General features: G+C 34.0%; 5 protein-coding genes and 1 long non-coding RNA gene across 9 annotated transcripts; 2 read left to right on the forward strand and 4 right to left on the reverse strand.

Moving 5' to 3' along the window:
* The first annotated feature begins 358 nt into the window (after positions 1-358).
* LOC140794861 (tRNA (guanine(37)-N(1))-methyltransferase) lies at positions 359-22,755 on the forward strand. Of its 4 annotated transcripts, none has more exons than XM_073147123.1 (12): positions 360-583; positions 5,566-5,663; positions 6,312-6,416; positions 7,480-7,540; positions 7,707-7,782; positions 9,894-10,419; positions 10,523-10,606; positions 11,207-11,380; positions 16,942-17,048; positions 17,785-17,859; positions 19,595-19,782; positions 22,374-22,755. In XM_073147123.1, the coding sequence occupies exons 1-11, from the start codon at positions 471-473 to the stop codon at positions 19,682-19,684; spliced, it is 1,509 nt and encodes a 502-aa protein (XP_073003224.1). In that variant the 5' UTR covers positions 360-470; the 3' UTR covers positions 19,685-19,782; positions 22,374-22,755. The 4 variants fall into 4 exon arrangements, with proteins under 4 accessions (XP_073003226.1, XP_073003224.1, XP_073003225.1 ...); XM_073147124.1 differs by having other exon boundaries at positions 22,400-22,755; XM_073147122.1 differs by having other exon boundaries at positions 361-583; positions 22,403-22,755.
* A 385-nt stretch (positions 22,756-23,140) lies between these two features.
* Positions 23,141-25,557, reverse strand: LOC140794863 (transcription factor bHLH153-like). The gene is made up of 6 exons (XM_073147127.1): positions 25,352-25,557; positions 24,114-24,263; positions 23,957-24,022; positions 23,802-23,867; positions 23,676-23,723; positions 23,141-23,515 (listed from the first exon to the last, which is right to left on the reverse strand). Exons 2-6 carry the CDS (start codon positions 24,246-24,248, stop codon positions 23,384-23,386), a joined length of 447 nt encoding a protein of 148 aa, XP_073003228.1. The 5' UTR covers positions 24,249-24,263; positions 25,352-25,557; the 3' UTR covers positions 23,141-23,383.
* A 6,402-nt stretch (positions 25,558-31,959) lies between these two features.
* On the reverse strand, positions 31,960-33,336 carry LOC140794864 (uncharacterized). The gene is made up of 3 exons (XR_012110221.1): positions 32,812-33,336; positions 32,563-32,730; positions 31,960-32,054 (listed from the first exon to the last, which is right to left on the reverse strand). It is a non-coding gene; the product is annotated as an uncharacterized lncRNA (long non-coding RNA).
* Positions 33,337-34,218: 882 nt separating this feature from the next.
* LOC140794862 (mannan endo-1,4-beta-mannosidase 5-like) lies at positions 34,219-38,117 on the reverse strand. Its single transcript, XM_073147126.1, has 5 exons — positions 37,738-38,117; positions 37,330-37,524; positions 37,122-37,244; positions 35,815-36,023; positions 34,219-34,842 (listed from the first exon to the last, which is right to left on the reverse strand). The coding sequence occupies exons 1-5, from the start codon at positions 38,062-38,064 to the stop codon at positions 34,401-34,403; spliced, it is 1,296 nt and encodes a 431-aa protein (XP_073003227.1). The 5' UTR covers positions 38,065-38,117; the 3' UTR covers positions 34,219-34,400.
* An 11,481-nt stretch (positions 38,118-49,598) lies between these two features.
* LOC140795358 (uncharacterized) lies at positions 49,599-50,400 on the reverse strand. Its single transcript, XM_073147873.1, has one exon. The coding sequence runs from the start codon at positions 50,269-50,271 to the stop codon at positions 49,771-49,773; it is 501 nt and encodes a 166-aa protein (XP_073003974.1). The 5' UTR covers positions 50,272-50,400; the 3' UTR covers positions 49,599-49,770.
* A 1,874-nt stretch (positions 50,401-52,274) lies between these two features.
* LOC140794702 (uncharacterized) lies at positions 52,275-58,694 on the forward strand. Its single transcript, XM_073146836.1, has 3 exons — positions 52,275-52,651; positions 55,339-55,725; positions 58,092-58,694. The coding sequence occupies exons 1-3, from the start codon at positions 52,346-52,348 to the stop codon at positions 58,119-58,121; spliced, it is 723 nt and encodes a 240-aa protein (XP_073002937.1). The 5' UTR covers positions 52,275-52,345; the 3' UTR covers positions 58,122-58,694.
* The last annotated feature ends 375 nt before the right edge of the window (positions 58,695-59,069 follow it).

Here is a 59,069-nt window from a genome sequence, read left to right on the forward strand (position 1 = left end):
TAAGTGCAATTGGTTAAGCGATATCACTATGTATTTCATCTTATAAATATTTTCTATATCTTCACAACGATATATTTTATGTCTAAAATAGATAATCCAACGCAAAGTTACGATAATCTAAATTTTTTCTTTATATTTTACTTTATTAAAAATTAATTAATTTACTAAGAATTATTGTTTGAGATAGTGATTTTAATATTATACTAATTTAGGGAATAGTTTTATTCAGTATTCTACTTTGGAAAATTTGTTCTACAAACTCTTTTTTCCGAGCTCTTGCAGCCGTCTTGATGCGGTGCTCTCTGCTTACGTGGATTTAATTTAATCTAATTTTTATTAAAAAAAAGAAGCAAAATTCAGCAGGTTTGTTATACTCCACTTCGGCCCTCGCGTGGGAGAAAAACCCTAACCCCCTTGCTTCTCTTCCCTAATCTTTACTCCCGAATTCCCAAGAAGAGGGCAAGATCGCAATGGAAAAAGGCGGGGTGGTATTGGACGAGAGCAAATTCGAGCAAAAGCTGCCGCTTTTGTCCATTCGGATCCCCCGAGAGCACTCGAGCGCCGTCACTCGCCTCCTCCACGGGTAACCCGTTTTAGTACTCACCAATCTTGTAGATGATTATAGTTCGTAGATTTGAATGGAACTTGGATAGATTGATACGAGAAGCTATTTGTTTGCTACAATGTAGATAGGGGAATTTAAAGAGAATGTGGATTTTACAAATGATGTCCAATTTTAATTGGGAAGCTGCACTTACCATAATGGCTTGTTTATGATTTTTTAATTTGTTTAACAGTACAATGATGAGGATTACGCTGAACCTTATATCCCGTGATGTATTTAGAAAAATGAAACATATCTTAAACGGATATATAGTAATTAAAGGAATATATCCAGAAATGTTATCACCTGGTAGATATCAAGTTATCACCTTCATGAAGTATTAAAAGAACAAGAGCTAGTTAGTATTATGGAGAGGAACCTTACAATCGAGAGGTTTTAAAGTAAGGTCTTGGAGTAGCATGTGAAGTGCAACTCTAGTGAAATTAATTTCAGAATTTAAGATAAGTTGAAGTTGGTAGTTAGTTTTGACTGAAAAACAATCTCCACCAACAATCTAGAGGTTTTAAAGTAAGGACTTGGAGTAGCATGTGAAGTGCAACTCTAGTGTATCTAATTTTAAAATTGAAGATAAGTTGAAGTTGGTAGTTAGTTTTGAGTGGAAAACAATCTGTTCACTTAGCTTGGATTAGTTATTCAACAATAAGGCAAGATTAATGATGATATTTTGCATAGAATTTAACTTCTATGGATAACGACATAATGTGAGTTCGTTTGAGGTAATTTGAGATCATGGACTAGCAATTTGCCTCGAAGTTGGGAATCCAACAAGGGTAACATGATGTAGCTGTGGGAGGATGGTCAAATTGATTTGTCATGACATAATAATTTGCTAATGCCAAGTAGAGGGTAATCCTATATTTGAGAGTAAGATGTAAAAATCAGATGCTCTAGACATTTGTGATCAAACTCAAAGCCTCATCAGGATGAACCTCCTTGGGCCATTAGGGCCCTCTTGGATTGTAAAAATCTTTGTTCCTTTCTTGACTTTGTTGTTTGGATAATCTAGCTGCTGATTGGGCAGCTAAGGCAGGAAGGAATGACAATTGCCATTTTTTTTATGTGGGGATGGGAATATACTGTTCCTATTGACCTCAATAGGTTTCTTTGTTTTGACACATTAGGGGCTATATTACCTCATAAACCTCGTAAATGTAACTAAATAGCTGACCTCCTAGCTCCTTTTTAATCACAAAAAAAAAGAAAAAAATAAAAAGAGAAAAGAAACTCAATCATACTGTCCGAACTCTAGATAAGAGAAGTTGAAGTTGCTACTAGGGACAAATGGAGGCAATGAAAGTTACATGATGTCAAATAGCCATGGTCATATGTATTAGTTAAAAAGGATTATGCCTATAGTACAAACAATTTTTACTAATTTCTATTTAATATTCTGTTTCTATTGTTCTCTTAATGCAACAATGGTTGTATTCTTATAAATGTATCCTACTTGGACTGCGGTAGTGTAAATTATGTATCTTGATTTTTTCTGAATTAAACATAACTCTATTTGTTAAAATTATCAAGTTCGCACCATGTTTTCATGGATGAGACAAGAGAGAAGTTGGTAGTTATAAGCAAGGTTCCAAAAATCGGTATCGGGATCGGGATCGGCCGTCCGAAAAAACGATACGTATCGGCTGTATCGGCCGTATCGGCCGTATCGGCCGCCTGTATCGGATCGGACTATTTTAATTAAATAAAATTCTAAATATTATTAAAAATATTAGAGAAATTTCTAAAAATTTAGAAAAAATTATAAAAAAATAAGAAATAATAATTACTCACAATGGAAAAAAAAAAAACTGAAAAAAACTTACCGAAGGTCGCCGGAGATCGAGGTCGTCGGATAACGTCGCCGGAGGTCGAGATCACCGGAGAGATGGAGATCTACTCACTATTCAGTCACCGGTGAGAAAGAGAGTAAGAGATCCGTGAGAAAGAGAGAAAGAAAGAAAAGAGAGAAAGAAAGAAAAGAGAGAAAGAGAGGAAAGAGAGGAAAAGAGAGAAAGAGAGAGAGAAAAGGGAGAGAGGCAGGTGGGGGGGTGGGGACATCAATTATTGATGTCCCCCGGGTCGGATCCGGGTCGGATCCGACCCGTTCCCACTCGTTTCGGTCGGGATCGGCCGAAACGGCCGATCCCGACCGAAACGGATCGGGTTTCGGCCGAAACGGCCGAAACTGACTGGTTTCGGGTTGGGATCGGGATCGCCGAAACTGGGAACCTTGGTTATAAGATGTAATGGCAAGATTCTAAGTATCGGTGTCAATATCGATCGTTAGAGGAAATATATGTTTCATCGACCATTTTGATTTTGGATAATTTTTTTTAATTGTTTAAATGATATAAAACATAGAAATATCTTAGAAGTTGAAGAATATAAAGATAAGAAAATTTAGATTAGTCAGATATAGTAGTAACAACCATAGATGGCCGTGCTGGTCCGCATTTGTCGTGCCAATAATGGAACGACACTTGGCACAGGGTGTGCTAGTGGCACACCTCTGTGCCTACCGGCACGCGTGCTGAGCCGTGCCGGTCCAGCACGGCTATGTGTTGTCCGGCACAGTCATATGCCGGTCATTGTGCCATGTGAAGTCTTTTTTTAAAAAGTTTTCTTATTTTTATTGATTATTATTAAATCAACTGATCAGTTGATCATTTAGAAGGCTTAGATAAAATTGATGATAATAAAATTAGAGATGGTGATGGTGATCATAACGATTAGATAGTGATGATGGAGATGAGACATACGTTTCTATTATACAACTTTTTCAGAGAGGTATTAATTTTATAAAGAACTTGAGTCTGTAGATAGCAGAATATAAGGAGAGGTGCACCCATAGAATGATATGAGTTCATTATAATTACCATCATATCAATCACACCCACTATGGTTAGAATACTCTTATTATACTCTACATCCACAATCTACATATGTTTATGGTGTGTTTGTGCTTATCTGGTGCCCGTTCATTCCCGTGTATGTTCAATCTCCATATTATATCATATGAGAATTACAAAATTTCTATTTGTATAAAAACTATGTGAGACATTACAATGAGCAATATTATTAGTGAATGAGTTTGAAGAATATCGATAGTATTTAATGCAACATTCTTGTGTTACTTTTTTGTCGGTAAATAAAGTCTTTGATCCTCCTCATTATTTTATGTTCAACTAGATATTAATTTTAATTATTAAACTATTATAATTTTAATTATTAATATTATGTATTCAGTTATATTATAAAGTGTTCAATTATTAATATTAGTTTTAATGAATGTCTTCAATCATAGTATGTGTTGAATAATATTTATATTTAACTGTTGCTTTATCTTTAAGGAGAATGGTAACCCTACCATTAACAAGTTTATTTTTATTTATTAATTTATTTATTCATTTCATTGTAATAGAAATACATGTCCTACCGAGATAGAATTTGTAACTTGCTATCCTTTTGCATAGCAGACAAAGATCTATCTTTGATCTACTCACATTGGACGTAGTGCTCAGATAGTTTAGCCAATAGTAGATCAAAAAATATTGAACAATGACGTGGGCGGGGGTTTCCGAGGAATACAAATAACCTCCGTTTTTTTTTTAAAATAGGTCATCTACAAAAATAATCTAAAGATAAAGCATTATAATGTAGGTTTTGAACTTTTAATACTTATATTTAAACCAAAAACTAAAGATTGACATATTGAAGACCCAAAAATATCTTTAAATATTCTAAAAAGTTTATTAAAAATATTACAAATGCGTGCCGGTGGCACGTAGGGCATGCCACTCGGCACGAGAGCGGCACGCCTCGTGCTGACTGCAACGCGCTGTGCTGATAGTGGCACGGCCATTATTGGTAACAACATGATATAAAGAATGAAAATACTAATAACAATAATAACAATATTAAATTATGGATGCATTCAGTAAATTAATGTGTTCATCACCATCATCACCTCTGCAATAGAGATGGTAGAAAGCCTCCTGTAGATGAGATTGACAACCATTTTTAACAACAGAGGTGAGTGTAGGTATGTCAAAAAGAAAACAAATAAAAATGGTGGAGTGTAAGAAGAAAATAAATAGCAACAAAAAGGAAAAGAGGTGAAAATATAAAAAAATCATAAATAATGGTGCTCGAGACATCAGGAGATCAATAATTGTTATCTCTAGTTGTATTTTGGTTAGATACAAATTATGATGCGTTTCATATATAGTCCGCATAAAAGAACAAAAAAAATCAAAATTTTGTGTTTACCACCAATATGACGGATAGTGGGTTGAAACTAAGGAAAACTAGTTTCGGCCCAGTTTTGAATTGGGTAAGTGTCGATATTGATATGTATTTGCCGGACTATGTATCCATATCGGCTGATACTTCGAATTATGTGTAATGTACAAGATCAACCAAGATAGTTGGGGAGGAATAGGATTGGTCTGCTGGATTTTGGAGGTAGATATAGTTAATTAGGAGGTTTGATAAATTGGGGATGGTTAAGCAGGTAAAAATGGAGAGAAAACATGAGAGATGCATACCATTTAAAGTACAGTCATTTAAGGTAATGACCGGTATATGTTTATAAAGACTAAAGATCAGGTCCTACATAGTAGCTTGATGAAATAATAAGTTTAAGAGATAAAGCAGAAACTCAGAAAGGTCTTCAAAATCATGATTATCAAAGTCTACATAGGTGAAACTTAAAAGTTGAAATATATATGAGATTTGTTTTCCAACATTTTGTTGCCTTCATCCTGAATATGAACACGGACAACATTCTCATTTTTGCTACTGATTATTCTTGTGCATGGCACATATTAGAACTCTAGAAGAGCCCATCAAAATGTGCTTCTTATATTTAAAACTTTAGTTTCTTTATTTATGTTTTACTAGTACTTGGTTTGTGTATATTCCTAAACTTGTTTTTGTATCTCCAGCTGCTTGCTGGACAAGCCTCACATCAAACCAATAACAGAAGATCCAGAGCACCCAAAAAATCGACTTGTTCTATTATCAGAGAGGATTCAAAGCCCTGGTATGTGTGTCATATATGGCTGAAAAGATTTTCGTAAGGTGGAAGTTTCTCTTGAGCTTCAGTAGATCCTATCAAGTATCCTATGTACTTGATATTCAGCGAAAATGATTTTTGATCCATCACCTGCACTTTTAATTGTTCCATACTTTCCCCTCTGCTGAGAAGCTAAAAGCCTATCACACTCTTCCAAAAAGAAAAAGGAAATAAAATTCTGTATGATGATTGTTCGCTCTGCTCTGTTCCCAAAAATATTCTGGATGATGATATGACAAGCAAACAAACACCCAATTTACCAGAAGAAGATACTGAATAATGCTTGCTGTTTGTGCCTATATCTCCTTTGACAGTTAAGAGCATACTTGTTTTCTTGCTATCTCATGAGAATTGATTGAAGTAATAGGTGTTCCCCTTTGCCTCTTCCTTTTTTGTCTTTCTTCAGTTATGTTATTTCTTTTTTTTTGTTCTTTGCTCTTTCTAATTAACATACACTCAAAATAATAATAATAAAAAAGAGAAGAAAAAGCTGAAAGGAATGGAAATTTGATATAGTATGAATTCATTAGCCTCTTGATTCTAAACTATGTATGAAGTTTGTACACTTCTTTTTATCCTGTACTTATTTGTTGTTAGTTTATACAAATGAAACAGACTTGTCTGAGATCCCAGATCAAGCTGTTCATTCACTGAAGAGGTTGTGCAACATTGAAGTTCTGCCCTATTTATTGACCCTGGGGTACTCATACTGGGGTGCAGGTTAGTTTTGCTCTTCTTTCTCCTCAACAGCTTTTCAGATGTTGATTGATTTTTGTACCCTTATGTGTTTAGTTTTAAGTCCTTCCTTAAATGCTTTGTTATATAACAAGAAACATATTAGAATAACAGGAGATTGATTCCCAGACCTTCATCCTTGTTGAATTAGCCTTACAGTATTATGACATAGTTAACTGTAATTTAGTGTAATGACAATGACCATAACTCAGTTTCTGCACTTTCATCTTAGTTAAATTGACCTTGGTGTTTCACCTGGTTACCATTTAAGGCTTAGCTGCATGCTAGTGACTCACACTTCCTATAGTTACTGAGTTTCAGTCATCCTATTTGCTTACATATAAATGGTTACCTCAAGGCTTGTTGGGCAATTTCATGCAATTCCACACTGGAAAACCTTCTACTGTATGCTAACCTGGTTACATTCTTGATGATTTTTTATTGTATCTTACTAAGTTCTGTTATTAGGTGCATATGTTGATTATTAGTTGCATGTTTCCCAAAAAATATGTGGAGTTTTTGTAGATGCAAGATATCCAATTATCTTACTATTTGTCATGAATTCTGCTCAGTGAGACCTCAATCTTTAGGACACATTGAGGAATATTTCTTGCCACTTGCCACCACTGCCTTCAAGATGAGCAGTTTTAATTTCTTTTAAAAAACAGAACTGTTAGTTGTAGGTTATCCATGTGGAAAGAGTCAAAAATCTACTTTATGTCTGGAAAAGGATAAAACTTCTGCAGTGCTGCCATTCTTGTTTGTGATAAATTATATGCAAATTATGTGCATCCCTTGATAATAGAATGCATGCTGAACTGGGGCTGGCTGTTTGCCAATTTATTCAGGTCCAGTATAATAGTTCTTCTTTTGTTGTCTATACAAAATTATTAATCCAAAATTTTAGCTTTATTAGCAAAAGCAGGACCTTTTCATCATCCTTAGTATCATGGTCTATCAATCTTAAAAATTACTAGTTTTAATATATATGTTTCAAATGGCATATGTATCATCTGATGTGGTTCACCCATAACTTTCTTTCTTATAGATCATATTTTGAAGCAAATTCTGCCTGCTGGGTTGGAGGTACCTTCTTCTTTTGAAACAGTAGTTAAGTATTTGTATTCTTTGTTTCATACTGCTCCATACTTCTGTTATTTCCATTTTAGTCTAGCAACAGAAGATGAAATGCTTTCCCTGAAAAGTTTATGTATTACTACTCGACATCTAGATGCAAATTCCAAATTTACTGACGATTATGGGCTGTTGATCTGCAGGCCATATTGCTCATCTAAACATAGCTGATGACTTGCTTCCATACAAAGATGTCATAGCAAAGGTTATCTATGATGTAAGTCTGCTTCTGACTATTTCTCTTTCTTGGTCCCACCCTCTCCCCTCTACCCTCTTGCTTGGATGTTCAATTGTTCATCCATAGATGACATATGTGAGCAAATACAGATGCGCAAACATACAATGACAATTGCACATAATCATACAATAAATTTTATCTGGCACCTATATATCTTTTCAGAGAATGATATATATGATTAAACAGTGAAGAGTTGAGAGAAGGGGACTGCCATTGGAAGCACATTAAATTTGGTTAAAAATCACATGTATGACTAGTCTTGTATGATTAATATGTTGACAATCTCGATTTTGAAATCTGAACCAACGATGGTCGTGTCGACTAGCACAGCGCATGCCAGTCGGCACTTACCGTGCCAGCGGCATACTGGCATGTTGCACGAGGGGTGCCGCACGACACCCCTCCTAGTAGCTTCGCTACTCGCCATCAAGCTCGTCATGGAGCTTGCCATCACCACTAGTTGCCGCTCGCACCCACGTTGGGTGCCCTAGCCCGAGGAGGAAGAAATGGCGAGGTGGTCAGTTGAATAAAAATTTAAGTTGTGAATCCAATGAATTTGATGGCAAGGTCAATGGTAAGCGGTGAAGGGTGAATGTGAGTAGTCTCCTTTTACCCTTATCTTTTTCTCTCCCTTTTTTGTGGCATAGCTAGCAAGTGCCGCGGCATATGCCGTGCCGTGCCAGCTTGAACAGCTCAAGTTGACTCAATAGGATGTTAGAGTTTGATAATGTATGATGCTAACACTTTTCATGATGCATGCTAATATGATATTTTTGAGTTTACTTATTGATTGTTTTTCTGGAAAAGCATATCAATTATCAACTTCTTTTGTTGGTCTTCAGATCCTTGTTAAATGTTCTTATATTCTCTCTTTTTTCTTCTCTTCTTCTATGAGATACTTCTCTTTCAATGTTCAGATGATTGATATGCATGGAAGTAATGCTTATTGCATTGTGAATTCATTTATTTTCTGTAAGGTTCTAAATTTTTTGGTCATGATCAGTACATAGGGGTGAAAACAGATCAGATATGGATCAGATAATGCTCAACTCACATCTGGATCCATATCTTTTGTCCGAATACGGATTCGAATACGGATATTTGACGGATAACAAAAATTAAAACCATATCCTAAGAAAATAGATACAGATAATTTTCGAATATGGATCGGATCTTAAACGGATTATGACTTTCCAATTTTCAATTCTCTTTGCTCCTAATACTTGCATTTTTTTCATGGCTCATTTTTGCTATCGATTATCAAATTGAAAGACTAATTTTGCAATCTAATTGTTAGCATATCTAGAAACTCTCCCCTACTATTATTAAAAAAATACATCACACCCTTGTGTAGTGCAAAGATCAAATTATCCACAACTAATTTTGGACTTCCACTTTGAGTCAACCAAACCATTTTAAATGGAAGTTGTGCTTAACAATAATACTTGCATCAAAGCAAAACTTAACTCTTAGGTACAAAATAAGGTGATTAAACATAGGTTCAGTACATTAATTATAACACCCAAATCGATGGTGATGGTGACGGAGGAGGAGTTGAAGATGGTGAGAGTTAAAGATGGTGATCGGTCGATCGAGTGATGGCGATGAGAGATTTCGGTGGAGGTGGCTGTCGGTTTGGGAAAGAGATGGAGAGAGTTAGGTTAGAATCGGTGAGCTGATGGTTTGGTAACTTAGGTTATTGAATAGGTAGGGGTATTTATATTAGCGGTTAATTGGATATTTGTTATCTGAATCCGAATACATCAATTACACCCGTAGTTGTATCCGGATCTGACTTTATCTAAAAAGACGATCCGTATCCAGATCCGGATCTAGATATTTAACTAAAATCCTAGTCGTATCCGTATCCAGATCGGGATTGGATAGGATCTTTTCATCCATATCCGATCTGATCTTGATCGGGTAACAGGTCGGGTCGGACTTAAAGCGACCTGTTTTCACCACTATCAGTACAACATCTAGGAGCCTTTACTTTTACATCTCAAGATGATCTTCTCTATCATCGTTTAACATATCTGAGAGTTTCAAAATGATTCAATTATTTTATCTTTTCTCGCTTCTTTGTGCAGAAAAATCAGCCAAGAATCAAAACCGTGGTGAATAAAGTTGGTACCATAACAAATGAATTCCGAGTACCAAAGTTTGAGATTTTGGCTGGAGAAGATAATATGGTGACTGAAGTTAAGCAATATGGGGCAAAATTTAGACTCGATTATAGTTTGGTCTATTGGAATTCAAGACTCGAACATGAACACATACGACTGATTTCTCTGTTTCAGAAAGGAGAAGTTATTTCTGACATGTTTGCTGGTATTGGTCCCTTTTCAATTCCAGCAGCACAGAGAGGGTGCATTGTGTATGCAAATGACTTGAATCCTGATAGTGTTCAATACTTGAAGACTAACACGAAGATCAACAATGTAGAGGACCTTGTTTATGCATATAACATGGATGCTAGAGCATTCATGTATCATCTGATGTCAGTGTCTGATTTAGAGATTAAGTCATCAACTCAGCTTGCTGATACCAACATGTTTGAAGAAAACATGCTGCGAGCTCATGAAGAATCAGAATCAGAAAATGGATGTCTCAATGGTATTATGTTGCCTAGATCTGCAATTGGTGCATCAATTTTTTCTACTTTAGCATACTCCAGCATTAATCTTATATTGATAGTCAATATACTAACATTTGCTAGATACTGGGGAAGACAATAAAAACTGTTCAAATGATTCAGTAGCAAATGTTGCTGTTAAAAGACAAGCAGAGTTCTTTGAAGAAGGTAATTCTAATGAGCATGCATGTCTAACAGTTCATTACTGCAGTCCTATAAGTTTTGTATAAGTTCTCCACAGTATAAGTTGTATAACTAGTTGAAAATGTTGTAAGCATGAGTAAAGGCGATACTTTTGGAGGCAGCGGTCATAAAGATTGGTGAAATTGAGATGTCGTCCATCACATTAGTTAGTCGGTGATGCCCAATCAAGCTTGTTCTGAAATGGATTTAGGGGCATGCTCGAGAGATGAGAATGTTAGGAAACCTAATTTGGCTGATTTTGGAGAGAACCGTTATCAAAATGGCACACAATTTCTCAATAAAAGCTCTAGTGAACAGAGCCTTCTGGCACCTATGTAAGGAGTCTCTTTGTGTTGAATTTTAATTATTTATGCTTGCAGTAAGCAAGGTATTTCATGTATATTTGAAAGCAGATTGCTGCTTGCTCCCTCCCTCCTTAATCTGAGAATTATGCAAGTCAAAGCAACCTGTCATCAAACTGACTTATATTAGGAGCAGTTATTGGATGTGTCTGGCAATTATATATGGTGTTTATTGTCCTTTTTCAAAACTTCATTTTGATTATGTTCTCTTTAAAGTTTACAGTGTTGCCTTCTGTGACAAATGGTAGCACCAAAGATGGTGATAATAATGCATCAAACAAGAGAAACAGAAACACCAACAAGAGAGTTAAAGTCTGTAGACCATCCGAAAGGAAGGCCTGGGAGCGAATCGATCATGTAATAATGAACCTCCCTGCTTCTGCTTTGCAGTTTCTTGGTAAGTTCTTGTTCCTCAATTCATATCCTCTACTTAACTAAGATTTTAGTCACATCCATATCTGAATTGGGTTTATCGTTTTCACAGCTATGAATCTACTAATTCTTTCAGTCCTATAACTTTAAATTTGTAGCTAATTTTATCAGACTGCATCACTTGTCTGCATCTTGAAATCAAATTAGTGACATTAGCAGAAGGCAATTAATTTACTTATATGATTTCACAGTAAACTATATTCTTCTCATTGTAGGTCAGGCCAGCTTTGATAGATAACATAAAGTACCTAGCATTATTTAGTGAGTTAGTTCTAAATCAAGGGACAATCTGACCTGCAAATTCTGTAAATCCATAGATGTTGCAGCTATCTTGCAGTAAAAGTTGATACATGTACTTTCAACTTACCTTTGCAAAGATTAAATTTTCTTAAATGTCTTTTGGGGGCATCTTTCACATTATAATCATCTTTCAGAATGCTAATTTATGTAAATATGATGTATAGGAAGATCCTAGTACTGCACTTGTCCTGGCTACTTTTATCAATTTAAATGACGGCATGGAATAAGTATGTGGTAGTGAAGAATTTAATAATTGAAATGCTGCTATATGCCTTATGACCTCTCTGTGAATTTTGTGTGAACATTATTACTTTTTATTGAGAGACATACAAATGAATTGTTAATTCATTCTTCTGAAAAGAATTTATAATTTCAAAGCAACTCTTATAAGTTTCTAAACTGGAATGTGCTAGATTTCTGCTAAAACATAGTGGCTATACATTTCAGAAATGGCTTTTGAGATCTCATTTCGTCCTGCTTTTTGTGGTTACATATAGATTTCTTTTGGAACAAAAGAGTGAAAGACTTTAAGTGTTAGTTGTTATGGCTTCTGTTTATCTCTGTATTTGTATATTTAACCTATCTTGTTAGGTTCTCGTAAATGACTGTATGCCAATGTATTCCCAATGTTCATTGCTGTATGATGACTCATGAAATCTATGGATGTCTCATCAATTCCACCTAGTGGTTTGCTACATTTTTTTGTATTGAATATAAACTGCTTCAATATTGAAAATAAACTGTCACTTTTTACGCCTAACCTCTAAACCATATTACTTAGTTAAAGCAACATGAAAAATGGCACTTTTTTCCACCATTACTACATGGAGTCTTTCAATTCTATCTCCTTGGCTTTTAATGGCACCATAATTGCCTTATCTATTTGTGTCTTTGATAATATCTAATGGTTTTTGTAATGTTTCTGCCCGACGGGCACTTATATACCCATGTGCTCACACAACATGTGCAGTGCACGTGATAGGACGGACATGACTATCACACAAAGATACGTCTGTACTCATATAATTCATCTCTAAGATAAATCATACTATCAACCAAATAAATATATTAATATATGAATATCCAAGCCCACAATAATATACACTAAACTACTCATCTTGCAAGGCTCATACAGACTAGGGCAAACCATCAAAATATAACTAAAATAAATCATACTATCAACCAAATAAACATATTAAAATATGAATATTCAAGTCCACAATAATATACACTAAACTACTCATCTTGCAAGGCTCATACAGACTAGGGCAAACCATCAAAATATAACTAAAATAAATCATACTATCAACCAAATAAACATATTAAGATATGAATATCCAAGTCCACAATAATATACACTAAACTACTTATCTTGCAAGGCTCATACAGACTAGGGCAAACCATCAAAATATAACTAAAATAACTAATACACGAGTAAAATATAATTTAACCTGTATTATACAATCATCATCTAATATAATGGAGTACAAATATATCCAAATAATGGACAACTCAACTTCTATATAAACTATCTTTTATATCATCTCATGTCTAACTCACCTCATTTTCGACCTACAATGTCTCTTCAAGATATATTAAGTTGCTATTAGGTACCATATATGATGCAAATCTAGGATGAATGCAATGTTTTGGAGAAAAAATGACCCAAACAAGTAACTAAAGTAAAATATAGTAAGCAATAATTGATAAGAAGTTAATTGATTAAAATGATCACTACTAGATGGAAGGAGAGAAAACCACTCAAATAAGGCAGTAGCTTCCTCAAGTCTCAAATAGGTACATTAATAGTAGAAAGGCCTAAAATATGGTGTAAGGAAAGACTTTAGAGTTTATGTTTACTAATAAATGGAATAGTAGTGCTTTTACTTTGAAACCAAGTTCTTCTTTTCACGTCCGGGCATTCAAAAATTCTCTTTCACTACTGGAATCTTTTGGACAACAGTAGTAACCAACGAAAAAATAGAGATTGAAGAAGAAGAGAGGTTTAGAGAGGAAGTAGAAGAGATTAGAGAAGAATCTTAAGACAAAGTAGGAGAAAGAGAGAGAAAGAAAGAGAGAGAGAGAAGAAGAAGAAGAAGAAGAAGAAGAAGACCGCAAGAGAGAAAATAAGAGATTTCAAATAAATCTTGTTCCAAATCGTTCCTTGTTTCTCATGCAATAATCATTAAATAGGTTAACAACCTTGATTCTAGCTGATTCTAAAAGGAACTTATTTCCTAATAGGATTCTAATTGATTATCTTACCTAAATTGACTAATCTAATTTAGGTAATAAATTAATGTGGACATCCCCACATATAAGCTTACCATAACTATCAATTGAGATTCTAATAGGAATTTATTTTCTAATAGGATCTTAATTGATTAAGTCTTACCTAAATTGACTAACCCAATTTAGGTAATAACTCAATGCGGACATCCCCCGTATATAGGCTTATCATATCTATCAATTGACTAATTCAATTGATTATTTAAATTAAAAATCAATTCAACAAATTAAATGTGAAAATAAGTTGAGCCTAATTAGATCAATTAGACCAAAATTAGACTCAAGCAACTTTATTTTGGTCAAATTGAAGATGATGCCCACATTAATATATCTAGGGGGTCAGAAAAAAAAATAGAATCATAAATTAAATGCTTAGTGAATAGATCTTATCTGAATCAATAATGTGAAATAGAGAGTAAATTATGTATTGAATAATATGAATCAAAAAAGAATATAATATAATGTATGAGCATGTATATATATCCTCACTAATATATATAAATATAATCAATATTATTCCATTAATGGGTGTATTATATCCTTAACCAAATATTTCTTTTGATGAAATCATAATATAACATCACCAAATATTACAACATATGATGCATAGCAATCATGATCAAGTGATAATAACTCATTAATAATGAAGCATGTCAACCACTCAATAATCATGTGTGTTAGAATGAGATATAATCTACTTATCTCTGACTATCACAATTATTAGTTGCAATTTTGATTATCATCCACCAAGCTGAACTATGGTATCCGACCCCAAAATCGATACTTGTCCTGCTATTATGCGACAATTTCAACGCATATCCTGCCATACATTAAGAGTATCTTTAAAGATAATTATATCCTGTCATACGCTAAAGGTATCTCAATAAATAATCATACCTTGTCATACACTACACTAAGGATTTATTAATGATAGTTGTACCCTATCATATGTTAAAAATATGTCCAATATCAGTCCAGACTAGATATCGTTCCAACAATCACATCATATAGATATATATATATATATACGCACATATAATTTTATGATTCTTTTCTAAATGATAGATCATATGTATTTATCCAGTACTGTAATAAATTATGCATATCAGGAATTAAGGTGGTAAAAAAGCCAAAGGAAATATGATGCAATATAATCTCCAATCATATATTCATCACATGCTTGCTCATGTTACAAATCATCTACAAACTCATGCTTGAGATCAACCTAATAAATAATAATAAAAATATGCTCATTAGAACCATCTCTATGTATATGATCATATAATCATGCTGGAAGCCAAAACAGAAATGCATATATATAAATATATAATATATCTTAATATAGGAGAGTTATCTAGAGTATAAGACTACTCACTGTTTGATCAGAAAGCACAACACATGTATCCCTCACGTCTATCAATCAAGTGGTCAATTCATTGCTAGTAGGATTCACGGGATCTTAAATAAGGGGTTCGGAATTTAAAAATATTTAAGTAGTATAAAGTTAGCCGTTTATCCAATTTGAATACGTGTAAAATATGATGGTTTATTAGGTTTAAAATTACTTCTTTTACTTTTATTAAGTAACTAAATTTACATTATAGATAAAATTTTGATACTATGAATACATTATTATTATAAAGTACTAGTTAAGAAATAAAGATAAAAATAGTTGTTCTCTTTTTATATGAAAAGATAAAAGGCTAAATATATATGATTATAAATAAAAATATAAGTGTATATTTAATTTTGTGGTTCTTACCTCTTGCTTGACTAAATATAAGTGTATATTTAGTCTTGACTTAATTATATAAAATAAATAAATGAGCCTAGGCAGTGGTAGGCTGGCGGCGGTGGTGGTAGGTTGGTGTGGGCAAGAGGGGGAGAGAAAAAGAGAGAGAGAGACCGAAAGAGAGGGAAACTGAGAGAGAGAAGCTGCGAGGGCATCGGGGCCCATTACGGCTAGCTGGCTTTGGCCGGTTGGCCAGGCCGGCAGCTAGGGGTAGGTGGTGCCCCCACGGCCCGCCAAGGTTCCATGCGCACAAAGCCGACCACATTGTGATCAACGACATCGTGCTCATGCAAGTTGAGTAACTGTAAATTATGGAATAAAATTGTGAAACTCGTAAAAGTACAAGTGTATAATATCTACAAATTACATAAGAAAATCGTGAAATAGAAAATGTAAGTGTTCAATAACTGCGAAACTCTCTAAAATAAAAGTGTTCAATAACTGTGAATTACGTAATAAAACTACGAAACAGAAAATATAAGTGTTCAATAACTATGAATTACGTAATAAAACTATGAAACTCACAAAAATACAAATGTTTAATAACTGCAAATGCGTACTGAAAGTGTGAAACTCAAAAAAAAAAGTGTGGAAGTAAAAAACTTTAACTAGTAACATAAGAATTATGTTCAATAATCGCAAACTAGTAATTGGCTAGAGGAAGAAAGATAATTTTTAATTAATATAGAGTATTTCCATATTCAATCAGTTGTTCTTTTTAGCTGGACGAATGAGAAGAAGAGAATCTTATATTATTATAGAATGCCATGTCTAATCGAGTGTAAGATGTATTTAATGCAGGTAGTAAATAACTTGTACAATTCTCTCTTCTTTTTATATGATAAAAAATCTCTATCACGGGAAAATTGAAACGGGTCGGACTTGCAAACCCAAATATCCCTCATGCTGGTCTACCTGAGAACTTTGCACATAGTTTCTAAACACAAGCATGACCAAGGCATTTGCATCTGCTACATGAAAGGGCAAGATATTTGGCACCTCCAGAAATTAATTCCTCTCAAGAGACCTTCCTATGTGTAATTAGTTCTCTATATTACATTTATCATCTACAATTCTCTCTTATCCTAAAGTTTTCACATTTGGGTTATTATATATTGCTAAATCACCACATGCATAACTTGCAGATGTTTTCAGCGGTCTTATCCAGAAGAAATACTGGAAGGGGGTTTTACCTTGGATTCACTGTTACTGTTTCATGCGTTCAAATGAAACGGAGGAATCAATATTGACTGTGAGTCCATTTCTCTACATACATTATGTTATATCTGCTGTGTGGTGATCAATTTTGTTAAATTGCACAACAATAATTTCAATGCATTTGCCAATCTTAAACCTTTTATTGTCTTTCTGTGTAAATAGGAGTCATTGCATGTCATTTCCACACTTGACAAGGCTATTGATTTAGTATATATACAGTTGAATGGCTGACAAAGTTCAACATTTGCACCCTGTTTGGAATCACTAAATCAGTAGAAATCAATTGATTTGGAATTCTAGTTTCACTAAATCTGTTGTTTGGAATCACTAAGTGATGATAGTTCCATTGATTTCAGTATATATAATGAAATTCGATGATTATGATTTGAGGTTGGATCTCAATGGAATTTATTTGGCACTTAAACTTTTCCAAATATGAAAACCAACCATTATTTGATTACATTCTTATTGAAGCCCATGGGTAAAATAGGAAGAATGAACATAATAAAATGAATCACTACCTCATTGCAAACAACATTAGATGGATTTCGCAGTTTCATTATTTCCAAACATTGGAATGCAATTCCAAACGAAATCAATTGAATTCCTACTGGAATGGGTTCCAAACGTGCCTTAATGGCTTTTCAATTGTATATTGTATTTGAATGAAGTCTTTATTATATGTTTATTTCTGTGGTTCCTCTTTTGTGCATCTATGTTGTATTACCATCTCACCATGGGATTGCTGAAGGACTCCACTTTTTCTGTAGGAGGCAGAGTTGGCTTTAAATGCTAGGATACTAGATCCAATTTTCCATCGTGTTCGAGATGTTGCACCTAACAAGGTATGATTGTCTTTCTTTATTCCAAGCTTTTGCATATATTTAGCTACCAATAGCCAATCACCATGGTGGAAGTTACATTTCTAGTCAGCCCACATATGATCTTAGTAACCTAGGCATGGAGCTTGTTTAAACTTTCAAGTTAAATAGTTCTCTGCATCATGTCTCTAAGCCAAATTCTCGTATAAGCTTTGTTATCTACTCTCAGCATTAGGAATTTTAATGGCTTATCACCTTCCAACTTAATATGCATAAGTCAATTCTAGGAAAATTCTACCACACACACACACACACACACACATATATATATTGCTTCCCATATGCCATAATTCTTGGTAGTCATTTAATAACTATGTAAGTTCCAGCCCAGCTGTTCCCAAAATTAGGTGACTTCCAGCTTGATGAGCTTGCCCAGTTCTTGGTCAATTTTTATGCTTAAATAGAGGTAGGTGAGCCTTATCAAGGTCTCCAAGCTAGGTGCTCGTCTCATGATTCAGAAGTGTAAATAGGATACTTGCACATAACTTCTGCTTCATTTAAACTAGACTGTGTAAATTTTACATAACTTTATGACATGTTTTGCTTCCAGGAGCTGATCAAATTAGATTTGGTGGGCTGAAGCATTGTTTTTGGTGTTCTGTTCTAGCTTCTACGGAAGTAATTTGAGCAAATTGCAGTTCCTATTGCTTACAACAATTGTTTAGACATTTGCAAAGTTTCTTTCCATTATCTTGATAGACAGTCAACTAGGGTTGGGTCAGTTTGGATCAAACTATCTTTCATCAAATTGCATTTATCTCATTTTCCTGAGCTGTATACGGCTGGCAGAAACTGTCCCAGTTGACTGCTGAGTTACACCCACAGGTCACCATGCAATTTGCTTTTAATGGTTGACTATTTTGTTGCCTTCTGAATTTTGTGCTATAACCTAGATCTGGAACAAAATATTCTGTAAACATTATGCCATGCTGATAAACAGTGACCTAAATAGCAGTCTAAGATGCATAGAAATATAGTGTGGTATCATAAAACTGAGTAATGTTTATTATGACTTGTATTAGGCTCTTTTGGGGCATATTACTTAACTACTGAATAGGATGTTACAGAGGCTATGTGACCTGAATAGTTCTGTTGTTGACATAAATAATTATTTAAACATCATAAAACTGGGATTGGTGTTCTTGTGCTCGACGCTTACTCGAACTCTGGGGGATGCAGATATTGAATCTAGTTCTGTGGTTTGCTTTTCTGTGCTGACCAGCTGTTTGTGAGAAATTTAAAAAGAATTGTATGATCCAAACATGCCAGTTATGCAACTATGACTTCAACAGACTAGATTGCAGATTTGCTACATACACTGCTATTAATATTTGCTAGATCTGCTAGATGATGGAAGCAGATATTGAACCACTGACGGTTGACTTTTAGACATAAGACTTTTCCTATTTGATTTCTGACTGATGCTGGAATCTATTGCTTCTGTTGATGTATATCTGTATACTACTAAATTCATTTAACTTGGAGGAATTATTATTTTCATGAATTTTGTCTGTGGTTGTTTTATTATTGCTTTTTAGTTCTGCTACCATAGTCACTGAGTAATTTTATCAGCAGAACTGCTATTAACTTTGATAGGAATGTTTGTGCAATCTGCCTTTATACATTATTGAAGTACAATATTATTACTTGTTTTATTAATCTGCTTTACCAGCTCTACAATTTGTGTTATTACTTGCAGGCTATGTTTTGTTTGAGCTTCAAGTTGCCTGCCGAATGCTTTAAGGAGGAAGCTCAAGGTCTCCTGGGATCTGTTGATACCATGTTATAGCATCTGACAAGGTGAAAAGTTGAAAGCACTTCTAATTGTTGTGCTCAGGAGTCAGGACTACGTATTTCAAATGACTTGGGAAGAAATGCTGTATCCAGGTAGTTACAAGCACTTCTTACCCAAATTTTCATGGCCTTGCACTTGTCTTTTGCTTCTGTAATATTTCTGAATATTTGATGGACAATTACCTAATACTTTGGTAAGTATCTCTGAAAATTTTAGTTTTTAAAACAAAATTAACCCTACTTCACATAATTTGGGGTGAAATGGGTCGAATATTATCTGATCCATCTTGGTTCATATTTGAATGATGTGGCATTACATATTAGAGTTCTTATCTGATCTATATTCAGAGACTCAGATATGGTTACAAAATCGAAAATTCTTTTAGATTTGGATAATGTAGAACGTATCATGATAGTGATTTTGATATGGATGTCCAATTATAAGCAAGATTTTGAAGCTCGGTATTGGGATCGGTCGTTAGAAAAAATGATACTTATCGGCTATATTGGTTGTATCGATCGTATCGGCTGTTCGTATTGGATCAGCCTATTTTTAATTACATAAAATTCTAAATTTTATTTAAAATACAGAAAAATTTCTAAATATTTATAAAAAATAATAATAAATTAAGAAAATAAAAATTAGTCATATATAAAACCTAAAAACTAAAGGAAAAGCTCACTCAAAAATATATTATATTTTGTTAAATTTAAGAAATTTTTATACTCGTAAATTACTACTCAAGTCAATAGTGACTGTAAAAAAAGAAGAGTTAAAAAGTGGGCGAGAAAAATAAAAATGAATAATGAGAGAGAAAAAAATATCCACCCGAGTTCACCAAAGTGTAGAGTAACTGGAGAGGCTTACCGAATTGGCCGTTGAATGAATTTAGTGAAGTGTGAGAGTGCAAGGAGGGTGTAACAAAAAGAGGGTTAAAACTAAAAATTCGAAAAAAAGTAGTTAAAGATATCAATTATTAATGTCTCCTAAGTTAGATACATTTTAGATTCGATCTGAATGTTAAAAAAATTTAGTTTCAGCTGATACTGTCGAGCTTTCGCCGATACAACCGAGTTTTATACTATTGAGTTTTGGTCGATATGGTCGAAACTAGCCGATCCCAGACTGAAACTGGTCACCAGACTGGTTTCGGGTCCAGATCGGGATCGGTCGATTTTGGATCTATGGTTAAGCATATGTACCAAATAATCTACTATAAAAGATTCTCAAGTCCAACCCATTCAAACATAGACCTTCTCATCCTCCAGCCGTAATAATCTTTGTGTAAGTATTGCTTCATATGTTTGTGTCGTATATTAGTCCCAAGACCAGAGTGAGGGCAGATGGAAGAGACTTTTTGCATTGTCAACGATCTAGTTGTCAATGTCCGAATTGCTGCAGGAGAATGTGGATCTGCCACTGCGCACTAAATATCCAAAATCTGTTTGTGATTGATTTATATTCAGATCCGTTCAAGATCTGGTATATATCTGATTTATAGCAGTATCCATTTTGAACAATAAGTTTTTAAGTTTAAGTATCATCCAACATCCATATCCATATCCATATCCATATCCAGTGCACAAATATCAATATGGATGCATATCTGATCCTTCACTCCTACTGAAATTGCTACAATCCATAACCATTGAACCAAGAAAATAGATTCTTTTCGGTATTCTTGGAACAAGATGGATGTATCAGAATGAGCCTCCTGGTTTTATTCCACAATCAAATTAGTGTCAGGCTATTCTTTGCATGATTGCTTCAATAGTAAAAGAGGAATACATGATTCTATATCCAAAAGTTTAGGGAAATTTTGAGCTTGCTTATCAAGGTTCTAAGTATCACTTTCGGGATAGGATTCAACCGTTTGAAAAAAAAAAACGATACGGCAATATCGGTCGTCCATTTCAGACGATTCGAATCAGAGATCGGCAGTCCGTTTTGGCTTATACAGATTAGAATTGGCCGAAACTTTTTATATTGTCAATTAAGAAAATAAATTAATACATAAAAATAGCAGGAAAATCTGGAAATTAGTTGAGGTTACCAAAAATGATATGACAAGTCCTGCCATATTTAGAAATGTGTTTTTTAGGGCTGGTTAGTGGTTTCCCCATAAGAGTATACATAATCATTATGTGCAGAAATGAAACGAATTTGTATATTATCTGAATACAAGGATGGTCAGCAGGCCCACATCAACCATTTCTTTGCTTCTTAGAAGATCCCTCAGAATGTTATACTGAAGGAGTAAGATGTGCTGTTCATTTTTCCTTTGGTTATCTTTTTACCTCCACGTTTCTTTTTCTCTTATGAATGTAGTTATTTTAATTCTCTGATTTTGTGAATCATCAACTTCTTTTATCAACGATATTTTCTGGATCAAATTATAAACTATGGGTGGATCAATTATCCTTGCAGCATTGACCTGCTCAAACCAAATTCATGCAACAGAAAATTTATCAGTCAATCTGTGAGGCTAGTTATTCAACATATTTATCTAATTATTGCTTAACGGTATTTACATTTATGCCTGAGTAGTTTTTTCTGGTAGATGACAAGAAACCAGAACAAGAGGGGGTACTTATTTCATTGACATCCATTCAAATAAGATAATTAAAAGAAATCAATCTTCTGTAATGTATTTTGATTTTCTTATACATGTTCTAATTTTCAGTCAGGGAGTTGATATATTTATCTTAGCAGGCGCAAATATTCAGGATGGTGGTGTTGAAGATGATTTAAAATACAGCAACTGTGGGTTAGAGGACTTCAGAAATATCCACCAGCATATTTACATATAATTCAGTTGGCATGTTAAAATTCTGTTACAGCTATCATTTGCAGTAAAGCCAGTTTCCAGTAAATGCACTGTATTCTCCTAAATTACGCGTTAGGACACTAAGATCTTTTTGGGTAGAGAAATTTTTTTTTTATAGGAAGGACTGATTGTTAACATCAACAATGTGCGATAACTTGCAACATTTCTGAGAATGTATGATAACTTGAGTTGTCACATTATACACTGATATATTCTAATATTTTATTTTCTAGCAAAATGTTCTTAAGTGTATTAGACTTTAACAGGCACACACCCATAAACACATGCTGTTGCACCCACAGGATTCTTGTGATGTGGTTTTATATTGAAAAGTATTGCAGGGGTTGTAAACCACAAGTATGATGAGCAAAATCCTAGGTTTGACGGTCAAGTTTGGTTTGCTTAAAATCAATTGGGCTTAATTTTGAGCTTATTTTTAAGTTGAGCTGAAAGAAAGAAGATGAGTAACTCAATCAGGATACCATTAGAGGCTGGGCTCACTTTAGTTTTGAAGCCCTATTGAGGCAGGTTATAAATAGTAACCAGGATATCATTAGACTTGCTCCATTCCAGAGGTTTACAGTAGGGACACTAATATATATATATATATATATATATGCCAATTAGGTCACTAATATATATGTAGATTTTGCATAAAGAGACATGAGCCAGCCCAAAGTCAACAAATTTCATGTTAGGATAGAAGATGAATTGGGTTAGGATCTTATCAAAGAACTCTCTTCCTACTTCCTAGTGCTTGTTGTAGCTTCTTCTATAGTATTGCTCTTCTCCCCTCATATATCAGATAGATTTGATACTCTAGCAAAAGATTTAATCCATTTGATCCCTGTTTTGCATTTAGTAAGTCAACGTTGCACTTGCTTCTTAGAATTGACCGGCGCCCATAGATCGGCGCCGTTGCTTCGAGCTATGTTGATTGTTGAGGCTACCGGCACGAGGCAGAGGCCGCGGCTTCGGAGGCTGTAATGCTCACTCTCCTGATTTGCATAAGAGATTTTAAGTAAGTAAAGACACTCAGGTAGAACTTGGTGGTGTTCATTTGATTTGGAAATTATGTTGCAATGAGAAATGTATTAAAAAAAGAAGAAGAAAAGATCTTTTCTGCTTGAGATTGTAGTTGAATGAGAAGGATCTCACCTCAACCTTTCCAGTCATTGTGGCCCGGAGATACGGAGCACTGAGAACCTGAAATCACAATAGTTGCACAGTGAGAGATCAAAGAGAGATGCAAAGAGAAGAATTTTAGACAAGAGTTACAAGAACCTGGAGTTGATCATGGAGGAATTTAATGTACCCAGACGCTTCCTGAAGAACTGAAGCAGTATCTGACTGCAATAATGGTAAAAGAAGGTGTTAACAATCGAAAGAAATGTAACAAGAAAGGAGACGAGTGTTGCTACTTGTGAGAGTGCATTTACTTTTCCAAAAGGAGACACCAATTGCTGCAGTGCTGCAACTCTCTCTCCAATCTTGTCCTTCTTCTCCTGCTTGTTAATTCCAATGCTCATCAGATCTTATGGGTGTTCTATGCTGAATTCTTAGACTTATTCATTGAAAGATAGAGAGGAAGCAAACCTTAGGAGAAGTAGTGCCTCCTGCACTAGTCTTTAGCCTCTTGGTTGTCTCACAACCATAATTGGATGTGCTGCTATGGAAATAGCTATCGTAATTTCTTCGCTTCTGATCGATGATCTCCGTCGTCATCATCATCTTCTTTCTTCCTTACTGGGGAAAACAAACAAAGAAACATTTGTTATCTAAGATGAGATAGTTTATTTGGGTCATATGCATAATTAATCAAACCTTATCTCCCTCATTAGACCAATAGACAAACCAACAAGATAATTATCGAACCCTAATCCAGACCGAAGATCGTAAACTTTACGAGGATCTTAATATCTTATAGCTGTAAGTTGCAGATCACAACTAACAGTATTGGATTACTAGTTTGAATTGGTCAGCGAGTGGCATCAATGATCTTGAGGTAAGGCATGAGGTCACCTTGCATGTTGTTTCCTCACCAAACACCCTAAAATTTCTCTTGTCTTTAAACATCTTCAGTTCACTGCTTTAGTCTGTTGGAAGTCTACTTTATTGTGCAGTTTGTCTGTGTCTGTTCTCTTTAGTAACATCTGCATCCATCTCACTCTTCTACTACATTCTTCACTACTTTATCCTCCACCTACTATTGAAAATTAAAATAAATATGGACTTGCATATAATTAATATCTCTTTGTTTAGCAGAATATGTCCACCTATACAAAAGTTAATTAATCCACCATTGCTTCACTAATTTATCCTCCTCCACTATTATAATATAGCATGAGTTTAAATTAAGCCTATCTGTCCATTAGAGGAATATAAGAATCTCCACTAATTTAGTTCAAATCTATATCTGCTTAATCTTCTGAAGAAATTAATTGTTTTTTATAAAGAGAAATGGAAACTAAATGGTGCATTCAAACATGAGAACTTTTAACTATCTGAGTATAATTTCATTAGTTTTTTTCAAAAAAAATTCAAACTTTTATAAGCTTAAATTTGAAGCCAGAAATATATATATATATATATATAAGTTAGCGATCACTAGGATTATAAAAAAGAAAAGAAAAGAATAAAAAAAAAGTGATTCTAATTCTACTCCATTTGTTAATCCTATTTACATAGTATTCTACTTTGGTACGTAACCCATCAACCACCTTATGCTTATCCAAGCCACGGATAAGCCTCCTCTTAGTCTTAGTCTCTCTCACCTATTCGGCTTTTCCGACCTACCTCAAGAGAAAAGGGAAGGAGATGGATGGATAACTTACCCGAATAAGCTGGGATCAAGCAAACAATCAGCACTGGAACTTATCTCGACTGGATATCCCACTCGGATAACATGTCCGATCCGTACATATATCTCCAGAATCCGCTATCCACCCGGAATATAGAGCGAGTTATCCAGAGAGAGAGAGAGAGAGAGAAGGGTTTAAGGATGGGAGGAGAGAGAGTGGGAAAGGATTTATAGAAGGATAAATAGAGGATAAAAAAATATATGACAGCTAATATCCAACCCATGAGAAAAAGGGGCCCACAGACAGTGGTGACGCCACGGTTACTTATTCACAGTGTTTTGTTTCCTGGCTTTATTCGCCCGGAATTTTTATTCTCCCGGAATTTTTATTCTCGAATAGTTGGGAAGCTTCCTGCTGTAAAATTCGGGATATCCCGGTTTTGGGGAATAGCTTCACATATGTACAGTCCTGGTAGTTTCTTTTTCTATTAAATTATTAAATCACATGTATTAATAGTTAGGGAAAGTGATATAGAATATCATTCCCTCAATAAATAAATAAATAAATAGTCACATACACTCCTTAAATTATCTAATTAATAAAAAAAATAGCTAACTAATTAAATAGGCAAAACTACCCTTACTTTCTTTTTTCCTCTCTTATTATAAGTAGATTTTAAAATAATTAGAGAAGATTAGTCTAGAGTTTATTATTTTGAGAAGTTGCTATAAAGATCACTGGAGAAGAAGATTAAAGGATTATATACTTAAATTCTCTAACAAAATGTTATTTTCTAGCTGTTCTTATAGTAATAGAACAAATTAAGTCTTTTATACATATCAATTGTGGATGGTTTAGGCCAATTAATTATGCATAACCAAAGTTTAATAGCTTTCTTTTTCCCAAGTAGTAGTATAGAGAACTGTAGATGAACAATATCTACTTACACTTTTTTTAGTGAGTGACTTCCTTTGATGTTGAGACATATATTGGTTATGCATAATTAATTGATCAAAAGTTAAATATAAGTTTAATCACAATTTTGAGTACTGCTAAGAGATTACCATTTTCCTTAGTTTAGAACAGAAATTAAATATCAAATTATCTCTATTCCAAATTAGAAATACTATTTAAATTATTCGACGCAAAAGCCTAATTATAATTTTATCCTTAATTTGATTCAATTTTAAAATTTTCCTCTCATACTTCTTATTTGTCTCTTAACAAACCAAAAATTTACTTTAAATTTTTCTGCTCAATTTTTTCAAATATTTCTCTCTCTCCTACCACCCATGCATTTTATACATACATTAAATAAGAATATTTAAATTTAAATCTATATATCAAAAGAAATATTTTAGTTAATTTGTACCTTGTATCACTTCAAAGTTAATTATTACACTAATATTCTAGATTATAAATAAAATAACTATTTCTATAATAAAATCACATAAAAGCAAACACTGAAATATCCTATATCATAGTACAAAAGGATCTACATTAGGATCTAGGAATCCTAATATTCTTTATCAAATCAGTGACACATATTTATCATTCTAAATTTTATTACAAAAAGGGTTGTCCAATTAAGATCCACAGTATATTAGGAATATTTGATGAATATTTGTTGTAAAATTAGCCATGATGGTAAAAGAGTTCAATGATTTCAATAACACTATAATATTTTAGAGAATGCAACAACAATTATGATATTAAATTATTTGTATGTAAATAATAGGCTAATTTTTTTGTTTTATACCATTACCTATTTATTATTTCATAAATACCCAAACTATTTTTTTTTTACTTAGAGAATCTACAGATAGTAATTAAGGGATTTCTAACAATTGTAATCCCATAATTTATAGCTTGATTTGATCAGTTTTGCCATCTAAGTTTTACATGCAAATGACCTTATTTGGGGAAGCTTTGGAATCCAAGTAGGGATCCAAAGCATCATCATAGAGATTGATTCTTCTATTAATCTTACTCATTTCTTGGTGATTGATAAGTCCTCCTTCTAATATAAAATAAAATAATTTATAGGATACTCGGCCGTGGTTTAGCTCGATTTCAACTTTCTACTATGTATTTTAAACTTAAGCACTTAACATTTTTATGATGTCCATCCGTGTTAAGCTATTAATGTTGATGTAAAAAAAAACTTAACTACTATTTCTAACAGAAATACTAAAAGTAGTTTGATTATTTAACAACTTATTTATGATTAAAATTAGTAGCGCTAATAAACAATATTGATTTCAATTTTTGCACCGTAAATTTTTGATGAAAAATTTCGAGTTTGAAGAAAACAATTCTTAGTTTAGATGGTGTTCTGAGTGGACAATACAAATATGTATAGAAAAATTACATAATTATTCTTCCTCAAAAGAACATTTTCCACATATACTCTTCAAAAATATATATATATATTTCCTTAGTTGAAAGGTCTAAGTAAATAATATATATTTTTTAGTTCATGTGGTTATATAAATAAATTAAGAAAAAGAAAGTTCAGGATACGTGGGGAAAAACGAAGAAGAGGAAGGGCAATTGGGTAAAAAGACTCCAATGACTGCCAGGGTCCCTGTCATGACGTCACGCAGGGTTGGAAAAAGTATATATATATATATATATATATATTTCCAGATTTTGGCGGGAGAGGAGATCGCTTTCGATCGACCACTTCTTCTTCTACTACTATCAGGTGATTGGCTGCAGGTGCGCTGGGGCCCACCGCTAACTCCAGGTAATCAAAAGTCCACACGCGTCGGGAGATGTTTCTCGTCTTCCCGTGGGGTCCACGCGTTTCCTTTCCCTCCTCCTTTTATTTTTCTTTATTTATTTATTTATTCTTTTTCTATTTTCCTTTTTTTTTTAATTTTTTTTAATTTTATTTTCCACCGCTAAAATCCTTGGATGGCTTTCTCAAGGACTCGTGGGTTTAAATTTATATATCTAAATTATATGAGAATCAAACTAGAGTTAAATTGCAACTAGAATTATATATGATTTAATTTTAGAGAAAATTAAAAGAAAAACTTAAATCATCTTAATTTGTAATTTTATTTCAACGAAAATTTATAAATTGCTTGCAAAGAAAAGTATAACGGTAGATAAATAGATTTAACCTAAAGAAAAAAAAATTATAAATTGTGCTCGAAAGAAAATATGAAGAGTAAAAGAATTTGTTAGATGAGCACGATCAATTTATCGACACACATCTCACTATATGTAGGTATAAATTTAGTTGAAAGTTCTTTTAGATTAATTTTATATATCTTTTTCTATATAATTTCTTTAGCCTTTTTCTTGTAATATGAAAAGCTCAAGAGTCTCTACTAGGACCGTTCTTCTTGTTATATTTTCTTTAGAATTCTCAGGCTTAATATCTTATTTTTATTAACGTGACGTTTACTGTTATAATCAAGTGAAGAAATTATGTCAAATAGCCGTCGCTCAATTCTCTTCTCGCGTTGTACATCGTCGATTTTGCTCAAAGATTGAAAAAGAAGACAAAAAACAACACAAATTGCGGTACTAATTAGTGGTCCTACCATAACAATCAAGTGGATCATTTGGATGTTTATTATCTCCATTTTACTTTGTCCTTTAATGATCACTCATCATGGCTAATGATCTCCTGCCCTACCTAATTGATTTCATGCTCATATCTTTTCCCCGTAAATTTCGGTTGAAGAACTTCCAAACCGTCACCCATAGGACAAGATTTGGCTTAAATTTGTTCAAGTCCAACGTGTGACAAGAACATCTCACCTAACTCTAATTTAGATTCAATTAAGATTTAAGATGGTTCACCATAATGTGTCATTGAATAATTAGAGCAAACCTTGGCTAGATCCACTCAATAATTGCTAGACTTTTTCTTTATTTTTTGGGTTCAAATGAATCGGACCCATTTCAACGTTTTCTTGATCATAATCTGTCTTAAATGAATTTGTCAACACTAGATGATAAAGTTGATGAAATAAATTTCTCTTCTTTGTTAATTTTTATTATTTTTAAAGCCTGCAAGTTAACGAGCAATATAAAGAGACAATCTAGTCACTTAGGCCTACTTTTTTCTTCTTTTAAGAGAAGTGAAAATTTAATAGTGTCTCAGTTAAACTCATATAAAAGTGGACTTAATTAAATGAATAGGTATTTTATATATTAACTGAGAAACAAGTCTTGTGAGATTCGAACTCAAAATAAGCTGTTTTGATATCGTGTTAACTCACCGATCACCTAATTAAGCAAAATTAGATTGAACTTTTCACTAGGTACTAAGGCTCAGATTCAATCAAAATACCTCAAAACGCAAATCACGGATAGTTCTTAAGGAAAATAAATAAGATTATATACATGTTTCAATCCTATCAGCTTCTATCATATTAATTATCCAAAGACATCACTATATGTCAACGATATATTTGGAGTTTGATATCTAATGACACTTTTTTAGACAATGATAATAATTGTGAAAATTACTTTTTATACTTGGAAATGAGTTATATATACATAAATAGGGCTGCCAAAATAATCAAGCTGGCCCGAGTTTGCTCTGCTCGAAAATGAGCTGACCCGAGCTTGATCTTTAAATAGACTTGAAAAAAATTTCGAGCTAAAGTTGATCATAAACAATCTAAATAAAACTCAAAATAATTAGTATATATATAATATTAGTAACACTTTCTATACTATATTATACTCTTGTTATGTTATAAAATTTACTTAAGTGGATTGTTATATACTTTGATATTGTAGAGTTTAGTTCTAAATTCTAATTTATCATATCTTTTCTAAATACGTGAATAATTTTTATTAATTTATATATTTAAATTAGGCTTTATTTTAAGCTTGATTATGGCCTAAATCAAAATAATTTAATTCAAATTTAATTTGGCTCAAAATTTGGTTTGAATTGATTAAGATTTAAAATTACTTATTGATCAGCTTATTTAAGTTCGAGCTCAAGATTAGCTTAATATTGCCTCGATTTGCAATAATTTTAATTTAAGATTGATCACAAATTTAGGCTTTATGGTGAAGGTCAAAGTGTGTACAGGGATACCATTGACTGTGCTTAAAATTACCTATGGTAATGAATGCATTTTCATAACAAAAAAAGAAAAAGAAAAAAAGGAAGAATTAAGATGGGCAGTGCTAATTTACCCTAATACTAGAAGAAGAAGAAGAAGAAAATTCAAGTCTCTAGCCTGTTACCTATCACAGACTGACACCCTTCCAATTTCTCTTCTCCATTTCAGTGGCTGTCTTTAAATCAATGCCTTTCTCTCTTTCCATTCATTATTGTCCTCTGATGATACATACATGGATGTTTGAAAGCCACAAGCTACAGAGAGGCAGTACAAATAATGGCAATGGCATGTTGGAATGGTGGTGATTGTATCTTTCAGCTATTAGAAGCAGTTTTGTTGACAAGACTCTTGGATGATCATCTATAGATTATAACTACAATCTTGATTCTTTTGTTAGAATTTAAAGGCTATTTACTGTCATTCGCACCATCCTATTATAAATACTTATTATTCAACTTTACTAAATTTCACTTTTAATGCCTTAAAAGACACTCTTTTAAGTTAATTTTAACCTAACAAATATTGACCTGGTAGATCATACCTATTGCTTTTGAAAATAAAAAATAAAATAAATTACCTCTCGTTTTCATCTTAAATTTGATTTGATTTGGTCCGTTAAAAAATATTAATGTCGCGGAGTTTTTGAGACATTAAAAGTAAAATACAGGGGGTCAAATATCTATATAATAGGATATGAATGATAATAAATGCAAAACACCTTAACACCGTATTGCTTTTCATAAATTTCCCTAGAATTAATATGAACCTTGGCCCACACACAGCTAAGTGATCATTTATTATGACCCAGATACAAACCATTTGAAGAACAATTAAGTTTTCTGTCAGGCTGGGTCTGCTACTGTTATATTGATCTTTCCTGGTTCTTTGGTTGTGTCCCATAAGAGCTAGCTACCTCAAATGCCCACTGCAAGCATAACTTTGCATTTCTTGCATCTTGCATCTTAGAGCTACTGAACCCTCCCAGAACCTGGTAGTGTTATACATTGTATCATAAATATATCCAACCACCCAATGTGTGGTCAACTCCATAAGAGATGAATGTGTTGCATTTGCATCAGAAAAGCCAGCACCACTGAAGCTTCTTTTTTTTTTTTTCTTTTTTTTTTTTTTTTTGTTTCTGGGGTGCACTAATTAGAGGAAGAGAATTCTTGTATTTTAAAAGTATATCACATACTTGGTTGGCAGTAAAAACATCACAGTTACCTAGTCTTAAAACTCAAGTTGCAGTTTGCAAAGTCTGAACAAGGTAATTTGCAGAACATCTTCACACAAAAAAGGGAACAGAGAAACAATGCATCACTTCAATTTAGATGAAAAGTTTAGTAGGAAGCAACAACTTCTAATTGTTGCAATGAGACATAGCATGTACAGAGTGTCAGTTACCTTATTGCTGACATTTTACAGAACATCATCTGAACATCACTTCACTCTATGTTATGACAATCAAATGAGCCTACTTCTTGGGCTTATGCCGTCAAGTTTGCGTATCAACAATTGCTCATTCCAACGAGTCATAGAGTTTCCGCAACAATTGCTCATTCCAATAAGTCATAGAATTTCCGCTAACTATAAATCGCTACTAGTCTTAGCCCCAAAGAGGTACTCGATGTCCCCTGCGAGCGGCAAGCCATGTCAATTCCTCACCTCTGAAGATAGATGTATTGCAACACCAAGAAAGTAGAGTCTGCTTTAAGTCTTTATGGAAGAAAAACACATGCATGAAGAATTCAATACTACACAAACTTTCATTACATATAAACTCTATAACATGAATTGTTTAATCCTGTAGAAAAGAATGTTCCAAACAAGATATTTCCTGATGATAATAAAGATATCAGAATCCCTAGAAGGTGATGGCTTGGAACCTTCAAGCATTACCACACACCAGTTTCCATTGAAGCTTAACAAGAAAAGCCTATTTCAACTTTGATTCGAACTTTACTCGATCAAACAAAGTACTGCTGAACAGGGTAAAGAGGATATTAATGAAAAAGAAAAAAGAGCCTGAAACTTTTCGCTCTTCAAAATTATGCATAAGCTAAAGGAATGTATCATATTATTTCTACAAATATGAGAACAATGGCTGCCAAAACAACTTGCAGTAATTCATATTATTACTACCGCCATCTCCACCAGCTCCATCTCATTCACATCATTAAATTCTTTGAAACAAATCAGAGCACTTCTTGTATACTAATCAAGAATAAACTCTTTAACATTTATTCTTTTGGGTAGCATTTTGTTCTCCTGAAGTTAATATGGGTTATGTCCAACTCAAGTGCTTCTTCTCTGCAAAGGAGAAGAAATAGAAAACAAATCAAAAATAAAGATGAAGTAGATTGAAAAAGAAGAATGCTTAAAAGATCTAACCAAGATTGAGATGTAGAGTGCACCACATAATCCTCTGGCAAAGTTCCTCTGCATCAAAGGGATTGTCTTCTTCTTCTTTTGGCAGGTACTAATGTCCATTAATTCCTCAGTTTCCTTCTGTTGGCATGGCCAGTTGTTTACATCTTCTTATCATCTATCATGATCTTCTTGCATTCATCTAGTGTTTGATTATTAATTGGATTTCAAGATCTAAATGAGCATATTAAGTTAAAAGATGAAGTGATCCTTGGCAAACATCACTAAGAACAAACACTGTCATGCACTAGAGAAAGCTATTTCAGATTTGTGAGAACTTCCTGATAGATTTTTCGAAATAGTAAGCATAAATAGAAAGAGCATGAGATTTCCACTTGCAAATAAGGGAGTTGTTAATGATTGACTATTTTAGAACCTTGGATAATTATTTCGAAAGGTGTCAAAGCTAAAATTCTTTGTCAAAATAAAGTTTATTAGATCATCAAAGAAGACTTGAGATGTTAACTCCCCTGTGAGACTGGAAGCAAAATATCTTTCACCCCAACTTTAACTAGCTTGAACTAAACAAATCTTACAACATTAAAAAAAAATGATATGTTAATTGATTCCAAAAAAAAGTAAATGGAGCTGTTTACATCATATCTACTGCAGAACAACACTCCTTTCGTTGTACAACAGATGTATGGCATATACAGTGATTTGTTCGAAGAGAGTAATAAGGCCAACTGAGTTTTTGACTAAACTAGTTATTATTTATGACTAATATTTAAAATAATCGATTTATACAATAAGGCTTAGATAGCTCGATGTGGAAGTGATCCCAATAGATCAATCATGTTAGTGGTTTTTTTTGTCTCCTAGTCCAAGTAGGACTCTTGGGTCTTGATAAGATCAAATTGAATGATGCCACACACTATTGGACAAAGGAACCTGATATGATTGGGATGAGGAGTTTTAACTTCACATCTAATTAAAGGAGAGCTGTGCTGATCGAAAAGATGAGAAGAATGGGAGCAATAGAGAGACAGAGGTGAACGAGTGAACTTTGAGCAGTCAGAATATTTGCAAAAAATTATTTCCGTGCGGAATCAAAGGATTAAGAGACAGAGCAAGGTGATATTATTCTAATCTCTTAGGTTTTTCAAGTAGATTTACTTATACAAAATTTTCCTTCATAGTGAAAAGAAAGGAATTGCATTGCACATTCTGAGGATAGACTTAGTGCCGAACCACGTAAATCTTGGTGTCTTTTTTTTTTTCTCTTACTATTACTAATCGTATGTTTTTCTTATTGATCATTTCTGCGAGCACAAAAAGTAGTATTAGAGCTCTAGACTTTGGAGTATAAGATTTGAGTTAGGTGTTCCCTACTTAGATGAGAATTCTGCTCCGAGTTTGTGAAAGAAATTATTAATGAGAAAATAATTTTTCCAATTACTTATGAAGGAAGGTACAAATATCATTGAATTAATACAATCATTTCATAAACAAATAGATAATAAAGTTGGACGTACGTAAGAATCAATTAATATGGATCTCCTGTGCGCACTCTTCTATCTCAGCACAAACTAAACACGTACTTCCATCTTCTCCTAACCATGCTGACCACCCTTGCTGGCTTCTTGATCATCTCCACCGCCGCCGCCACTCTCTTCTCCCGCCGGCGGACCGCCCAAGTTGTGCGCCAACGCCGACATCAGGCGCGATTGCCTAGAGATTACTCCCGCGGTGGAGGTGTCCTGCGACAAGACGATCTCGTAGCCGTCGTGGTACGACTCCATCCCCTCCGCCATGACCTGCCAGACCAGGCCGCCGCCCATCGACCCACGGCCGGCCCTCGCGAGGCCGTATATGCCTCTGTAGACTGCGGCCAAGTAGGAGTCGACGCTGTCACCTGGTGGGTGATCCTTCTTCGACTTCCCGAACTCCGCCAAGAGCAGTGGCTTCCGGTGGATCTTCCGCGCGTCCTCCCAGTGGCTCCGCATCCACCGCAGGACGAACGCCTTCTGCGATTGATCGCTTTGCCCGGAGAGCCTGGAGAATTAAGGAGATCTTTTATTCAGTGTTTAGGGACATTACCCTATATTTATACCCCTAAGACACTATCTAACCTAATTAATGCTGACCAAATTTAATTTTCTAGAGTGCTCTTGAGGAGAATGTTCTTCAAGTTTGACTTTTGTAGTTATATTTTCAAAGAGAAATTTTATTCTTTCCAATTTATCCCTTGTGGTAACTATTTTTTTCAATATATTTAATCAAAGATTCTTATTAAAATATAAAGTTACGAAGAATTGAATAAGTTATCCGATGCATCTAAAATTAATAATACTGACCGAATCCTAGATAACAAAGATATGGACAAATATATTAAACAGATGAATATTTTTGTCATATGAAATTCAATCGATATTATTTAATTTCTTACAATTTTATTTTTAATAAGTATTTTTAATTTCTAAACAAAAGTATTTTTAATGTTCTTAAAGTTTGACTTTTGTTGTTATATTTTCAATGAGAAATTTTATTCTTTCCAATTTATCACTTGTGGTAACTATTTTTTTCAATATATTTAATCAAACTACACGTCGAATTCAAAAATTATGATTAAAAGTAAAATTATAAAAAATTGAATAAGTTTTCCAACGCATCTAAAATTAATAATACCTACCGAATCCTAGATAACAGAGATATGAACAAATATATTAAACTGATGAATATTTTAATAATCTAAAATTCGATCGATATTATTTAATTTCTTATAATTTTATTTTTAATAAAAGTAATAGTTATAGTTTGAATATAATCATATAAAGGGAGTAAAGTAAGTGACTCAAATGAAACTATACGAGGTAAAGTGAATTTAAGCCTGCTGATTAGTGTTTAGTAGTTTGTTCTAATTAATTATAACTTTCAAGATGTATATATATATATATATATATATATATATATATATATATATATTATAAAGTAAGTAAGTAAGATGACATATATATATATATATACCATATGTCAGGGTATGCATGGATGGTGGCAAAATCTATGTCTTTGATGAGATTGGCACGTATGTAGTCGGTGCCGACTTGGTAACCTGGAGGATTGAATTGCTTCTTAGCCGGGGTGGTGGAATCGCCGTAGAATCCTTCCATTCCAATCTCTAGCATGTGTTTGCTGTCTAGAGATTTTGTGTAACTTGCCATCTCTTGCACCCAATCCTGTTAATTAATTGCAACAAATCAAGATTAATTAATTAATTAACTAACTAACTTCTAATTAGGTCATCATCATATGCATGGCTGAGGAACTTGTTTGATTGATACACGTAATTATTTACCAACTAACACTTACTTCCACGCAAGTAGCTAGCTTAGAATCTTTGTGGGCCTCTCTCTCTCTCTCTCTCTCTCTCTCTCTCTCTCTATATATATATATATATATACGAATAGGTTTTTATTTTTTTTTTAGTACAATTGGATTTGAAAACATTTTAGAAATTAATCATAATTACTACTAAGTTCTTTAAACTATTATAATTGGCACTAATTGTTTTTGTCTAACTCTTTCAAGATTATTATTATGGTTTGTTTTTAATGGAATAACTAAATTACCATTCTTTTTCAAAGTTTAGAGTGTGTAAATTATGCATCACTGATTCTTTTCTTATGGTAAATGAAAATAGTTTTTCTGTTCGAACTATTTTTATACAATTTATATAAGAACAAAATAGTTTTATCCTACTTTAAGCTTAGTTTTAATTGTGATTAGTTAGATTTAATTAATGTAATGATATTTTTGCAAAACCTCAATGATTTCAGCGGTAATTATGATATTTTAAAATTAAGTTTTCAATAGCGATTATGTAAAAATCCCTATATACAAATAGGGCTTTTTAGACAATTATAACCGAATTTTTTTTACCATAACATAATTTCCATTGAAATCTTTGGAATATTTCAAACTTACTAGTATAATTAATTTTTGAAGGAACAAGTGGTTGTTAAAATTAACAAATATTTATATAACTAAAATATTATTCTTTCTTAAAGTTTAGATAATGAAATATTTGTCACTTTTTCATTGAAAATGAGAGGGGGAGATATCTTTCTTTTCTTATACTATGATATCAAGTAACATTAGATAGCTTTGGAGCTATTTTAAATAACTTATAAAAGATAGTAATTAGTTAGATTTAAGGTTTGCAATCATGTAAAAATATTCTAAGAAAATATTATATTCTATGTTCCAACATGCATGTCAAAAGAGAGGAGTTGCAAACTAAGACTTGCATCAATGAAAACTAAAAAAAGACTAACATTAATAGTTCTTCCGGAGTAATCCGAGTGGCAACGTGGCTCATTGATAAGCTCCCATGCCATGATAGTTGGATCATCTCTATATGCCATTTTAGTGATCGTATTAACCCTTGTTAACACACTCTGCCAGAAGATTTATATAATAGATTAGAATATGAATAATCTACATGAATATGGATGCATTAATTAGATATACATATATACACACCTTTACGTGATTCTTGTAATAGTTCTTGACTACTGGATTTGTATAGAAATCATCTTCGTTGTTCACGGCTTCACCTGCCTCACGAGCCCAATCTACGTACTGTGATCTACCTCCAAAGTCTTTATAATTGTTCACCAAGCTCAAGATTAAGCGAACTCCATTCTTTTGAGCCTCCGAGATCATAAAGTCAAGCCCCTATAATCATATATATATATATATATGTTAGCTAGTACAAAAGTTATATCGCTAAACTTTATAGAACCCTAGTGATAATGAACCAGATGCACTTAATTTCCTAAGTGCTTAATTAGAGAAAGTTGGGTCTCATCCTTTAGAGAAGTTTGATGAATAAAAACTATCATTCTCTACCAGCTTAAGCTATAAAATTATCAATTAACTGGTGATCACCTGAAACACTTGCTCGTCGTAGACACCCGGCGAGACCTGGAGAGCCCTATAGCCGCCGTCATTGAATGCCCACGTCCGGCACACGGTGAGGCCATTGGCCGCCGCTTCACGGAACACCTCGGAGACCTTCATCCGGTCAGCGGCGTCAGCCGCAAATTGAATCATCCAGTAGGAGTTGAACCCATTGAAGAGGAAAGGCTGGCCCTTGAGCACAAACCTAATCCCGTGTGCCTTAACAAATGGATCATCTCCAAGTACTGCTTCCGCACAGATCATTGCTAGGAGAAGTACAAGACCAAACAAAGTGCAGAAGAGGCTCTTGATCATGGTGATGGATTGATGTGGTTTGCTATGAGATCAAAGCTATTGTTTCTGGTGATGGAGATTTATACAGAGTTGGATATATATATATATATATATATATATAGATTTCTTCTAGGAGCAGCAAGAGATAGGTAGAAGAAGATGGCATGCACGCTTCTAAAAATTTAGCGTAGGGTTTTGGGGCAGTGGGGATTGGAGGGTGGGAAAAAAGAGGGAGGGGGAGTTCGTTTGCTGCGAATTGAAAAGCGTGCAAATATCAATTGAGATAAGGAGATATGATGCCGATGTATGGATGATGATGATGTTGATGATGGTGGTGCTGGTGGTGGTGATGGAGGCAATGTGGGCCATTTTGTGATGTCATGCAGGATTAAACGGCTAACTGTTATTCCGAACATATAATATATGCAACGAACTTGTACTACTTTTTGGTCCCTTATACCTTTTTTTTTGTTTCTTGAAGTCGCTTCTGCACACTTGCCTGGTTTGGATACATAATTAAGTTGCTTTCTAAACTTTCTTATGACTTAAAAAAAAAGGTTATAGAATCGACTCCAATCTTAAATAATTATTATAGATAAAATTATTTAGTGGTTTGGTGGCATAGTTTAATAGCTCGACTTGATTAATGGTGTGACGGTGCGGTTGACTTAGATGAGCAGCTCAATAGTGTGACGGCTTAGAGTAAGTCTCAGTGACGTTTAGTTCGGAGCAATTGTTTAGTGACGCATATGACTTGAAACCTAGACTATGTAGCTTATTATAACAGTACAATTTTAATAGAACCTAAGTGTCTCTTTATCTAGAGAGAACAGAGCCTTTTTACAGCCCATATATAGCCTTTGAACTCATGAATAATAAAAAATAATAATTAAAGGGCTTTTTCAATGCATAATCTCTCTCTAGAATCTAGAGGATCTTTTAAGAATAACTTAAAATTTGCACCAAAAACACTTAATGATTATTTCGTTTCTTATATTTAGAAATATGCGTACTAAGAGATATATGTTTCTCTAGATGTTGTCTAGATAAATATTTAGCTTGTTTAGTTGATTATATTTTATAATGTTGTATTCGGTAAACACATGTTTGGTTAGTTATATTTTATAATGACGTATTTAGTAAACATGAGTTAGGGTTGAGGATGCAAATTAGAGGAGAGGAGAGAGACCACATGAGATTGGGCTGGGATAGAAATGATAGGAGAGAGATGGGTCGGGGTTGGGATCGAAAATGAGAGAAGAAAGATGGTCAGATTGGGATGCCTAGATATAATATTTTAATATCCATTTGATCCAAGTGAATGTCTAAAGACTGTATCTAAGTCTATTTAATTTTTTAATTTTTGGATTTGTTGCACCAAACCAAATAATATAATTTTTTTGATTAGATACTGTATTTATTAATTAATGCAATATCTAGAAAAGCTCTCAATCAAATAGCCCTAAGGGTTTTCAAACCCATTTTCAATTTCATTTTACAAATGATGTATATTCTAATTTTCGTTTCGAAGTTTACCTTTATATTATTTAGTGCCTCATTAAATACTAATGGGACACTGTAAGAGAGAGAAGTGACATTTATGTTATTTAGCGCCTCCTTAAATACTGGACACTATAAGAGAGAGAAGTGACTTATGTACTTAATACGGAATCATACAATAAAATAAATGTTTGTACTTTTCTTTTAGCTACTTATAACATCAATGCTCTCTCTTTTTTTTTAAATTAATTATAACATTTGATATTTTTTAGCTCTTTCAATTGGGAAACATATTTCATGTACACTTAAAAAGTTTGTAGTTAATTGACTATTTTTTTTTATCAACTCTTCTTCTTCCACTTATTCTTATATATTTTACTGAGCACCTTATTTCCCTTATATGAGAGGCTTATGTATAATTATTTTCAGTAGAAAAAAAAAAAAAGAAAAAGACAAATAAGGTTAGCAAATATAATTGCAAAATTTATTAATTAACTGCGTAATACGTAGATTAATTATGAAATGCGTAAAGTAACTATGAAATTATACAATAAAATAAATGTTTAGGTACCTATAGCATCAATGTTATCTCTCTTTGAAAAGTTGATTATAGTATTTGATTCTTTTATCTCTTTCAATTGGGAAAAAAATATAATGTAACCTTAATAATTTGTTTTAGATTAAAAATAATCTCATAACCATTAAAAATGTATTAGTAATATCTCTAAAAGTTTGAATACTTTAATACCTCTCTTACTTTTTCTCCTCATCTTTTTATGACTATAACTCGTAGTTTATTTTTTACTCTACTTCTCTTCTACTTATTCTTATATATTTCACTCATCTACCCCTTTATTTCTCTTATATGAGAGGCAAAAAAAAAAGAAATTTTTTAAAAAATATGAATTAAGATCAATTTTATGCAACGATAATGCTTTTCCTACTTTACTAGATATGAAAAATTAAAATTTATACTTGATATACAAAGTTGCATGCAATTGAGATAGAAACAAATAATTTTTAATGTACCCATACTTTATAATTATTATTAGCTATCATGATCAACTATGCTAATATATATACATGCATACGATTATTCATATTATAAACAGTACTTAAAATTACAATCTAATATACTATATGCCAATAATTTATATTAATAAACAAACCTGAAATATTTAGCATAATGATCTAATCTTATGTCTAATGATTAACCATAATAAAATTTATATGCATATAATATTTCAGCGTAGATAGAACATGTAACGTGTTCTAAAATATTACAGATTAATTAAACCATAAAACAGTCTGTCTTCACACTAATTAGATCACATAATCAGTGATTAACGTAATGATAGCATTTAAAATTATAATGAAGTCACGGATAAAAAACCCGAATAAGAGAAAAGCAATCAAAGTGTTGAGTGTGGATAGACAGGCCAGTTAAAAAAATAATCGTGAAAATATCAAAATAATTTTAAGAAAATAAATGAGCATTCAAGCTACATGCTCCATCAAATTCGAAAAAAATAAGAAAATTTGCATAAAATAGCATGCCTTTCTAGCAAATTTTATGCCAAACAGTTATGTCATATATATATATATATATATGAAACAACATGATCAAAAGTTTGAGTGACATCTCCTGGGATTTAAATCCTCTCTAAGGTAATTAGGCCTCTTTAATATGATCAACATGTGATTTTTATTGGCCAAAGTAAAACACAATTAAAATTCAGTAGATAAATATTCGGTTATTTGCATCAAAAATCCACTTCGTTCTCGACTTTGCCGTGTAGAATTATTTTTGGTTTCCTTAAGGCTTTTTCTTTATTTTCTTCCAACTTTGCACTTCTATCATTTAATATCTCATTAAATATTAAAGAAACACTATAAGAAAGAGAAATGTCTTCGTCATCTTCATCTTCTTCATCTTATACTTCATATATTGCTGCTATTTATTATTATTATTATTATTATTATTATTATTATTATTATTATTATTATTATTATTTTGCTGCTGTTGCTACTCCTTATATTTAGTGTATAGAAAATGTATAGAAAAAATAACAAAAGTTGTTATTATATTTATAAAAGTTATTAATATATTTTCTTCTTCTTTGTAATCTACTACTTTTTTCTACTTCTATCCCTTAATTGTTCTCTTTCTTTTACACAAGTCTATCTAATTGATTTTTAATTAATAAAGAGTTAGGGTTCTTTTGACTCTATTTTGAGTAGATTTGGAGTTCAGACTAAGAAATTATCCAACGTTGTGACGGTCGTCGGAGGGTCGCAGACGATTGTGGGATGGTGGGGATCGGTTATAGGATAGGGTGTCTCATGGAGGAAGAGGGTGGCTAGGGTTTGGAGGTGGAGTTAGGGTTTTTAGGCTACATCTACTCCTAGAAAAGTAAAGACGATCTAATTGTTATGATAAAATAATAAAAGTAAGGTAAATAATTAAATAAACTTGATATTTATTTCACACATAAAAATAACCTATGAACACTCCTATTTATAGGAGTAAAGTCATATTAGGTCAGATCTAATTCGTCCTATTATGCTTACATTCGCTTTAATTTAAAATTAAAAATAATAAGTAAAAATTAACTAACTAGACTTGACTTGACTTGACCTAACTAACTCGACCTTCGTGGTTGAATCATAACAACATCGACATGAAAGTAATCGGTGTAGCCACTCGAGCGATGATTAATATCGATAGAGGGCAAAAACAGGTCGGTTTAAGTTCGACCCGACCTGCTATCCGATCTAGATCAGATTGGATACGGATAAAAAAATCGTATTCGATTTGGATCTAAATACGGATATGATTATAGTAAAATGTCTAGATTCGGATCCAGATACGGATAGTCTATTAAGAAAATATCCGGATCTGGATATGGATATATGTATAACTAATATTATCGGATACAGATTTGGATAACGATATCCATTTACCCGCTATTTAAATACCCAACTCATCTAATGACACCCTAGCCCTACCCTCTCCATCTCCCTTGAAACCCAATTGAGCTCATAGTCGCCTCCACCCTAAATCTAAAATCTCTCCTCGGCATCCTCGCCATCACCTATCACTGAACACCATCACCTCTCAGGTCGCAGCGTCACCAACCTCGCCTCCTCCGGTCCCTCCTCAAGCTTGGTGGCTTGCCAACCTAAGCTTTCGCCACCATCGCATCTCTACCGTGACCAAGCTCTACTGCCATCACCATTTCATTGCTTCACCAAGCTCTGTCTCCTCTCTCCTCTAGCTCACCTTGATCAAGTTCTATCGCCATCACCACTCCATCGTCGTCATCAATCTTCGCCTCCTTTGTCCTCGAGCTCACTGTGACCAAGCTCCACGCCATCACCACTCCATCATCGTCACCAAGCTCCGCATCCTCCCTCCTTGAGCTCACCGACATCACCACTCCCTCGCCATCATCAAGATCCATGGCCATCATCACTCCATTGCGGTCACCAAGCTCCATCACTTCACTAATTTATAGGTAATTTGAGTTAAATTATCTATTTATAGGTACTTTGATTTATAGATCAGAGTTAAATTATCTAATTTTGCTGGTTAATTAGCAGTTTGTTTATTTTATTCTTCTTTTTTACTTCCTTAATTAGCAATTGGTTTATTTCATTGTTTTGGGTTCAATACAATTATCTGATTCTTATTTGTAAGTTTACATCTGATTCTAATAAAAGGTTACATTCTTCTTTATTAATCTATGTGTCTGTTAAATTGTGTTTGTGCTAATTTAATTTTTTTGAAGTTAATGCTAACTTTTGTCTAGACTTTGTATTTAAATACGTGTTAATTTAATTTTCTTAAAGTTAATGTGAATGAATTGATTGTATGTTGAAGTTAATTAAAGTTTGTGAAGTTCTATTAGTATCAATAGTCAATTGAAGTGATTTATTATTTTTTGTGTTAATTGTATCTAAAGGAAAGGTCATAATCCGTTTAAGATATAATACATATCTGTTTTAGATCCCACCCGTATATGAAAATTATCTAGTCTGTATCCAAAAATTATCCGAACCATATCTAAAAATTATTCGTATCCGTTTAGTTAGGATATGGTTTTAATTTTTGTTATTCGTCAAGTATTCGCATCTGAATCAATATCCGAACAAAAAATCTAGATCCAAATGTGAGTTGAGACTATCCGATCCGTTTCCACTCCTAGATGCAACCCACAACTCCATGCCACTTCGGGAGGCCAAATGACTTGGTTCAAGCTAGAAAAAGAGGACGATCACATGAAGGCAGTAAACTCTAACGCTTGCTCGGTCTTAGGCATGACCAAAGTTGTTAAAGTTAGATTTGGTGCATGAAAAAGGCAAATTGACATACAAGAATAAACTTAGATGACTTCCAACTCATCATCAGTTTAGAGCTCCTTATTGCTACCAAAGTTATGTCAATGCCACATCTTAGAGCAATGAAGATCTTGGATGAAGCAATGTCATGTGTGGTGAAGACCAACAAATACCAAAATGAGCAAAACACTAATGACAAGAAGTGTGACTGGGATGATCGCGCATTAGGTGGGGAAGAATGTGATGCCCTATTAAGATTTTGGTCGAAACCGTAGTGGCAAAAATGTCCAAAGGTTGAAGCGATATTGTAGCAAAGCTAGACTTTAGGGAAATTGTGGTAAATATGCAAGATTGATTCTTATCGGCTATTGTATTATTAAACAGATAAGTGGTAACTGTTTTTGTTAACTTTGGAGAAAACCAAAGCCTCACTTATAGCCTTATCTAATTAGATGAGATATTTATAACCTTAGACTCATCTCAAACATTCTAAATATTTAGAGAAGATATTTATGAGCTTTAATCTTATCTCTAGCATTCTAAATATTTTACAGAAGATATTTAGAAAACTTAGTAGCTAAGTTTTATGGTCTCTATATGAAGGCTTGGACACTTGTAAATATGAATCTAAAGATAGTGAATTGAAATAAAAGTGAGAGCTTTATACAAAATGTTGTTCTTCTCAAACTTGATGAAATCTCTTATCTTTTTTTTGCTTCTACACTACCTTTCCTTCGAGGCTTATATCATCTTGCAAAAAAGATAAAATGTCGCGCATATTGACAAACTGATCGATAAGGTCAAGTTTTTGACAAGTTGCTCTTTGACTGATTATATATTATCCTTAGAGTGTTATTTGGTCATTTAAAAAGAAATTCATGTATTTATTGCAAATTGCAAGTTAGATTTTACCAAATATTTATTAAATGAATACTCTATTATTAGATCGCTTAACTAAATTTAAAATAAAGCAAACTCGTAGTTTGAGTTAACTCTTAGGCTCGGGTTAGGTTAGGAAAATGCCAATATGAACATGATCTATTTATTAAATGGATCACAAAGGTTATAAATGGGTTTATCGGATATCATAAATTATTCAAATTTATATAAGTTATTCGAGTTATAAACTGATTTTGTGTATTATGAATGGATTAGTTAGATATAATTGATAAATATATTAGTTAGATCATAATCAAGTTATCGTGTCATAAATTGATTGACATTTCGGTCATAGGAAAAAAAGAATTGAGATAATAAACACGAATATGACATATTTAATGATTAAGTCAGGTGGGCCAAACTGCTTATGATCTAAAACTTGATTAATTTAAATTCAAACCCACTTAAAATTTTCGGGTTTGTATCTAATTATCAGGTTAGGTCAAAAATTGCGACCCCTATTTCCATGCTCTAAAAAAAATAAAGAAAATTAGGAACATTTTAGGCATGGTGTAAAAGATATATTCCTTTTATGCCGTTTGCTAAATAATTGGTTAAAAAAAACGTACGGTATCATTTGCACATATTAAAAACCATGGTGTACAGAAATACGTAAAATTATAGGGTCTAAACTACAAATTTCCCTAAAATAAAATATAAAAAAAATTCTCCTTTCTGTTAGAGTAAAAAAAAGTAGGATGTAAAGCATAATAAATCCAAAAAATAGCTACCGAATATAACTTTCTCTTATTTATTTATTTATTTATGAATAATAAATGGATAGAGCATTTATCCCAGAAGGAATAAATAAACAAACTGAATAGAAGACTACCTTGAGTCCAAATGTGATACATGGAATAATATCACAAGTAGAGAGAATATTAATACACAATTGCTCATGAGATAAGGCGTCTCTATCTACGAATAATGGGTTTGATAGCAGTTTATTCTCAAAGTATATATATATGCACTCGTATGCATGGGAAGATATATGCATATGAAAACAAATAATTCTATGAAGGCAAAATAGTTTATTTAGAATATCAATAATACAGGGTGTAAACGAAAAATGTATGTCTGTTTATAAACTTTCTTCTCCCTCTTTATGTATAACTCTCCGAATCATGACTAATGACCAGGGCCTTTAGGGCTCGGCCCGGAGGCCAGCCGCGCCACCCAGCACGCCATCGTCGACCTCCTCGCCTTATGATAAACACTCAAGTAATTCATGCCAACAAAATACGCAGCCATCTTATCCTTCCTTGCTTGCTCGTTATATGACTCATGCAAATGCACTGACATCTGTCTAGCATCACCTCCGACGATAATCATAAAAGTAACCGCTATCACAAGAACGAAGAGCAGTACTCCAGAGCTTTGGGGATGCATATTCATGAAGATGGCCTCTCTCTTCTCTCTTCTCTCTTCTCTCTTCTCTCTTGCTTGCTAGTTAGGAATTTTGAAATGAAGTATGTGGTTTCGCCACGGCATGTTTAAGTGTATAAATATGGAGCATTGGGTGCTTGTAACGTGGGAAGACAGTGGATTCTCTGCATCCTGAACTGCAAAAAAATTTCGTGCATCGGTCTAATTGGTAGCCTCTGATTGGCTGTCAGAGTTAGTTTATTTTCTAAGAGAAATTTTCAGATAACACCCTGTATTATAGTGTTTTTATGATTGATTTGCTAAACTTTGAGCTATTTGTAATCTGATACCTTTCTACAATCTATCTTCCGAAATACTACAAAAACTTGTATAATCTGAGAATACTGTTTTATAATTATATTCAGGGTGTTGTTAATGATAAAATCACTAAAATATAGGGTGTTGGTCAAAAAAATTTCCTTTCAAATTTTTTTTTTCTCTCCAATCTTGTTGCTCAGAAAACAAGGTGGCTCTTATTTTGTTGCATGGGAATTAGCAGCAGTAATTAAGAAAGATGTTGGTAGAAATGGAGGCATGGAATAATATTTTGGAAGCCATTGCATTCTTCTTGTCGTTAAAACCTAATTAAGCTTTGGAGAATGAGCAAAGTTGTGTGGATTGAGATGCTGCTGCTGATTGTGGAGTTCAAGTGTTTCACAGTTTGGGGAGACTCCCCAAGGTTTTAGCTTTGCGAGAAGGACAAGTAATTAGGCACTAAGTACGAGAGGTCAGATCACTAATGACGCCTTTCATGCCGTGATATAATGCACAAGAGCAGTGATCTTCTTCTTCTTCTTCTTCTTCTTCTTCTTCTTCTTCTTCTCACCTCCTTGTGTTAACGATGATGGAAATTTATTACCTAACGCTTAATCACATGGTTTTTGTAATCTTCCAGTTGGGATTTAAAAACAAATGTAATCGAGGTGTTGGGAAGAATGCTGGAGTCTACGAGAATGGAACAAAGAGATATAATATTTTTTCACAATCCAACCAAAGAACTCTCATCTTTTTTCTTCTTTTCTTCTCTATATTTGTATCTTTTAACTCTCTACTAGATCTCTCAAACAGTACTTCTAGTATTGAAATGTGTGCTTTAAATTATGTTGAGGGAGTCCAAATAGGTTTTAGATACAACATTGGGTAGGTTTTCCTTTCGTAGAAGGAAAGACCTTGAAAAGAAACTAACAACAGTCACAAAGAATCCTATATAAATTAGGACTCCTAGATACTCTTAAAAGCCTCTAGGAATTTTAGCAACAATTTAGTGGGGTGGGGTCGAGTCTGATAAGTCTTCGGTTCATAATAATATATAATTTAGAGACTAATCTGACTGACTCCCTAGTGTTCAACGTGCATCATGGCTTAATTTCTGCTAAGATCTCAACTCTATCTTTACTCTCGAAGGCGAAAAGAAATAAAAAATAACTTAACTTTTGAATTGGAACTACCTTGGTCAGTATTTCGATATATATAATATATATTATGTCTACAATGAAATGTTAAATTCTTTGCGAAAATTTGCACCCTGGCTTGCTAAATTCTATCTTAGATAAAGAAATTATTTTTTCTATAATTAAAAGCTGAACTAACTATCGCACTCCTGAAAGTGAATACATAACTTGTAATCCTTTTCATGTCATAACTTAGTATAACACTTGTAATCCCTTTCAGATATCTAAAAATCCATTTGACTGCTTCCCATTATGTCTTGCATGGATTGTTTATAGATATATCTCAAAAATTCCCATGGTAGAGGAGTTTGATATATCTATACACATAATGTTATATTACCTTCTCTTAAAGTTTGCTGCCATCAGTGAGGGGTGGTTGACAATTTTGTACTTTCCTAATATTTGAAATTTTGAGTACATTGAACTCAAATTACCGCTAGTTTCTGCATATTTTGGGAGATAATTTTGGTTCATTTAAGACTTCTTTGTGGCAGTTTCAAAGCATTCAGAATATCTTATACTTTAATCTTCTCTAATAATTGCTAATTTGTACCTAGGGATATAAATTAAACTACTTAATATATATAAGAAAAGTTTATGACTTTTTGCAAATTTTCCACAAAACTTTTGCGGATTAAGCTATAATAAATGAGATCTTATATATAGTAAGTGAAACTATTGTTTGTATTCTCCTATCAATGGGGCATTGATAATAGATGCAAGCTTGTTTAGAGCTGGAGAAACATTAAGAAGAAGATTATTTTTTATATTTATTTTCTTTTTGCAAGAAATATTTTTTTTTAAGAAAAATAACAATATATCATTAAATACAAAATAATTCTATTTTTCTACACTAAAAATAAAGTAAGGATGTTTTGGTCTATAAAGAGTCAATTTGTAGAATGAAAATTACTTTATTATAATTTGGTCCTTATCTCTAACCTGCGCCACTTTCTTTGCAGGTGTTGACTGTTGATTATATCCGTCAGTCCTGATAGCTAAGGCAGTAGCAATTAGGGAGGCACTACTAATCCTAAGGGACAAAGACTATTAAAGAGTCGTCATCATAAAGTGAAGCTATAGTGAAGCTATAGTGTCAAATATCAATTTTCTTACTTGCAATTACTAAAATTATAAAATTAATTATATTTTTAGAGAGGCTAATTATCCTGTTGATTGGATTGCTAATTTTAGTAGAACCAATTGCTATGGTTGTATTTGGGATGGGGGTTTTCCTTTTGATCTTCGGAGCTTTTTGTAACCGTGAAAGTTAGTTTATAAAATTTTTATTTTTATTTTTTGTAAAATAAAAGTAATTTGATCGATATTAGTTAGTCAAAATAATATCACGGTGTTAAACGAGAGTTATAGAGAAAAAATAGGGGTTGAATTATAAAATCGTCACAGACTCTATGTGAATTACAAATATTCCTGCTTATTGGCTTGCTAATTTTAGTAGAACCAATGGCTATAGTTGTATTTGGGATGGGGGTTTTCCTTTTGATCTTCAGAGTTTTTTGTAACCGTGAAAGTTAGTTTATAAAATCCTTATTTTTATTTTTTTATAAAATAAAAGTAATTTGATCGATATTAGTTAGTCAAAATAACATCACAGTGTTAAATGAGAGTTATAGAGAATATAAAATCGTCACAAACTCTATGTGAATTACAAATATTCCTGCTTATTGGCTTGCTAATTTTAGTAGAACCAATGGCTATAGTTGTATTTGGGATGAGGGTTTTTCTTTTGATCTTCGGAGCTTTTTGTAATCGTGAAAGTTAGTTTATAAAATCCTTATTTTTATTTTTTGTAAAATAAAAGTAATTTGATCGATATTGGTTAGTCAAAATAATATCACGGTGTTAAGCGAGAGTTATAGAGAAAAAATTGGCATTGAATTAGGTAAAATATTGGATGTAATTCATAAAATGTAGTCAAAATATATTATAAAAAATGACAGACTAACTCTGATATTTATAATCAAGCCATCAACAACAATTCCATTTGGAAGGCTTATACTTACAACTGCCCCTAGCTTTAATTTAATTTACAATCCTACCCTTAATCTCCTCACCCCAAGCTAAAATACACGGCGGCGGCGACCCCGGCAGCGTAGATCCCCATCACCCTCCCCACCACCCCGTTCCCCACGCGCGCCGCCAATCCGATGCCGGCGATCCCCGCAACTCCGATGGGAACTCGTCGGAGCACCGCCGCTCCGGCGCCTGAGAGCACGGCGTCACGAAAGAGCTCCGCCGCGAACGCCTTGAACTCATCCGATCCCAGCCCCTCTTCCGCCCCGTCCGAGGAGGCGCCGGCGACGCGGCGATACGCGGCGTCGACTTGAGTCCGGGAGGGAGGCAAGGGGACCCAGCGGCGGATAAGGGGGATCGCATCGGAGAGCGCCACGTGAAGGCGGAGGGCGGCGGGGTGGAGCTGGTAGGGGCGGAGGAGGGGGAAGGCGTGCTCGGCGGCGGCGAGGGAGTCGGCGAAGACGGCGTCACAGGCGGTGACGAAGGAAGGGGAGGAGAGGAGGGTGGTCTCGACTCGCTTGGATGGGTTCTGCCCCATGGGGATCGGAGAAGAAAGTAGGAGAGGAAGTGGAAATAGAGTTTGTTGGAATCGATGAAAGTGGGAATCTTTTCGAATAGGAATAAGTATTGGGCCTATAATGGGCTGGATTATTATGATCGGTAAGGACTAAAGAGATGGGAAGATAATGTGATTGAAAAAATGAGAACCAATTAATATTAGAGAGATTGAAACTTGAAAGAGTCACTTTCTAATTTACTTCAAGTAAATAAAATTATAATTAAATAAAATTATAATTAAATAAAATTACTTTTCTACCCTCACTTCTCAATAACCATACATCCATGTGTTGATATCCTAACCTAACAGTAGACGTGACCATCTGGTGGACCGGGCTGGGTTCGGGCCAAGCTAGAATATTCTAATCTATTACCGCCTACTAGCCGCCCATTAGGTATTGGGCTTAGGTTGAGTATAATAGCTCTAACATAATGTATTAAATCAAAAAAATATTATATTTTATTGGGTCGAGTTTAATGAGCTAGATATTTTAGTTATCTTTCATAAGAACATACTTATATAGTGATATAGTTTATTAAATATTCAATGTGAAACTAAAATTTTTTTAGGAATATGCATATATTATGGGTTTGGTTATAGATGAGAGTAGTGGATCGGGCTTTTCAGCCGGGTTGGGCAGGCAAAGGCTTAGCCCATGCTGCCCACTACCATCTCAGACTCGAATCGAGTTGGGCCGGTATTAGCCCGGTTAAAACCAAGCAGGTTCAGGCCGACTTTAGACGAGTGGAGCCTAATGATCATGTCTACCTAACCCTCTTATTTAGGATATCTCTATTCCATGTTTGGTTGGCATAAATAATTTAGAGTAACTTATTCACTTATTCCAAAACCCAAATGACCTATTTGCCCTCTTGGTATTATATTAGAATATGATGATACATTATGGTTTAGATTTAGTTAAATAATGTAATGTGACTATAATATATTTAGTAATATATTAGAATATATTTGCAGTGAAAAAAAATTTCGATATGGGATGTGTGATTCTATTTGTAATAGTATTTATATTGTATAAATTATGATAAACTAAGTTAACTTTTTTTTGGCCAAATATTGTAAAAATAATCATAAGAAGGTAATATAATAATTATAAAAGAAATCCCTATTTTATTCTAATTCTATTTTTTTTTATTTAGCAACCAAAGGGGTTTGAAATAACTCTATTTTATTATAACATTTATAACAACACAATAAAAATCAACTAGCACTACTATTTTTTTTATGTTTTTAATAAAAAATTTGCATTTAACACCTACGCTTAGGTTTATTTGTAGTTATGTAATTAACAAATTATAGCTATTTAACTAGCATGTTTTTAATTGTATCTTTTAATCTTTTAACTACCCTAACTACTTTTTAGTTATCTAATTACCAGCACTTTTTAGTTAGTATCTTTTTATTTTCTATAAATAGAAGATGGTACTACTGTTTTAAATAATCTAAAAGACCTTAGTAATTACTGTTACGATTAACTCTTGTTCAAATTAAAATTTAACTTTGCGAGTTGCACCTTGATTTGTGACGGTCTTGAGAACATATTATTTTTGTAATTTCCAATCGCAATAAATGAACATCAAATTTATTCGAGAGATATATTTGCATTCTATTACCATTGCAAAAGCCTAGCCATGTGATTACATTCATCTCCACTTTTCAGTTTTCCAACACACTTTACAAGCATTCTACAAAATATAATAGTTTGGTATTATTTTATATATCGATTAAGCTGGTTGTAAGACGGACAAAAAAAATAGTAGATAAAATGCCACGTCATTATTTTAAAAAATAATTATATCTCTACATTCAAGATATATACCTATTAGGCCGCTATTATTTAAAGTAATGTTAATTTGTAGTGTTACTGTGTTAGTAGTTACAACTGCCGAAATCATTTAGAAATAAATTCACTCTACTGAGACTGCGCCGATAAGTGTAAAGTTCATCAATCGCTGCCGACTTCGCCTCATTTCATGCGACTCCTACTGATCACGGTTCCAATTCCATTCGAGGAATCGAATCCACTCCTACTCCCATGGCCTGCCTCCACTGCCGCCTTCCGCATCTCCATCTCCCATCGACTCCTCCCACCCTTCTTCGCCTTCCTCCCTCCGCAATCCGTTGCGGATTACGAGGTGGGCTGAGGAAGCAACTATGGAGAGGCCGAGTCCTCACCACGGAGGCAATCCAAGCCGTCCAAGCCCTCAAACTCGCCGCCAAATCCTCGCCGGTTAGGACGGAGGAGGTCTTCCAGTCTCGGCTCGGGCGGCTTCTCAAAGCCGACTTAATCGCGGTGCTCGGGGAGCTCAGAAGGCAGAACGAGTGGGAACTTGCCCTTCAGGTGATTATTTTGGGGTTATAATGTTATTGGTTCTTTATTTTGTTAGTTTTACAGTGCTTGGGATTTATGGGGTGGAGTTCCTAAGAAGGAAATAATGTGAATTGAGTTTAAAATGTTGGATCCTGTGTGGTGTTGGTGCCTAATAATTCGTAAATAATTTGGGTAAGGGTAAAAAAGTGTTGGAAAATTTGCATTACTATGTATGTTTGATCTGCTTTGGCAATTAGTGTCTATGAATATATGGTAAAATAGGGATTTGTTTTCTCTTCTCCATTTTCTGGAGCTTCCCCTTCAGGTATTTTGTCTGGGGTTATACACATGTTAGGTTTTCTTAGCCGCTCTTATTCTGCTGCTGACTTCCTTGTTTTAAAAGTATCTGAGGTTAAGGAGTTGGTCCAGAGGATACTTGTGCAACACCTTAAGAAGAAAATATCTTAATTGAGATTGAAAAGATTGAATTTTGTGAGGTTTTGGTGCTGAGTAAGTTATTGTTAAATTTAAAGTGCAAAAAATAATAACTTGGCAACTGAGGAAATTAGAAGGTCTGACACTCAGACAGCCAGAGAATGTGAGCCGTCAGGATTGAACAATTTGCATTATTGCCTATGTTTGATTTGCTATTGTTCCATTTGCTACCGAAATAGGCTCTAATTGATGATCGCATGAAAGTAAAAAAAAAGTTTTTCTATACATTGCAGGTCTATTGATTATTCTGTTATAATGGAACATTCTTACTGCTTTTTCTATGTGGATATGAGAATTTGAAACTAGTATTAGGTCTATTAAGTATTAACTGTAAAAATTTCTAGTTTTATTTGGAGGTCTGGGTTGGGATAGCTGTGTCATGTCTGTAGCACAAATAATTCATTTGTAGTGATGAAAGCAAACACCAGAAATATAACATCTACAAATTATTAAAATTTTCATCACTGTACTGTTCATGCAGTTAATGAAGGATCTTTCTGGAATTCATTGAATAGATAGTGTTATGCAGATTTGAATATAAGGAAAAAGTTGATTAGCTTTGGTCTGTTCGAATTGCTGTCGAAACTGCTAATTTTCTCAGTTTTACTGAAATTACTGAACTGTTCATGATTTCATATATCTATGTCTAAACATGAATACTCGGAGACACTTTAAAGATTTTTGTTAAATTTGTCATTTTAAGAAGTTAAAGGTGTATGTTTAGTACTTGGTCTCAAATAGGATAACGGATTAATTAGATAATCTATCGAAATAAGTTTGATAACAAGGCATAATGAGGTGAGAAGAGATTGTGTAGAGAAAGTAACTCTAGGTTGCAAAACTGTGCACGAAGAGGTAGGGGTGTAAATGAGCCGAGCCTGAGCGAGCCGGCGCTAGCTTAGGCTCGGCTCAGCTCAATTCAAGCTGAGCCAGATTGAGCCCAAGCCGAGCTCGAGCTTGAATTGAATCTATTATCAAGCCTTATTCAAGCCAAGCCGAATTGAGCCCAAGTCAAGCCAAGCCTATCGAGCCGAGGCGGTGCCCCAAAGGACAACGTCGGGAACGAGGCCAAGATTGTCAAATCTAGGCGGGGTTTCCCGACGGCAAAAGAGGACAAAATGGTGATGGAGCGGGGGCGGCAACGGTGGAGCTAGAGAGACAAAGTGGAGGAGATCGCGGAGGAGGAAGATGGAAAGGAAACAGAGGAGGAAGATAGGAAGAAGCATCTAGAGGGACCGAAATGAGGAGGTTGAGGGCTGCTTTGAAGGGATGGCGGTGGACCAGGCGAAGGCGGCGTAGCTAGAGAAGAGATCGGGAAAGGTAAGAATCGCCATCGCCGGATGAGTAGGGTTCCGGCCGGCGAGTGACAGGATTTGTGGTCGGGAGAGAGAGGGTTACGTGCGAGGGAGGGCTAGAGGAGGATGAGGACTCGGAGCCTCGGAGGAGGAGGAAGCTTGTCGAGGAGGACTTGAGGCGACAAGCCGACGACTTGACAAGGAGGAGGCGGAGGAGGTAGAGAAAAAGAGGAAGGAGAAGAAGCATTTTTTTTTTGTTTTTTTTTTTTTTGAATGGTTGGTCATTTGAGGAAGAGTTGGTGTTTGGGAAATGGGAAATTGGGAATTGGTGATTGATGGGAAAGAGGAGTAATAGAGTAATGAACTGTAATTATGAGGCCAGGCATGTGTCGAATGGAGAGAAAACTAATATATTAAGATATTATATATATATATATATATATATATATAATTTCGAGCTTCTCGAGCCGAGCCGGCTCCCTAGCTCAGGCTTGGCTCGATTTTATTTTCGAGCAGGATTTGACGGCTTGGGCTTAGTTCAGCTCTAACCGAGCCGAGCCGAATTCAAGCTTCAGTTGAGTCGAGCCTGAGCCGCTCGTTTATTTTGACAGCCCTACAAAGAGGTAGGTTGTGGAAGAGTTTACTGAAATCCTGAAGCAACAGTTGTCGTTTACATGTTTTTTCAGAAATAAACATCGTACTCTTTGTATTCAAATTTAGAATGGAATAAGCAAACTGCTTAGCTGATTAGGAGAATTTTTTTTTATATTACTGGTATATGATGTGGGCCACCATATTATGGCAGTTCTAAATAGTACAGGTTATTCCATTTTATCTATGTCAAGCTGTTATCTGACCATCTTCCTTTCCAAATTACTTTTAAATTTTCTTTTCGTATATTTATCTGATGAAATATCAGGATTTCAGGTTTTCTCTTTTATAAGAAAGGAGGTGTGGTATAAACCAGATCTTTCTCTGTACAGTGACATGATTCTAATGTTGGGAAGGAACAAGCTGATTGAAATGGCTGAAGAGCTACTCTCTGAACTAAAGAAAGAGGGCTTACAACCTGATACTCGGGCATTTGCCGAAATGATAGGAGCCTTTCTTCAAGTTGGTATGGTGGATAAAGCAATGGACATGTACAACTTAATGAAGGAATCAGGCTGCAATCCAGACAAGCTGACTTTAACTATTTTAATCAGGAATCTTGAAAAGGTTGGTGAGGACAACCTTGCCTCTGCCGTAAGAAAGGACTGTATGGAATATCTTGATTTCCCAGAGAAGTTTCTTGAAGAAGTTGACAAGAAATTTGTGAGTATATGCCTACTTGGCCAATTCATATTTTTATTTTCTTTCTTCCTTTACTATCTTAACTTTGAAAAAGATGGGGATTATAACAATGATAAAGAATAGAAGTATAAAGCAGGTGATGCAACTGCATGGGAAGGTCTTACTTTTTGCCTACATAATTATGCTGAAAATATCTCATTAGATTGGCTATAAGAGATAAAATATTTCAATTACTGGCATGATATATGTATTGTGCTACAAAAAAGAAGTATGCTACTCTATGAGGATGGAGAAGAATATAACATGCCTTACGTGATTACTAGAAAGAGTCCAAATAAGGAATAAGTAATATTCTTATATAAGCATTATTCCATTACATGACTGCCTTCTTCCCATGTTCCTCTTCTCTATTATTGTTTTATACAGTCCATTAAATATATAAGGTCTTGAGATAATAAGAAAAGGAGGAATTCTATCCTTGATCAATAGGAAAGTGGAATACAGGAGGGTTTAATATAATATGGAAGGTGGAAACTTTCCTCGATTAATAGGAAGGTGTTACTTTACTTTCTTCCTTTTTCCTCTCCCTTAGTTTCCTGTCTAGCTCAATCTCCCAACACCGATTGTACCAGTTTTATGTCTCAGAGTCTCAATGACATGAACCCTCATTTGATGGCTGAAAGTTTCCAGCAACTTCCTCCAATTCATAGGCCCCCTTTTGTCCTCCTTATCATTGACATTTTAGGATGCTAGAATTTGTAATAAATAGACAGGTTGATTTTGATAATTGAATATTTAGTGTTGTTAGGAAAAATGAAATTTGTTAGTTCACTGGATCTTTAAATGCATACATAACTGGTAATGAGATGATGACTACTGTATCATGTTGCAGCCTTCATGGCATAATGTAGTTATTCAGCATACTTTTGTAAATATTAACATAGACCATTATGGTATAGAGTATAGACAACAATTTATCAAGTACAACTAGTATTTGTTATCATGAAATTACAAACTTTGTCCAATTAGCTAGTTCCTGTTTTCAGGAAGGATTCATCAAGGCTAACTCTGAGTAATTATTGTTAGGATTTTTTTCTGAATTAATGAAACTCTAGAAGCCATTAGAGCAGGGCTGATGATTTTACGGAATGCTGACCCTAATGTTTACCAAGATTGGAAAAAAGTTTTTGATTTCATTGTCCTTTGCTTTATTTGAAGATCAACACATCCTTTTATTCTGATATTAAAAATAATACTTTTAAATCGTTCAAAATTGATAAAATATGTACTTCCTCAAGTATATATTGATGCTCAGTACACAATACTAGCTCATATTTAATTATTTAGGAATGATTACTATACAACAACTTAAATGGTCGTAACAGGCAAGGATGTAGCCTTTTATGCCTAAGTCAACCTTAATAATGCTATGCTGGCTGGCTGGGCCACATATCTTGTTTTAGGGTGGCCGTTTGACAGTTTAGGTGGATCGAGCTAGCAGGCACAGGTGCGGATAGGCAGATCAGTCAACAATAAAAAGAAATGATGCTAGTGTGTTCTTGACTTCTTTATTACCATCTCTACTATTGCTTCTTCTCTTCTGGAAAACGTTGCACATATTATTTGGTACTCTTATATATATATGTAAACTAGTTATTACTAACCAAATTTTACATATAGTATGTATTATATCATATATAATAGTTTTAATATATTTAAATTGCATCGGAGCCTGCATACTGCTGATTATGCAGTGGGGTGGCTGCCTACTTAAAACAAGTATCTTCCACAACATTGCCTAAAATCGTCATGGCACCTGTTATGGCTATTACCTAATACAACTTGGATGGACTAAGCTGCTTGTTATAACCTAATACAGTAAGCAAAATGTTTAGGAGGTTCTTAGCTGTACAACATATAAGATCATCAATCCTAGTGTACTACCTTAAATAGGAGTCGTTTGGATGTGCCATTATCCATTGTATATTTTGAAGTTATGTATTGATGATTGGCTGGTGATGTAGTTTGAGAATGAGATTATAAGGCTGAAACTACTTGGAAGGAAGGACTTCCAAATGACTACTGAATCATATTTATGTAGAACTTATACAATAGGACCTTGACTTATTTTGTATTTTACATCGTTGAATAAGTGCCTTGTTGCCTTTCACCTTCATCTCTCTGACCTGTAAATCTGCATCTGGACCTACCAAAACTTTTTGGTTTCAACTCATTGCATCTGCAAAGTAACTGGCACTTAGTAAATCTACATTGGCATTAAGTTCATACACTGAAGGTTCTTTGATTTAAGATCTAACTAGGCCACTATTTTGTCATATGATGCATCTTTGAAGTTCATAATACTCATATACTCCATATTGCTGCAGCCTAAAAGGAGATCTCTCAGACTTGTTTGAAGAACTGGAGGATTAATTTGGAAATTGGTCTGCCTCAGTCAGAATGTCAAGTGACATGGAAATTACCCTGGTGACTTGTAAAACCTTGAAGGACACTGCTGTTTGCATAGCTGATCAACTTACATGGTTGTGGTGTCTGAAGTATCAACGGAACAGCTGTTGAAGCATAAGATATGAATAGTGCATAATCCTGCATGAGCTGCTTCCTTAGATTCAGGCAAAAAGAAAAGTTTTGATGAGCCTAAAGAAGAAATATACGACCTTTGAGATGATATTTATAACTATAAAATCTTCTTTTGACATGTTCTTCTTGCTACGATTGTTATATGGATAAGAAGTGCTCATTGTTCACAAAATTATACAGCTAAGAGATGTGCTTGAATTATGAAAGTATCCTTAGATTAAGATGTTGTCATAAGTAAGTGGTTATGGATCCAGACCTAGGGCTGACAGAGTTTCTTCTCTCTTGTACTGAGTAACAGATCATGTTTGAGCTTTGAAATGGCCTCAAAGTTTATGTTCAGAGTTGGTATTGATTTTGATCTATATCATGATCAATTGCTGCTTTCAGAATTTTGGGTACTCTTTGCCTTGCTGTACCATCACCATACCACTACCTATTTTCTACTCATAATGCTATTTCCCTTGTTTTTTTTATTAAGTCAAAGTGTTCACAGCTCTCTTTCCCCATATCATATTCAAACACTTGCACAAGCAGGTAACCAGAAGTTGGTAAAGTCAACTCTGGAACTGGATCAAGAAGTTACTGGCTTTGTCTGGTATATTCTTGCCCCCCAGGATTTGTCAAAGAATTTTATTTGTTCAAAATAAATTGTAAGCATGCATGATGGTCGCCTCTGAGCCCTCCTTGGAATCTGAGAGTAGTGCAAAGAAAATGAGACTCAAATTGGGAAGCCCCATGACTCCATGAGGAAAGGGTATAATTAT

The sequence above is a fragment of the Typha latifolia genome, chromosome 9 (genome assembly GCF_019914945.1).
Source record: "Typha latifolia isolate L0001 chromosome 9, TyphaL0001v2, whole genome shotgun sequence".
Lineage (NCBI taxonomy): Eukaryota > Viridiplantae > Streptophyta > Magnoliopsida > Poales > Typhaceae > Typha > Typha latifolia.

Coding starts and splice junctions, on each gene's coding strand:
- LOC140794862 (XM_073147126.1), bottom strand. CDS start 38,064: ATGATCAAGAGCCTCTTCTGCACTTTGTTTGGTCTTGTACTTCTCCTA. Junction 36,024..37,121: donor ACTCCGGAAGAACTATTAAT/GTTAGTCTTTTT, acceptor ATTAATTAACAG/GATTGGGTGCAAGAGATGGC. Junction 34,843..35,814: donor CATGCATACCCTGACATATG/GTATATATATAT, acceptor TTAATTCTCCAG/GCTCTCCGGGCAAAGCGATC.
- LOC140794863 (XM_073147127.1), bottom strand. CDS start 24,248: ATGATGATGACGACGGAGATCATCGATCAGAAGCGAAGAAATTACGAT. Junction 24,023..24,113: donor GAGGCACTACTTCTCCTAAG/GTTTGCTTCCTC, acceptor ATTAACAAGCAG/GAGAAGAAGGACAAGATTGG. Junction 23,724..23,801: donor TCCTCCATGATCAACTCCAG/GTTCTTGTAACT, acceptor TTGTGATTTCAG/GTTCTCAGTGCTCCGTATCT.
- LOC140794861 (XM_073147123.1), top strand. CDS start 471: ATGGAAAAAGGCGGGGTGGTATTGGACGAGAGCAAATTCGAGCAAAAG. Junction 584..5,565: donor GTCACTCGCCTCCTCCACGG/GTAACCCGTTTT, acceptor TTGTATCTCCAG/CTGCTTGCTGGACAAGCCTC. Junction 7,783..9,893: donor TAGCAAAGGTTATCTATGAT/GTAAGTCTGCTT, acceptor TTCTTTGTGCAG/AAAAATCAGCCAAGAATCAA.
- LOC140794702 (XM_073146836.1), top strand. CDS start 52,346: ATGGCCTGCCTCCACTGCCGCCTTCCGCATCTCCATCTCCCATCGACT. Junction 52,652..55,338: donor AGTGGGAACTTGCCCTTCAG/GTGATTATTTTG, acceptor TCAGGATTTCAG/GTTTTCTCTTTTATAAGAAA. Junction 55,726..58,091: donor AAGAAGTTGACAAGAAATTT/GTGAGTATATGC, acceptor ATATTGCTGCAG/CCTAAAAGGAGATCTCTCAG.
- LOC140795358 (XM_073147873.1), bottom strand. CDS start 50,271: ATGGGGCAGAACCCATCCAAGCGAGTCGAGACCACCCTCCTCTCCTCC.